At 38.9% G+C, this 72,089-nt stretch overlaps 5 protein-coding genes across 5 annotated transcripts; all 5 read left to right on the top strand.

The window, feature by feature from the left end:
• On the top strand, positions 6,804 to 7,751 carry LOC102180243 (olfactory receptor 8J3-like). Its single transcript, XM_005690251.2, has one exon. It carries the CDS (start codon positions 6,804 to 6,806, stop codon positions 7,749 to 7,751), a length of 948 nt encoding a protein of 315 aa, XP_005690308.2.
• LOC102188962 (olfactory receptor 8U1) lies at positions 20,726 to 33,744 on the top strand. Its single transcript, XM_018058879.1, has 2 exons — positions 20,726 to 21,688; positions 33,697 to 33,744. Exons 1-2 carry the CDS (start codon positions 20,726 to 20,728, stop codon positions 33,742 to 33,744), a joined length of 1,011 nt encoding a protein of 336 aa, XP_017914368.1.
• On the top strand, positions 41,407 to 42,366 carry LOC102180519 (olfactory receptor 8U9). Its single transcript, XM_005690252.2, has one exon. It carries the CDS (start codon positions 41,407 to 41,409, stop codon positions 42,364 to 42,366), a length of 960 nt encoding a protein of 319 aa, XP_005690309.2.
• On the top strand, positions 45,258 to 46,209 carry LOC102189228 (olfactory receptor 5AL1-like). Its single transcript, XM_013969917.1, is given in 2 exon segments — positions 45,258 to 45,338; positions 45,340 to 46,209. Coding segments are annotated over 2 exon segments (951 nt in total).
• Positions 64,363 to 65,339, top strand: LOC102189502 (olfactory receptor 5AL1-like). Its single transcript, XM_005690272.2, has one exon. The coding sequence runs from the start codon at positions 64,398 to 64,400 to the stop codon at positions 65,337 to 65,339; it is 942 nt and encodes a 313-aa protein (XP_005690329.2). The 5' UTR covers positions 64,363 to 64,397.

Here is a 72,089-nt window from a genome sequence, read left to right as displayed (position 1 = left end):
GCATGAAAGTGAAAAGTGAAAGTGAAGCCGCTCAGTCGTGTCTGACTCTTCGTGACCCTATAGACGGCAGCCTACCAGGCTCTGCCGTCCCTTGGATTCCCGAGGCAGGAACACTGGAGTGGGTTGCCGTTGCCTTCTCCATCCCTGCTGCTGCTGCTGCTGCTGCTGCTGCTAAGTCGCTCCAGTTGTGTCCGACTCTGTGCAATCCCATAGACGGCAGCCCACCAAGCTCCGCCGTCCCTGGGATTCTCCAGACAAGAACCCTGGAGTGGGTTGCCATTTCCTTCTCCAATGCATAAAAGTGAAAAGTGAAGGTGAAGTCACTCAGTCCTGTCCGATTCTTCGAGACCCCATGGACTGCAGCCTACCAGGCTCCTCCATCCATGGGATTTTCCAGGCAAGAGTACTGGAGTGGGGTGCCATTGCCTTCTCCGTCCCTACTGGTGCATAATTCTGCTTTGAATCTCTGCAGGATCTTGAGCCAAAGAACTAAACAGACACATCGAAATAATAAAACCTCTGTGTGTTTATTGGCCATCTGGATGTCTTCTTTGGACAAATCTCTGTTTAGGTCTTCTGCTCATTTTCTTGATTAGGTTGTTTGTTTTCCTAACATTGAGCTATATCAGCTGCTTATATATTTTGGAGATTAATACTTTGTCAGTTGTTTCATTTGCAACTATTTTGTCCCATTCTGAGGATTGTCTTTTAATCTTGTTTATTGTTTTCTTTGCTGTGCAAAAACTTTTTTTTTTTAGTTTTTTATTTTTTAAATTTTAAAATCTTTAATTCTTACATGTGTTCCCAAACATGAACCCCCCTCCCACCTCCCTCCCCATAACATTTCTCTGGGTCATCCCCATGCACCAGCCCCAAGCATGCTGTATCCTGCGTCAGACATAGACTGGCGATTCAATTCTTACATGATAGTATACATGTTAGAATGCCATTCTCCCAAATCATCCCACCCTCTTCCTCTCCCTCTGAGTCCAAAAGTCCGTTATACACATCTGTGTCTTTTTTCCTATCTTGCATACAGGGTCGTCATTGCCATCTTCCTAAATTCCATATATATGTGTTAGTATACTGTATTGGTGTTTTTCTTTCTGGCTTACTTCACTCTGTATAATTGGCTCCAGTTTCATCCATCTCATCAGAACTGATTCAAATGAATTCTTTTTAACGGCTGAGTAATACTCCATTGTGTATATGTACCACAGCAAACTTTTAAGTTTAATTAGGTTCCATTTGTCTATTTTTGTTTTTATTTCCATTACTCTAGTAGGTGGGTCAAAGAGGACCTTGCTGTAACTTATGTCAAAGAGCGTTCTGTCAGGATACAGGATGCTTAGGGCTGGTGCACTGGGATGACCCAGAGAGATGATATGGGGAGGGTGGTGGGAGGGGGGTTCAGGATTGGGAACTCATGTAACCCGTGGCAGATTCATGTCAATGTACGGCAAAACCAATACAGTATTGTAAAGCAAAATAAAATATAATTTTTAAAAAAAGGAAAAGAAAAGAATTTTATAGCTTCTGGTCTTACATTTAGTTTTGTTTTGTTTTTTAATTCACTTTGAGTTTATCTTTGTGTATGGTGGTAGGAACTGTTCTAATTTCATTCTTTAACACATAATTGTCCAATTTTCCTAGCACCACATACTGAAGAAACTATCTTTTTTCCATTGTATATCATTGCTTTCTTTGTCAAAAATGAGATGTCCATAGGTGTGAAGGTTTATCTCTGGACTTTCTATCTTATTCCATTGGTCTATATTTCTGTTTTTGTACCAACCCAAAAAATGGGCAGAAGACCTAAGTAGACAATTCTTCAAAGAAGACATACAGAATAAACACATGAAAAAAAAAAATGCTTAGCATTGCTTATTGCTAGAGAAATGTAAATCACCACAATGAGGTATCACCTCACACAGGTCACAAAGGTCATCATCAAAAAAATCTACAAACAATAACGCTGGTGAGAATGTGGGAGAAAAGGGAACCCTATTGCACTGTTGGTGGGAATGTGAATTGATACAGCCACTATGGAGAACAGTATGGAGATTCCTTAAAACACTAGGCATAAAACTACCATGTGACCCAGTGATCCCACTACTGGGCATATACCCTGAGAAAACCATAATTGGAAAAGATACATGTACCCCAATGTTCATAGAGGCGCTATTTACAATAGCTATGACATTGAAGGAACTTAGATGTCCATTGACAGATGAATGGATAAAGAAAATGTCATACAAATATACAATGGAATATTACTCAGCCTCCAAAAAGAATGGATTTAACTCCATTCTAGAGAGGTGGATGAAATTACAACCTGCTATATGGAGTGAAGTAAGTCATAAAGAGAAAAACAAATATTGCATTTTAACATAGACACACAAACACACAGACACACGTGCACATATATATACATAGAGAGAGTGAATCTAGAAAAAATGGTATTGGTGAATCTATTTGCAGAAGAAGAACGGAAGCTCAGATATAGAGGATGTACTTGCGGATACAGTGGAGGAAAAGGAGAACAGGATGAATGGAGAAAGTAACACTGACATGTATACATCGTCCTGTGCAAAGGAGACGGCTGGTGAGGAGTTGCTGCGTAACGCAGGGGTCCAGACTGGCACTCTGTCTTGACCTAGTGGGGTGGAACAGGTGGAGGGGAGGGAAACCGCAGCGGGATGTGATATATGTATAATTATAGCTGATTTGTTTTGCTCTATGGCAGATAATATCAAAACACTGTAGAGCAAATTTCCCTCAATATGAAATAAATTAAGAACACTTCTAGAAGAAAATCTCCAAAAGTAGTTTCATCTAACACACTTATAAAAAGTCCAAAAAAACCAATGAAAAATTGATTAAAATGGACAAAATTAGGACACTTTAAAATGTATATATGTATGAATGACCAGCAAATACGTTGACAAATGTCCAATATCATTAGTCATTAAGTAAATGAAGATTAAACTCACTATGAGATTATTTCATCCCTATTTCCATTTATAAGTTATTTTTAAAAAATCCTATCAAATGATGATGATTTGCTTGCAATTTTATCATAACTTCTGGAACAGTTGTAGTTTTACTATGAGAAAGCGCATCCATTTTTTTCAGTGTTACTGTAATAGCTGTCTTGAAGTAAGTGTCTCCCTGGAACTGTATAGATAAATTATACTGTCTTCTTCCTTTCCTTAAATTGTTCCTTACAATTTTTCACTAGAGAACATGCAGGTTATCCTAGGTAATTTGAAGACATCACAGGCAATTAAAAAAAAAAACCTCTCATGTAATTTGGGGAGAATCATCTGAATAAATTTCATACTACTTCCTCAGGGAACATCACAAGGAGAGAGGGAACATATAAATTGCCCCTATAGAAAGACAAGCCAGAGTAATTTGAAAGCAGAAAATTGAATTCTTCATTAAAGGTGAGTAAATAGGAATTGTAGATATTGATTAACACCACAGTTTTTGGTAATTTCACTTAATTCTTAACTATGGATACTCTTTCAATCACTGACAGCTTATTCTTTACATCGCAAAAATTTCATTATCTCTTGTTTACTGGTTTCCCTGGAAAAGCATGGCATTTTAGGACATTAAATCCTATGAATTGACTAGAGGTCATATATTCATTTGTTTGTGAAAATGAAAAGTGGTAGTTGGATATTGCAAGTACAGAAGTAATTAGGAGTATCTGAAAATCACCAACAAATTAATCTGTTAAAATTAGTAAAGTTAACATTTCCAGATAAAATATAGGATGTTCGGTTGAATTTAAATTTCAGAAAAATAATAACTATGTTTTAATATCTGGCTCATTTGGCAAAGGAAATGGCAACCCACTCCAGAATTCTTGCCTGAAGAACCCCAGGGACGGGGGAGCCTGGTGGGCTGCCGTCTGTGTGGTCACACAGAGTCGGACACGACTGAAGTGACAGCAGCAGCAGCAGCATGTAATATTTGGCTTTTTTCTACAAATATGCCCAACACAGGTCTTCCTTGGTGGATCGGTGGTAAAGAATTCCCCTGCCAATGCAGGAGACTTAGATTCGATCCCTGGTCCGGGAAGATCCCCTGGAGAAGGAAATGGCAACCCACTCCAGTATTCTTTCCTGTAAAATCCCATGTATGGAGGAGCTTTGTGGACTACAATCCATGGGGTTGCCAGGGGCTGAATGTGACTTAGCAACTGAACAACAACAAAAACAAATACCCAGTGCAATCTTAGGAAAATAATATTTTAAGATATGTGTTACTCACGAATCATTTTATGAACGGAATAATTTTACTATAATATTCCTTATATATGTGAATAAACTCCCATGCTTGAGAGACATTTTAGTTGTTTCCCCTACTGATTGCTTATGCTTATGTTTGTTCATTTATTTCTTTCTTTTCAGACAGATATTTATAAACTGAGTGAATAGACTGGCAAATGAATAGAATGATATTTTTTAGAGTTATGGAGAAAGCTATGAACCTCAAATAATTCCTAACTGTTATCACCAAGTCTGAAAAAGTGTCATCCCATTGCATAATTTTGTACTCTGTGACTTAATTTCTAAGTCATGTCTGACTTTTGCAAACCCATGGACTGCAGCCCACCAGGCTCCTCTCCCCATGGGATTCTCCTCTAATGGTTAGCCCTAAATGAACAAATATAAAGTGTTTCATCAGGATATTAGAAAATGACCAGAGGTATCATTTCCCAAATTAGAATGGGTAGGGTTTCACGTTCTCTTAAACATTCTGATAGCAATTCCTTTTGATAAACACCTGGAAGTTGTAAGCTGGACCATATAGAGGGTTGCTAATCAACAAGTATAAAGTTTCAGTTACATGAGAGGAATAAGATCTAGAGATCTGCTACACAGCATTGTGTCTGTAACTAGCAATACTGTTCTGTTCAGCCATATATCTCTTAATGGGGCAGATCTCAAGTTATGTATTCTTACCACATTGTTAAAATAAAAATTTAAAAGAACGGGCAAGGTGCAAGGATCTGGAAATGTAGAAGGATGTAATAACTGATACTGAAAATGAAGACATTTCTAATAAACATAAGGATGATTCTTAGTAGAAATGAAGACTTCAAAGTGGTAAAATTGATTCTAGAAATCTGAATTCCATTGCTTAATCCAATGTGTCTCTCTTTCTATTAAAAAAAAAAAATGATAGCAAGCCATGTTGCCCCTGGTTCTAATCTGCACATGAAGAAGGAGACTGAAATCAGAGTGGGACTCAGTAGAGTAGAGAAAGAGCAGGCACCATCTAGAAAGAAGGACTGGAACTGGCTCAGCAATCTCCAGCACTGTCTCTCCTTCTCAACTCCACTCCTTGAATCAAACTAGATTTCTGGTTTAAGTCAGAATCTCTGTAGTATCTTAAGGAGAAAAGAAAATCTGAGGGGAAAAAATGTTTTTTTTTTTTTCTAGAATGCTTGTCTTCGCTCAACTGGTATCTTTGAATATCAGCAGGGAAACAGAGGGACTAGGGTTGTGTGTGTGTCTGGTGAAACAATATGACTGAAAAAGTGATGCAGACCTGAGTGTGGAATGCATTGAATATGAGACCCAGGCTTTTCTCAATTATTCTAAAAGATATCTCAGATTGCATGTTTGATTAATCAGAAAGTTTTAATGACTCCTATTTGCTTATCAACAAATCTGAGAGAATGGTATCCTGAAGAAGAGAAGGATACAGCAGTCCAGGACAGTGTTATTGACAGCTTGACCTAAGGAAGTAGGAGACGGGGTGCTTAAGACGGCAAAGAAATATGGAAATTGGTGAAAAATACAACACAGAGCTTTAAAAGAAACTTAGAGGGAAAATATAACGTTTGTGATTTAACCGATTGCTTTTCAACATTTACTTTTGCAATTTAAGAAGAGATATAACCAGCCTGTGTGTGCTCGCTCACTCACTCGTGCCCGACTTTTTGTGACTCCATGGACTGTAGCCCGCCAGCTCCTCTGTCCATGGGATTCTCCAGGCAAGAAGACTGGAGTGGGTAGCTATGCCCTCCTCCAGGGGATCTTCCTGACCCGGAGTTGAACCCATATCTCCTGCATTGGCAGACAGACTCTACTACTGCACCCCCTGGGAAGTTATAAACCATCAGCATGCTTGAATTTAGCAGAAGTAAGGGAACTGACGGAGAAGGCAATGGCACCCCACTCCAGTACTCCTGCCTGGGAAATCCCATGGGTGGAGGGGCCTGGTAGGCTGCAGTCCATGGGGTCGCTGAGGGTCGAACATGACTGAGTGACTTCAATTTCACTTTTCACTTTCATACATTGGAGAAGGAAATGGCAACCCACTCCAGTGTCCTTGCCTGGAGAATCCCAGGGACGGGGGAGCCTGGTGGGCTACCGTCTATGGGGTCGCACAGAGTCGGACACGACTGAAGCGACTTAGCAGCTTAGCAGCAAGGGAACTGATGGACTTTGCTGGTGGGTCAAATGGTAAAGAATCTGTCAGCAGTGCAGAAGACTTGAGTTCTATCCGTGGGTTGGGAAGATCCCCTGGAGAAGGCAACAGCTACCCACTCCAGTATTCTGACCTGGCAAATTCCATGGACTGTAAGGTCCATGGGGTCACAAAGAGTCAGACGCGACTGAGTGACTTTCACTTACTCAAGGGAATGGATATATTTCAAAGTATGATTCCAGGAAATCTTACCCCAGAAATTGCCCTTGCCATATAACAACAGTCCTAGAAATTTTTAAAAACTGTAACCACTTCTCCTGTCTTTCCCAGATGACTTTCTACACTCTTAAATGGCTAATGGAAATTTCACTCAGGTCACTGAGTTTATTTTCACAGGAGTCTCAGAACGCCCAGACCTCCAGATCCCACTCTTCTTTGTCTTCCTGGTCATCTATGGACTGACCGTGACAGGGAACCTAAGCATCATCACCCTCACCAGTGTGGACTCTCGGCTTCAGACTCCCATGTATTTCTTCCTCCGGCACTTGGCCATCATCAATCTTGGCAATTCAACTGTCATCGCCCCTAAAATGCTGGTCAGCTTTTTAGTAAAAAAACACACCACCTCCTACTATGAATGTGCCACCCAACTGGGAGCATTCTTGGTTTTCATTGTAGCTGAGGTGCTCATGTTAGCCGTGATGGCCTATGACCGCTATGTGGCCATTTGTAACCCCCTGCTCTATATGGCGGTGGTGTCTCGGTGGGTCTGTCTCCTGCTAGTTTCTCTCACATACCTCTATAGCTTTTCCACAGCTGTTGTGGCCTCATCTTCTGTATTCTCTGTGACTTATTGCTCTTGCAATATCATCAATCATTTTTATTGTGATATCGCCCCTCTGCTAGCCTTGTCTTGCTCTGATACTTCCTTTCCAGAAACATTTGTGTTTATATCTGCAGCTACAAATCTGGTGGTTTCCATAATTATAGTTCTTGTATCTTATTTTAACATAGTTTTGTCCATTCTCAAAATACGTTCATCAGAAGGAAGGAAAAAAGCCTTTTCTACCTGTGCATCACATATGATGGCAGTATCCGTCTTCTATGGTACAATGATATTTATGTATGTGCAGCCTCAAACTAACCATTCTATGGATACTGATAAAGTGGCCTCCGTGTTTTATACTCTGGTGATTCCCATGCTGAACCCCATGATCTACAGCCTGAGGAACAAGGACGTGAAGGCTGCTTTAAAGAGATTTCTGACAAATTCATGCTGTTCTTTTAAGCTGATGTAATTTCAGAAATCTGTAAGTAAATAAAGTTAAAACAAACTGCCATTGTGTCAGAAAAAGCAATGGTTAGATGACGGGTTAATAGGTATGTAGGCTACTCTGGGAATTAAAAGGTGCTAGAATTTGGGATGCACAGATTTCAAAAATAACCTGAAGCTCTTGGATGTATGAATTTAATACAGAAACAAAGCATTATTCACTTATTTTCTCAAGGATTATGCAAACATCTACATTGAAATAAATATTTCCAGGAGTCAAGAGAGATATGAATTTGAAAGTTTTAAATAAGTCAAAACAGAAGAAGGAACATATTAGCTGAGAGAAGTAAGTGGGTTTTTCTCATTCTTTGGCTTTCTTTTACTTTCTGTGCATGTAGCAGATCCCTGCATCTGGAATTGCAGATGGCCTAAGTCCTTTTCATCACCAAGTAGTAAAATTAAACTGACAAATTTATTTAAAACAATCCCTAACTCTTTCTTAGTGTGGTTTGAAGGAAAAGCTACACAGTCCTGATACATTTGTATTTTGAATGATAACCAAAATGCAGTTGAAATTATTTTTATGGCAATGAACACAATTGATACAACTTATTAATGAAGAACACAAGGCATCATCGCTGATGGCTTTCACTCTGAGTACTACTGTATGATAATCCTATAAATGGAGTTTATAAGAATTTTCTCTTCTCCTTACTCTAAGTATCAGTTTTCTGCAGTAAGTTTAATAAATGTACTGTGTTTTGATATAAATAAGCATTCAATGAATCATGTTTTGGGTAAGTCCCCTGCATCATTAAGAAGAAAATTAAGTGTTTTTGTAATTTTTTGGTTTCTGATAGTTTTTGAGTGCATATCAAAATTTATCAGACAACTCACATATATGCAGGTGACCAGACTATATTTCAGATTTATCAAATCAGAATGGAGTTAACCAATATGAGGGTAAATTAATGGAGTATTATTTATATAGTGCATGTAACCAAGCTGGGCATTTCCAGTGAAGAACAGTAAGTCTTGTTTGATACCAATTTACTAACAATGTCTGGATTTCTAGACCTGCCATGTACCTGGTACACAAATAGTATCCCTGAAAAAGGTTAGTTTCATTTGGATCCTCAAATAGAGAATATTAAAACCCTCAGTGTTTCATGATAAAATGTATCAGGTTAATTTTTTAAAATTATGTTGTACAAACTAACAGTGCTATGGGTATAACTTCATTTGGAAGGAAATCTCTGAATATCCTTTTTTAATTTCAGAAATTTCTTCTCAGCATCATTGGGTAAATGTTTCCCAATTGTGTCTCTTTTACACTTCTCTTCTGTGGACCAGAATAAATTTGTTTTGTCACTTATTTCTATTTATCATTTGACTTTAAAAAGATGTCACGTTTAAGATACAGAGAAATTAAAGTGAATTTGCTGTATCTGTACATGTGTAATACCACTATTGATACCCTTATGGCAGAAAGTGAAGAATTAAAGAGCCTCTTGATGAAAGTGAGAGAGGAGAGTGAGAAAGTTGGCTTAAAGCTCAGCATTCAGAAAACTAAGATCATGGCATCTGGTCCCATCACTTCATGGCAAATGGATGGGAAAACAGTGGAAACAGTGGCTGACTTTATTTTGGGGGGCTCCAAAATCACAGCAGATAGTGTTTGCAGCCATGAAATTAAAAGACGCTTATTCCTTTAAAGGAAAGTTATGACCAACCTAGATGGCATATTAAAAAGCAGAGACATTACACTGTCAACAAAGGTCTGTCTAGTCAAGGCTATAGTTTTTCCAGTAGTCATGTGCGGATGTGAGAGTTGGACTATAAAAAAAAGATGAGCACCTAAAAATTGATGCTTTTGAACTGTGGTGTTGGAGACGACTCTTGAGAGTCTCTTGGACTGCAAGGAGATCCAACCAGTCCATTCTAAAGGAAATCAGCCCTGCGTGTTCATTGGAAGGAGTGATGCTAAAGCTGAAACTCCAGTACTTCGGCCACCAGATGTGAAGAGCTAACTCATTTGAAAAGACCCTGATGCTGAGAGGGATTGGGGGCAGGAGGAGAAGGGGACGACAGAGGACGACATAGATGTCATCACCAACTCAATGGACATGAGTTTGGGTAACTCTGGGAGTTGGTGATGACAACTTCTCCTCCTGATGGGGAGGCCTGGTGTGTTGGGGCTCATGGGGTCGCAGGGAGTCAGACACAACTGAGAGACTGAACTGAACTATTAATACTGTCCTTGTAAACAGAAATGTGTGATCTTATTGGAAAATGCTATTTGTTAAAGAAAATGAAAGAGAGTAGCTTCTAACCAGGCACTCAAAATTGATACTTTGGAATTTCCTTGGCAGTTCAGTAGTTGAGATTCCACACTTACAATGCAGGGGGTGCAAGTTCAATCCCTGGTCTGAGAATTAAGATCCCTTATGTCACACAACACAGCAAAAAAAAAAAAAAAAAAAAAAAAAGAACTGACATTGTTTCAGGTCAAACAGTGTGATGTGACCAGTAAAAGTAGCAACACGGATAAATAAGTCAGGTACCAACATGAATACAGTAAGACACTAGATCAAAAGAGAATGAGGAGAACACAGAATGCATGAAGACATAGTGTAATGAGCACTATGTTATACTGATGAAAGTGAAAGAGGAGAGTGAAAGAGTTGGCTTAAACCTCAACATTCAGAAAACAAAGATCATGGCATCTGGTCCCATCACTTCATGGCAAATAGATCGGGAAACGATGGCAGGCTTTATTTTTGGGGGGAGCTCCAAAATCACTGCAGATGATGACTGCAGACATGAAATTAAAAGACAATTACTTCTTGGAAGAAAAGTTATGACCAACCTAGACAGGATATTAAAAAGCAAGAGACATTACTTTGCCAACACAGGTCCGTCTAGTCAAGGCTGTGGTTTCTCCAGTAGTCATGTATGGATATGAGAGTTGGACTATAAAGAAAGCTGAGCACTAAAGAATTGATGCTTTTAAACTGTGGTTTTGGAAAGACTCTTGAGAGTCCCTTGAGCTGCAAAGAGATCCAACCAGTCAATCCTAAAGGAAATCAGACCTGAATATTCATTGGAAGGACTGATGCTGAAGTTGAAACTCCAATACTTTGGCCACCTGATGTAGAGCTGACTCATTTGAAAAGACCCTCATGCTGGGAAATATTGAAGGCAGGAGAAGAAAGGGACAACAGAGGATGAGACGGTTGGATGGTGTCACTGACTAAATGGACATGGGTTTGAGTAAACTCTTATAGTTGCTGATGGACGGGGAGGCCTGGCATGCTGCAGACCATGGGGTTTCAAAGAGTCAGACACGACTGAGCAACTGAACTGAGCTGAACCGATGTTATATGCATTCATAACCTACAGGGGAAACATTCTACAGGTTCAAAGCCTAAACATTCTTAGGAGAAGGGAATGGCAACCCGCTCCAGTATTCTTGTCTGGAGAATCCCATGGACAGAGGAACCCAGTGGGCTACAGCCCATGGAGTTGCGAAGAGTTGGACAAGACTGAGCGACTAACACACACGAACGTTTTTAAGGACCGCATATAATTAGAAAGATGTAAGGCAAGAGGAACATACTACAAGGACATGGAGTATGATGCAAGGAGACTGTGTGGCGGTGACTTGAGCATTTTAACCATTTGTCATTCAGTAGCGCAGTCATGTCTGACTCTTCTGGACCCCATGGACTGCAGCATGCCAAGTTTCCTTGTCCTTCACAGTCTCCTGGATTTCGCTCAAACTCATGTCCAATGAGTCAGTGATGCTTATCCAGGCATCTCAACCTCTGTCGTTCTGTTCTCCTTCTGCTTTCAGTCTTTTTCAGGATCAGAGTCTTTATTATATGAACCCTCGGTCAGTCAGTTCAGTCGCTCAGTCATGTCCGATTCTTTGCAACCCCATGCATCCCAGCACTCCAGGCCTCCCTGTCCAACACCAACTCCTGGAGTTCACTCACACTCATGTCCATTGAGTCAGTGATGCCATCCAGCCATTTCATCCTCTGTCGTCCCCTTCTCCTCCTGCCCCCAATCCCTCCCAGCATCAGAGTATTTTCCAAAGAGTCAACTCTTCACATGAGGTGGCCAAAGTACTGGAGTTTCAGCTTTAGCATCATTCCTTCCAATGATCACCCAGGACTGATCTCCTTTAGAATGGACTGACTGGATCTCCTTGCAGTCCAAGGGACTCTCAAGAGTCTTCTCCAACACCACAGTTCAAAAGCATCAATTCTTCAACACTCAGCTTTTTTCACAGTCCAACTCTCACATCCATACATGACCACTGGAAAAACCATAGCCTTGACTAGATGGAATTTAGTTGGCAAAGTAATGTCTCTGCTTTTCAATATGCTATCTAGGTTGATCATAACTTTTCTTCCAAGGATTAAATGTCTTTTAATTTCATGGCTGCAGTCACCATCTGCAGTAATTTTGGAGCCAAGAAAAATAAAGTCTGACACTGTTTCCACTGTTTCCCCATCTATTTCCCATGAAGTGATGGGACCAGATTGCCATAATCTTAATTTTCTGACTGTTGAGCTTTAAGCCAACTTTTTCATGCTCCTCTTTCACTTTCATCAAGAGGCTTTTTAGTTCCTCTTCACTTTCTTCCATAAGGGTAGTGTCATCTGCATATCTGAGGTTATTGATAATTCTCCCGGCAATCTTGATTCCAGCTTGTGTTTCTTCCAGTCCAGTGTTTCTCATGATGTACTCTGCATGTAAGTTAAATAAGCAGGGTGACAATATACACCCTGATGTACTCCTTTTCCTATTTGGAACCAGTCTGTTGTTCCGTGTCCAGTTCTAACTCTTGCTTCCTGACCAAACAGATATAAGCAAAAAGTTAGAAACTAACATATCCCGACTTAGAAGACTTTCCTACAGCCTAGTAGCTTCTGATATTTATATGACTTATTTGTGATAATAGAGACAAACCACAAAGACCTTTAACATACAACAATGCTAAGGTTACAATCCATGAAAAAGCAAAGTTGAACCAACTCTTAGACAAGGAACAAAAGTCATCACAATCCCTAAAATAAGAATACATAAGAAAAGATAATTTAAAATGTTAGGTCATCTATTATGACCACACTTTGAAATTAAAAGTTCATTTCAGCTTGTGAAATAATTTATGTGGAAATACTTAATTAAATAAATAACAAAAATGGGAAGAATAATTTTTGATTGCTATAAGTTTTTGAAGTATGTTATTTCTGACAGTGTGTTAAGCAGTTTATAGACATTATTTACTATTCAGTAGTTACATTAAATCCATTTGTTTTTTTTTTAACTTAAATCAAATAGCATTTGAATTTGAAACAGATTTTCAGATAAGGTAACTATGACTTTGAGAAGAGAAATTGCCAAAATCTTCTAGCTAATAAATGACAAAGTTGGGATTCAAAATGGAAATTTGACTCCAAAGCTCACACTCCCAAGAACTAGCATCAAATCATGTTTAGTTCATATTTTCACTACAAAAAATGCAACTAAATTTAAATATTTATAGTATATACATAATTGGTCATCTAAATTGTATAATGACTGGATAAATTGGGACTTAGCCAAGAGATGAAAAAATATCCTCTACATTGAATTTGATAATGTTTTAACAGCTTTATAAAGTATACATATGCAACATAAAATGCACCTATTGTGAGGAAATTCACCTATTGTAAGTGAATTAGTATTCTTTTATTTGAGTAAATTTATAGTAATTATGCAACCATATCCAGATTCAGTTCCAAAGTTGCAAGTTTATAAAGTATATATTTATAAATAGAGTTGTACATATGCAATCATGTTCCAGTTGTAAATATTTATGTTGTCACCACATATTTCCAGTTAATTTTCACTTCCATCCATATCTCCAGGCAGCTTATGATCTACATTCTGTCTCATATATTTGCCATTTTAGGAATTTTCATTAAATTAGAGTCTTAAAGTGTGGAAACTTCTATGTCTGACTTCTTACACTAATAAAAGATTTTGTGTTTCATTCATGTTGTAGCATGTGTTAGAAATATTATATTTTATTACTGAATAGCATTTGCTTATATGCATATGCCATTTTTGTTTGTTCATTTATTGATTGGTAGACATTTGGATTATTCTATTATTTGCTTATTAGGAATATTTTTGGTATGTGTATTTGTGTAACAGTCTTACATTCATATTTTTATTTTTCTTAGATTAATATTTTGGAGCAGAATTGCTAGGGTGTTTGGAGAGTCTTATGTTAAATCTTTTATGAAAATACAGATAAAAATTTTCCAAAGTTTTTATTCTAGCAGACATATGAGTGTTTTAGTGTCTTTACACTTGGTATTGACAGTCATTTTGATTAAAGTCATTCTAGTGTATTCGTAGTGAAATGGTGCTGTGGTCTTAATTTGCTTTTCCTTAGTGGCTGATGATTTTGAGTTTGATATTGCTATTAAATAGGCAACTGATCTGCTAGTATATTGGTTTTACCAGCCAGTACTGTGACTTCACATTATCTACAACTTTAGTGTTTCCGAGAAAAGCTACTGAGATCACATTTGCTTTGACATTCATCTCTAGAAATGGATTTTTTCAAGCTCTGCATCATATTAAATTAGCCCATATCTAGCAGCAAAGCTGTAGATCCTGACACCTCCAAAATGACATTTCTAGATAGTTAGCCAATAGATTTTACTTATTCAAACTGCAATTTTATTTATTGCAGCCATATTTATAATTGATAGTGAAAATAACCATTTATCCTTTAATAGGTGAATGCATAAACAAATTGTAATACAACCATGCAATGGAATACTATTCAGAAATAAAGGGGATTGAGATATCAAGGTACAAGCAGAGATGGGACATTTGTTCAAATATAGATTCATTTATAAATATAATTAATGGAATAAAACAGGCATTGTATATTCATAGAATATTTAATATCTCCAATATACTGTTTCTGCCTATATAATTCCTATCCTAATCTTCACCTATAGAATATAATCAAGCTGCTATTTTTTGAATATTTAATGCCTCATTGAAAGGACTGATGCTGAGGCTGAAGCTCCAATACTTTGGCCACCTGATGCCAAGAGCCAACTCATTGGAAAAGTCCTGGATTCTGGGAAAGAATTGAAGGCGGGAGCAGAAGCGGGAACAGAGAATGAGATGGTTGGATGGCATCAACGACTCAGTGGACATACGTTTGAGCAAACACCTGGGGATGGTGAAGGACAGGGAAGCCTGGTGTGCTGCAGTCCATGGGGTAACAAAAAGTTGGATACAACTGAGTGAACAACCCTGTAGATATTTCATGAAATTTTTAGCTGTAGATATGCCGTTCTTCAAAAATGGACTTGGGTTAATATATCTTCAGTCAGCCTTCACCTCCCAACTGAGCACAGACTGTGCTTTTTTTGATGATCTCACTTACATTACGCTCCTAGGTAAAGTCCTTTGGGATAGAGATACTGACAAAAGCATGCAATAATCTGTTACCCAAACTATTAGGAAAAGAAATTTGTGCGGCCTCTGCTCAGGTAGGTTAGAAGAATGCATTTCAAAATGGCGAGCTGTGAGTCACATTTGTGGAATAACATTGCTATAATAGCTCAAGATAATAATTTTTAAAATTAAAGAGTATAATATTAATACAATGCGCTAGAGTAAAACAATTTGAAATACATTTTGTAAGCTAAAGATAGTGCTTTATCTGTATTTATATTAGTTTTGGCAAAAGTATCAAAAACATCTAGTTTTTCAAGTAAACAGTTAAATAATTAGAAGGAAGTGGAGAGATAACCTGGTCTGCTGCTGCTGCTGCTGTTAACTCACTTCAGTCATGTCCGACTCTGTGCGACCCCATAGACAGCAGCCCACCAGGCTCCCCCGTCCCTGGGATTCTCCAGGCGAGAGTACTGGAGTGGGTTGCCATTGCCTTCTCTGATAACCTAGTCTGGTGCCTTTTGAAATATATATTGTTGTTGTTAGTTTTTCACTCACTAAGTGGTGAGTGACTCTTCGTGACCCCATGGACTGCAGCATGCAAGGTCCCCCCTATCCTTCACTATCTCCTGGAGTTTGCTCAAATTCATGTCCACTGAGTTGGTGATGCTATCTAAATATCTCGTCATCTGTCATCCTCTTCTACTCCTGCTTTCAGTCTTTCCCAGCATCAGGGCTTTTCCCAACAAGTCAGCTCTTCGCATCAGGTGGCCAAAATATCAGAGCTTTAGCTTCAGCATCAGTCCTTCCAATGAATATTCAGGGTTGATTTCCTTTAAGATTGACTGGTTCAACATATATATATGAATAAATTGAACTCCAAAATGTTCAAGTGGGTTTCCCAAGCTCATGTAACTAATTAAAGACAGAACCAAGTCTAGAAAGTAAAGTTGAATAAGCATGATGTATGCATATGTCTAGAATTTATAGAAATTATGCATGTACTTAACTAGTTGCTCAGTGCCTAAGCTCCTAAGCTGAGTGCTGAAGGATTGATGCTTTTGATCTGTGGTGTTGGAGAAGACTCTTGTCCCTTGGACTGCACGGAGATCCAACCAGTCCATCCTAAAGGAAATCAGTCCTGAATATTCATTGGAAGGACTGATGTTGAAGCTGAAACTCCAATACTTTGGCCACCTGATGCAAAAAAAACTGACTCATTTAAAAAGACACAATATTGTAAAGTAAAAAAAGAAAAGAATAGAAAAGACCCTGATGCTGGGAAAGATTGAAGGCAGGAGGAGAAGGGGACAACAGAGGATGAGTTGGTTGGATGGCATCACCGACTAGATGGACATGAGTCTGAGTAAACTCTGGGTATTGGTGATGGACAGGGAGGCCTGTCGTGCTGCAGTCCATGGGGTCGCAGAGAGTTGGACACGACTGAGTGACTGAAATGAACTGAACTGAACCGTCTAGTTGCTTTTTTACATATTCTCTGCTTGAAACTTCCCTTGTCTTAAATCTTTCCATGTTAATTTTGACATGCATGTCCAGGGAAATCTTCCCTTAACTGTCCCCTCCTCAAAGTCTTCCAGTTTTCAGGGCTCCTCTCATATGCGTTTCTGATGTACAGCACTGAGCTCTAATAGGTTATTATACAGCACCTCACTATTCCAAATAGTCTTGATTGCTCTCTTCCTGTTTTTACTCCCTGATATCTGAAGTCTGACATTTATTTGATGTCCCCTCAAAACACAGAAAGAGGTTCAATAATGTGGAGTCAGTAAAGATGTTTTAATGCATTCAAATTGCAAATTAATGACTTGTGTTGCTCTTATATATGTGTATACATTTATTATTTTTTAAAATAAAAACTTATTTATTTTAATTGGAGGTTAATTACTTTATAATATTGTATTGGTTTTGCCATACATCATCATGCATCCACCATAGGTGTACACGTGTTCCCCGTCCTGAACCCCCCTCCCTCCTCCCTCCCTGTACCATCCCTCTGGGTCTTCTCAGTGCACCAGCCCCAAGCATCCAGTATCATGCATTGAACTTGGACTGGTGATTCATTTCACATATGATATTATACATGTTTCCACGCCATTCTTCCAAATCATCTCACCCTCGCCCTCTCCCACAGAGTCCAAAAGACTGTTCTGTACATCTGTGTCTCTTTTGCTGTCTCGCATACAGGGTCATCATTAGCATCTTTCTAAATTCCATATACATGCATTAGTATACTGTATTGGTATGTTTCTTTCTGGCTTGCTTCACTCTGTATAATAGGCTCCAGTTTCATCCACCTCATTAGAACTGATTCAAATGTATTCTTTTGTAAAAATAAAAATTACAGTTTAGACTCTATGAAGAGATTGAAAAAAGCAGGCATAGGATTGACCACATTGCAATCTATTTCAAAACTATGCTTTCTACTTTGGGAGGATTATATCAGATAAATATCATCATTATATGCTTAGAGATAGCCACCAAAATGAAGACTATAAATTAAGAATAAGGAGATGAAATGGTTAAATGCAATTAGCATGATATGAATCTTTAATTAACCCAGATAAGATTTAATTTCCCATTACCCTGGTGGCTCAGTGGTAAAAGAATGTGCCTGCCAATGCAGGAGATCTGAGTTTGATTTATCTCTTGGTCAGGAAGCTCCTCTAGAGGAGGAAATGGCAATCCACTCCAGTATCCTTGACTGAGAAATCCATGAACAGAGGAGTCTGGTAGGCTACCGTCCTCGGGGTCGCACAGAGCTGGACACAACTGAGAGACTAACACTTTACCTAACATTTAGAAGAGACTTCACTAAAAAATAATTTTAAAAAATAACAAAAACAAAAGCACTGAGAACAAGGCTGTCAAACATAAAGTATGGAAACTCTATCAAGGACAGAGTCATGGAAACATTTGGTTTTATAAATGTGAGAGAATATATAAATGGAGTATGTCTGAACTGATTTTACAACACAAATATGAACTATGTTAAGCAAACTTGGGAAGCAACTTCAAAGAAGAGGTGATAATTGAATGGTCCTTAAAAGTAAATAGTTTTCCCTTTATGCATTTTTCTTGCAGGGAAGTGTACTAAGAATGGCAGACAGTGGAAGAGAAGCAAAGCAAGTCATGTTTTTATTGACAAAGAGACCAGTGGGCATCCCTTATTGGTTGGGAGAGTTGAATGGAATCAGAATAATAAGACTATTCAGGGACACAATTATGAAGGGTCACATATATTTTAAAATATAATTCATACCTTATTTTTGATATACAGCAAAATGATATCTATGTATAAATGTCAAAGTTTTGTGTTTTAGAAGTGGAGAAAGAGGACTGAGAGGAGGAGACCAGAAAAATAAAGAACATGTGAACAGAGCTTTTTTGTTGTTTTTTCTTTCTGATCTAGTCTGCTGTCTTTTCTTTCAGACTCTAAGTAGTATTTGGAAATTAATAATTCTCAACATATATTCTTGAATGAGGGAATGAGTGAACTGAAATAGGCTCCTAAAGAAGCAGCATTTAGACATGAAAAGCCCTGAAAGTGAAGTTGCTGAGTTGTGTCCAACTCTTTGCAACTCCATGGACTGTAGCCCACCAGGCCTCTCGGTCCACGGGATTTTCCAGGCCAGAATACCGGAGTGGATTGCCGTTCCCTTCTCCAGGAGATCTTCTGACCCAAGGGTTGAACCCAGGTCTCCAAACATTGTAGGCAGATGCTTAACCGTCTGAGCCACCAGGGAAGTCCTTTAGACATAATCAAGACAAATGTTAAGGATAGGAGGTGCACAGTCTTGGCTATAGCTGTCTATCGATAAGTTGTTTATCTGTGTTTGTGAAAATGGTGATGGTGGGGAATGGGCTAGATTATAGTTTTTGATATTGTGCTTGTAATGGCCTCTATATAATGAACTCAAGTTTTAGAGTCTTGGCCTGTATAATTTGGACAAAATAAAATAGAACAGATTACATTACAACACAATAGACCACGCAAGGTAAGTGATGCCAGGTAATCAGAGTAGTATTCTGGATGTATTTATTAGTCTACACCATCACGTAAAAGGTATTTATTTCTGTGATTTGTAGTCAAAAAGTTTGAGTCTGAAAGCTAGTTGTCTAGGGAAGTGGCTTGGTCTGGGCAGTTCTATGAACAAAAACATTGTCTCTTTTTCTTTTTTTTTATTTATTCAAAAATTACATTTGTTTTTTTAAGTGCAAATTATTTTCATCTCTTTTGATCATGTAAATTCCTGCTTTAGAGATAAAAATATGCAATATTATAGCAAAAAAAATCTGGAAATAATTTGCTTCTTTAATGGAACTAATAAGATACAGTGATAGCATAACAAGATGTGGACTGAAGTCAGAAACTCACACATTTGAAAAACAACTAATCATATTCAGACCAGCCTGCAGATTTTGTTTGGGATGCTTGTTTTGATCTCCTTTTCCTCATATGCAGAGTGAGCATAATGATATGATTTTAGGTTTAAAGTTTTGATAAAACAAATGAAGTAAATGAACTCCTCATTGTAGCTTCCACACTTACCTATCTTCAGTATTTGCATTATTAACATAACTAAGAAGATAGTCTATAATTGATAGTGACCTTTTAGTGATAAATTATTAAAGGAAAACAGAAAATGCAGAACTATGTTTCTGCCTGCCTTGGAATAATGTGGAGTTCTGTCCTCACAGGTACAATGTCAGATACATCGAAGACAAGTACCACAGTAGAATATTTCCTTTATGCTATTAATGCTAACAGTTTCTCAATAAAAGAAAAATAGCTATGGACTTCCAGTGGTTTAGACTTTGCCTTTCAGTGCAGGGGTACGGGTCCCCAGATGGCACTAGTGGCAAGGAATCTGCTTGCCAATGCAGGAGACTCAAGAGAAGCGGGTTCTGTCCCTGGGCTGGGAAGATCCCCTGGAGGAGGGAATAGCAACCCCCTCCAGTATTCTCGCTGGGAGAATCGCATGGATAGAGGAGGCTGGCAAGCTGCACACAGTCCACTGATCACAAAGATTCGGACATGACTGAGAGTCTGAGCAATAACTGGATAAAATAAAATAGAACAGATTAATTAAGATATCACTTGACTCAAGGCCAAAAGACAGACAAACAAACAAACACACAAACATAAAGCAGAAGCAATACTGTAATGAATTCACCAAAGACTTTAAAGAACGGCCAAACATTTTAATAAGTCAGATTAAAGTTGCAGATAGCTTAATGTTCAGGAACTTTCAACAGAAACCAGGCTGTTCCACAGCTCCCTTCTTTGTGTAAATAATGAATCCGAGACAGGAGAGCTATGCCTTTCCCACGTTTATCTGTTTCTACTCTCTATCCCATTTCCAGAATCCCTGTATGCTAACTACATGTTAGCATTAAATCTCCTTACAAGATATCAAAGCATAAAAATACCACTTACATGATGGTAACTTGAATTTAACTCTTGTTTTCTACTTCCCCATGCAGACCTCTGGAAGAGATATGTCACAGATCAACTGCACTCAGGTAAAGGAGTTTATTCTTGTGGGCCTCACGGATCAAGAGGAGTTGCAGATGCCCCTCTTTGTGCTGTTCTTATCCATCTACCTCTTCACAGTAGCAGGCAACCTGGGTCTGATCCTAGTCATCAGCACAGACTCAAGACTCCACACGCCAATGTACTTCTTCCTTAGTAACCTGGCCTTTGTTGATTTCTGTTATGCTTCTGTCATTACACCCAAAATGCTTGGAAATTTCTTGTACAAGCAAAATGTTATCTCTTTCAACTCATGTGCTGTCCAGTTAGGCTGTTTCCTCACCTTCATGGTATCTGAGTGCTTGCTACTGGCTTCCATGGCCTATGATCGATACGTGGCCATTTGTAACCCCCTCCTCTATATGGCCTCAATGTCCCGAGGAATCTGTATTCAGCTTGTAGCTGTCCCCTACAGCTACAGCTTTTTGATGGCACTGTTTCACACCATCTTCACTTTTCGTCTCTCCTATTGCCACTCGAATACCATCAACCATTTCTACTGCGATGACATGCCTCTTCTCAGGCTCACTTGCTCAGATACACGTTCCAAACAGCTGTGGATTTTGGCCTGTGCTGGTGTTACTTTCATCTCCTCTGTTCTGATTGTCTTTATCTCCTACATGTTTATTATTTCTACCATCCTGAGAATGAGCTCAGCTGAGGGAAGACGCAAAGCCTTCTCCACATGCAGCTCCCACATGCTGGCAGTCACCATATTCTACGGGACCCTCATCTTTATGTACTTACAGCCAAGTTCTCAGCATTCTCTTGACACAGATAAGATGGCCTCTGTCTTCTATACAGTGATCATTCCCATGTTAAACCCTTTAATCTACAGCCTCAGAAATAAGGATGTTAAAAATGCCCTGAAAAAAATCATCACCGATAAAAACCAGACTTCTGTGTTCACATTTAAAAATGATTCGATGGTGGGATGATTTGGGAGAATGGCACTGAAACATGTATAATATCATATATGAAACAAATTGCCAGTCCAGGTTCGATGCATGATACTGGATGCTTGGGGCTGGTGCACTGGGACAACCCAGAGGGATGGTATGGGGAGGGAGGAGGGGGGGTTTCAGGATGGAGAACACGTGTATACCTGTGGTGGATTCATGTTGATGTATGGCAAAACCAATACAATACTGCAAAGTAAAAAAAAAAAAATTGATTCAAAAAAATCACTGTGGACTTTCATGGTGCATTTTTTTTTTTTAAGTTGACTATGAAAAACTAGTCAAATGACTTGACCTTATTTGGTGTTCAATAAAGATTTCTTCAAACTATAATAAATTCATTCTCTGAATTCTTTGTAATTAAACTTGACTTAGAATCATAATTTATATGTAGAAAGTATCATAGGAACTTACATGCCATCTCTCAAATTTTATATATGCATATATATATTTAGACATAAAAGTATATTTATATATTTATAAAAATTCATTTCATGTGATATTAACATAACTAGGTATAAGCCAAAGGTAGACAAAACTGAGTTCCCTTTAATACCCAGTTTAAAATTATAAGAATGCTTTAATAATGTATCTTAGAGTGCTTTTGTAATATATTCCCAATTAAATGCTAAGAGACAACTGTAAATCAGTGATTTCAATCTGAATTGATTTTTCTCCTAGGGGCTATTTGGCAGTGTCTGGAAATATTATTGATTTTCACCATGACAAGGTGGTGTAAATGAATATCCTTGCTATGTAGACAATCAAGGGTGTGGGTGTGTTTGTTAGTCACCCAGTCGTGTCCGACTCTTTGTGACCCCGTGGGCCACAACCTACCAGGCTTCTCCGTCCATGGGATTCTCCAGGCAAGAGTATTGGAGTGGATTGCCATCTCCCTCTCCAAGGCTGTAGATGCTGCTACATAAACTGCAATGGGCATGAAAAATTCATCACACACAAAACAGTTATACAGTCCTAAACACTAAGTTTCAATGCTGAGAAAGTCTGCCCTCAGAAATTGTTTTCCAAGAACTGTAGAGTTCATCCAGGTCAGACTGGGGAATGGTGTTACTAAAGCTTCCTACGTTCTTGACCACTCGTGTCTGACTCCCTGTGGCCCCATGGACAGCAGCCCATCGTGTTCCTCTGTCCATGGAATTTTCCAGGCAAGAGTACTGGAGTGGGTTGCCATTTCCTCCTCTTGTGTCTTCTGCCTTAGCAGGCAGATTCTCTACCTCTAGCCACTTGAAAAGTCTCTGATAGACTTGCTGATTTTCCTTTTATTTTTTTTCCATCAAGGGCCATTAAATCCCCAGCTGAATTATGCTTTTCTGCTCACATCTGTCACTCCCTATTTCATAAATCTTGAGGTGACTGTGTCACTTGTTCATGAATTTATAATTGCTAAATTTGCTGTGTTTTCCTGTTATTATTAAAAACCCATCTTTGTTTGCTAACTGCTAAGTCACTTCAGTCGTGTCCGACTCTGTGCAACCCCATAGAGGGCAGCCCACCAGACTCCACTGTCCCTGGGATTCTCCAGGCAAGAACATTGGAGTGTGTTGCCATTTCCTTCTCCAATGCATGAAAGTGAAAAGTAAAAGTGAAGTCGCTCAGCTGTGTCCGACCCTCAGGGACCCCATGGACTGCAGCCTACCAGGCTCCTCCGTCCATGGGATTTTCCAGGCAAGAGCACTGGAGTGGGGTGCCATCTTTGTTTACTGTAGTCCTATTTTTCTATGACTTTAATATACAATTTCAACTCTCTTATAGTTACTATTTGCATGGAATCATTTTCTATCATTTTACCTTAAAAAATATATTTATAATTTTATTTTTGGCTACACTGGGTCTTCATTGCTGTGAGCTGATTTTCTCTAGCTTTGGTGAGTGGTACTACTCTCTAGCTACAGTATCCAGGCTTCTCACTATGGTGAGTTCTCTTGGTACAGAGTTCTGGCTCTTGAGCGCGGTCTCAGTGCTGCAGTGCACAGACATAGTTGCCTTGAGGCATATGGAATCTTCCCGGACCAGCGATTGAACCCATGTCCTCTGCATTGGCAGCGGCAAAAACGGAGTAAAAATTTTGTCTCTTTTACATCACTGACTCGATGAACGTGAATCTGAGTGAACTCCGGGAGTTGGTGATGAACAGGGAGGCCTGGCGTGCTGCGATTCACGGGGTCGCAAAGAGTCGGACAGGACTGAGCGACTGAACTGAACTGAACTGAACTAGACAGCCAGTAGTTGGATTTTGCCTTTTTTTTTTTTTTTAAATTTTAAAATCTTTAATTCTTACATGCGTTCCCAAACATGAACCCCCCTCCCACCTCCCTCCCCACAACATCTCTCTGGGTCATCCCCATGCACCAGCCCCAAGCAAGCTTCACCCTACGTCAGACATGGACTGGCGATTCAATTCTTACATGACAGTATACATGTTATAATTCCCATTCTCCCAAATCATCCCACCCTCTCCCTCTCCCTCTGAGTCCAAAAGTCTGGTATACACATCTGTGTCTTTTTTCCTGTCTTGCATACAGGGTTGTCATTGCCATCTTCCTAAATTCCATATATATGTGTTAGTATACTGTATTGGTGTTTTTCTTTCTGGCTTACTTCACTCTGTATAATTGGCTCCAGTTTCACCCATCTCATCAGAACTGATTCAAATGAATTCTTTTTAATGGCTGAGTAATACTCCATTGTGTATATGTACCACAGCTTTCTTATCCATTCATCTGCTGATGGACATCTAGGTTGTTTCCATGTCCTGGCTATTGTAAACAGTGCTGCGATGAACATTGGGGTACATGTGTCTCTTTCAATTCTGGTTTCCTCGGTGTGTATGCCCAGAAGTGGGATTGCTGGGTCATAAGGTAGTTCTATTTGCAATTTTTTTAAGGAATCTCCACACTGTTCTCCATAGTGGCTGTACTAGTTTGCATTCCCACCAACAGTGTAGGAGGGTTCCCTTTTCTCCACACCCTCTCCAGCATTTATTGCTTGCAGATTTTTGGATCGCAGCCATTCTGACTGGTGTGAAGTGGTACCTCATTGTGGTTTTGATTTGCATTTCTCTAATAATGAGTGATGTTGAGCATCTTTTCATGTGTTTGTTAGCCATCCGTATGTCTTCTTTGGAGAAATGTCTACTTAGTTCTTTGGCCCATTTTTTGGATTTTGCCTTTTTTAAGTAACTAAATATATATGCCTTTTGATTGGTGTAGTTAGTACCTTTCTACTTAATGACATCTGCAGGGCTTGTTAGAAAACGTATTGCTGGATCAAACTTCCAGAGTTTAAGAGTCAGTAGCTCTGATACAGAGCAAGAAAAAAAAAAAAAGGAATTTTCAACAGCTACTTATAGTTTCCAAGTGTTGAATGAGGTTACTGAGAGGATGTGACGTTTGGCTGACTCTTGAGCGGGACCTGGACAATCAGCAGGTCCTCACTACTTATCCCTGCCTCCATGCCTTTGGAGTGCACTTTTCTGCCTGTTGCTTCCTCGGCAGGAGCCTTTGTCAAGGTTGTAGCCTGGACAGCCTAAGGTGTTGAAACCATCTGGATGGTAGGCCTGCTGCTGCTGCTGCTGAGTTGCTTCAGCCTTGTCCGATGCTGAGCGACCCCATAGATGGCAGCCCACCAGGCTCCCCCATCCCTGGGATTCTCCAGGCAAGAACACTGGAGTGGGTTGCCATTTCCTTCTCCAATGCAGGAAAGTGAAAAGTGAAAGTGAAGTCGCTCAGTTGTTGTCCAACTCTTAGTGATCCCATGGACTGCAGCCCACCAGGCTCCTCTGTCCGTGGGATTTTGCAGGCAAGAGCACTGAAGTGGGTGCCATTGTCTTCTCCATGGTAGGCGTGAGTGAACCCATAAGTCTACTACCTGAACTTTTAGGAGTCCAGGGGGGCTTTGCAGAGATTTACTCATCTTATAGCCACCCAAGCCAAGACTCCATAGGTATATTCCCTTGCTATTTAAAGTTGCCACTGACCAATATGGGATGATCTGCTTCTTTCTTTTGTTTCCCCACCCTTCGTGTATGCTTGTCTAGTTTCAGATCTCACCTGGGAAACTCTCATGTTTGCAAACCAATACTAAGTTGTCTTGATGTTGCTTGTCCAGGGCTCCGCTTTGATAGCCATTGCCTCAAATGATCTCTTTACCGTATCTATATTCAGCTTCTGGTGGCTCTTCTTGCTTAACAGTAAGTGCCTACATTTCTTTATTGGAGAACTGCATCAGGTTTCCTGAAGCTGTTATGCTTGTGGGCCAGGTAGGACAGAAGCAACTGGAAATTTACATCCCACAGGGACTACCCCTTAGCAATGATTTATATGAGCACAGGAGTATACAGGTGGCCCTTGGACACTGCAAGTTTGAATTGCACAGGTCTACCTATGCATGAATAATTGTCTATTAGTAAATATTATAGTACTACAAGGTCTCTGATTGTTTGAATCCAATGATGGGGGGAGGAATCATTGATACAGTAGGCCAATGATAAGTTATACACAGATTAATCCATACATTTATGGGTTATGGGTTGTTCAGTGTCAGCTGTTTATATTCAAGCTCCTTTGCCCACTCAGATCAACTTGAGCTACCTCTCTCCAGGACTCTTCCATGGAATCTAACCAAAATTCCTATCATGGGGACTTTGATACTATATCCTTGCTTGGCTTACTTTTTTACTAGGTGCCACTTCCCATTCAATCCAATAGCTATTCGTGGGAAAAATTCTTAACAAATCACATTTACACCAATCATTGATTCAGTGTCTCATTTTGGGGGAACCCAAATTAAGATGGTATTATAATTTTTTGCAATATATTATTTGTGCAATTTTCCAGAAAGAAAAGTCCTCTTGATAGTCATATATCAGTTCAATTCAGTCACTCAGTCATGTCCGACTCTTTGTGACCCCATGAATTGCAGCACGCCAGGCCTCCCTGTCCATCACCAACTCCTGGAGTTCACTCAGACTCACGTCCATTGAGTCAGTGATGCCATCCAGCCATCTCATCCTCTGTCATCCCCTTCTCCTCCTGCCCCAAATCCCTCCCAGCATCAGAGTCTTTTCCAATGAGTCAACTCTTCGCATGAGCTGGCCAAAGTACTGGAGTTTCAGCTTTAGCATCATTCCTTCCAAAGAAATCCCAGGGTTGATATCCTCCAGAATGGACTGGTTGGATCTCCTTGCAGTCCAAAGGACTCTCAAGAGTCTTCTCCAACACCACAGTTCAAAAGCATCAATTCTTCGGCACTCAGCCTTCTTCACAGTCCAACTGTCACATCCATACATGACTACAGAGAAAACCATAGCCTTGACTAGATGTACCTTAGTCGGCAAAGTAACGTCTCTGCTTTTGAATATGCTATCTAGGTTGGTCATAACTTTTCTTGCAAGGAGTAAGCGTCTTTTAATTTCATGGCTGCAGTCACCATCTGCAGTGATTTTGGGGCCCCCCAAAAATGAAGTCTGACACTGTTTCCACTGTTTCCCCATCTATTTCCCGTGAAGTGATGGGACCAGATGCCATATGGAAACATTAAAATTGTTTAACATTCATCAACTTTTCTCAGCCTACTTAAGAGGAGGTGCTTCTAGCACCTCTTCTTATCACAAAAAGGGCTCAGAAGTTAGAAAACAAAACTTTGAAAAAGTAAAAGTCTGAAGAATTATTTAGGCTATGTTGTCAAATCTAGTTTGCTCTTAGCCATGAAATTCTGGGTCTTTTTTCTTCTGGGGCCTTCCCTGGTAGCTCAGATGGTAAAGAATTTGTCTGGAATACAGGAGACACAGGTTAAATCCCTGGGTCAGGAAGATGCTCTGGAGAAGGGAATGGCAACCCACTTTAATATTCTTGTCTGGAGAATCCCATGGATAGAGGAGCTTGGTAGGCTATAGTCACTGGGGTCTCAAAGAGTCAGACATGACTGACTGCCTTCATTTTCTTTCTTTTCTTCTGGAAAAAGAAAGCTAACTGAATGGATGTGGATATCAGGAGCATGAGTTTGACTCCTGATAGAACCACTAACTTTATTTCCTGTTTAAGATGTGAGCTTTCTCATTGGTAGATGATTGGGTTGTGTTAGATACATGATTTTATTTTTTGTAGAATTATTTTGGTTAGAGTTTTTTTTAATGTTATTAATAATAATATCAATGTGTGCATGGGTGCTAAGTCATGTCTGGCCCTTTGCGACCCTGTGGACTGCAAGCCACCAGGTTCCTCTGTCCTTGGGACTCTCAAGCCAAGAAGACTGGAGTGGGTTGTCATGCCCTCCTCCGGGGATCCTCCCCACACAGGGATCAGACCTGCATCCCTACATCTCCTGCAGTGGCAGGTGGGTTCTTTACCACCAGCACCACCTGGGAAGCTCCAATAAACGATAATAACTAGAATTAGTCTGGTGGAGTGGGGTGGTAGAACCAAAGCTCTGACCAGTTGTCCCTCTTAACACATTTTCCAGCTATCTTCCTTCTGGCCACTTAGAAACAACTTGAGTCAGTGCCACAAGACCAAGTTGCTTTCATAGCACTCTCTGAAAGCTGTGAGACTAAAAATCGTCTATGGTCCCATGCTCCTTGGTAGTTCTTTGAGTTCCAATCTTTTCATAAGCATCATAGGAATTCTATTTTGACAAGGGAAATCTCTCACAAGTGCTATTTCTGAGCTGTTGTAAATTTCCCCCAGTGGTGGCTCAGACGGTAAAGCATCTGTCTACAATGCAGGAGACCCGAGTTCGACCCCTGGGTTGGGAAGATCCCCTGGAGAAGGAAATGGAAATCCACTCCAGGACTGTTGCCTGGAAAATCCCATGGACAGAGGAGCCTGGTAGTCTACAGTCCATGGGGTCGCAAAGAGCTGGACATGACTGAGTAACTTCACTTCACTTCACAATATTAATGCCCAGCTGTTCTTCCAATTATAAATTTTTTTCAGTGTAGTCTCATTCATGAGGGTGTAAATTCTACCAGGACTTCTACCAGTCTGAAAATGGCAAAACCTGGATTTGAAAAAGAAGCTTTAAATTTTTTTCTCTTATTTGTTGGTTTTTGGCCACATGGCTTGTGAGATTTTAGTTCCCTGAACAAAGACTGAACTCAGGTGCTCAGCAGTGAGAAGCCAGAGCCCTAACCACTGGATGACCAGGGAATATCTAAGAAAGCTTATCTCTTGAAAATTTTGAGCTCTAGGTAACTAGCATTGCTTGGAAAACAGTTGTGATTTTCAAACTGTTATGTATAACTTTTCTTTAGTAATGCTATTAAGGAAAACATGAAATTGCTGTGTGGGTCTGATTTAAAATGTGTTATTGAAATGAGGTTACTTTTATTGATGTGTTTGGGGATTCAAGGTTTCAATGATCATCATTTGTCATAATTTTTGTCATAATCTGTTCCACAAGTTTCTAAATAACTGTAGTAATACATTTGCTTTATTTACAGAGGTTCAGTCCCCAAGTGCTCACAGATCCGTCTCTTGTGACAACTCAGAAAGGAATGCGAGATAAATGAGTCCCAGTGGTACTTTCTCATGGAGATGGCATGAAATTTTCTTCAGGTTCTCCCAGGCTTTCAAATGAAGATCTTGGGAGAGGGAAAAAAAACAAAACAAAACTCACAAATCTCCCAAACTCTCTCTCTACAAGGGAAAATCCCATTGTTGAGGACTATTTTCCAGGGAACAGCTACCAGGAGCACGGTCTAAATTGCATGTTTATTTGTAAGGCTCCTGCCTCAACAGCATGCTTATCTCATTTGCAAGCTTATTTGTCAAGTTTTTCTTCAGCAGTGAAAAACCTGGCCCCACTACTAACAAGCCATTTAATTACTTGTTCAACACCAATATACATGTACAGCCTTTCAGAACTGACTTGGACCACTGTGAGAAACAGATTTATAAACCAGAATACAAAGTTTATATTCAGTTCCTTTTGTCTCTAATTTTACAATGACTAATCACAGAATCATTTTCCAAAGTTACTCATGACAATAAATCTCCCATCTTCAGTGTGATTATGTCATACATTCATAATACATTTAAATACATTTGCATCCAATTTTTTCCTGGCATTGTCTGACAATCTCACTAACTTTTCTATTCATGTGTGTATATATATATACACAAAATTTAGTCGTTGCAATATGCAGTTCTATGAATTTATGGTAATTGCAGAGAGTTAAACAATAACCCCCTTGGTAACATGCAGAACTGTTCCTTCACCTTAAAAATTTCCTTAATGTATCTCCTAGTCAAATACTCTCCCTTCCCCAAAACTTTGATCAACTCAACTGAACTCTTTCTCCTAAAGTTTAAGAAATGGAAAGATAAACCTTTCCCTGGGAAGAGCCCTTGATGACATATGTATATATATATATATAACCAGTGCAGAAATAGCTTTTTAAAAACTCAATCCTAACAAGTTGTGGTTAATAACTCCTCTTTATGGTCACTTGAATTCAACTAATGTATTTCATGCAGGGATTTATACAAAAGATTTCTACTTAGTTAATTTTCCAACATCCCTATACCAAGTAGAAGTCAAGCCATTTTACAGTTAAATATAAATGAGATCAGAACATTTTTCCAACTGCATTAACCATGTTTGTCATTTAAAATAAAATATGTAATTTACTAAGCATAATTCATGTTAATTCATATAATCCTGATCGATGCTGACAAATCATGATCATGTCAAGCTGTGAAATGCAAGGATTTGCTACTTTTCCTGTTCACTGAACCACGTATGTTAATGCATTATGTACAAACAGTGTTAGATACTAACACTACCGCTCCCCTGCAGCCATTATATTAAAGCCCCTAGTTATTTCATAGAAAACTACATGGTAAAATTTATATTCAAAATCACTGTACAAAGCAGACAAATCCCTCACTGTATCCTCACAAACCATATGCAGGATAGTCTGGTTATCCATCATTAATCCAGAATCCACAGGGATGCAAACTCCGCCCTGCTTTGGGCCTCACAGTTTACATCAAAAGTTTTACTGATCCTCTCATTTATGTCATTTAGGTTCACTATGTGTAACCGAAGTTGTGTTTTTCACCTCCTATCCAAAACCTCTGCAAGATATAATTAAAGTGTCTGGTGAATTCTCAGTTAATTGCTGGATGCCCTAGATTATGGAGAAGGCCAGAAAGAAAAACAGCAATCCTTGGAAGAAAAGTTATGAGCAACCTAGATAGTATATTCAAAAGCAGAGACATTACTTTGCCGACTAAGGTCTGTCTAGTCAAGGCTATGGTTTTTCCTGTAGTCATGTATGGATGTGAGAATTGGACTGTGAAGAAGGCTGAGTGCTGAAGAATTGATGCTTTTGAACTGTGGTGTTGGAGAAGCCTCTTGAGAGTCCCTTGGAGTGCAAGGAGATCCAACCAGTCCATTCTGAAGGAGATCAACCCTGGGATTTCTTTGGAAGGAATGATGCTAAAGCTGAAACCAGTACTTTGGCCACCTCATGCGAAGAGTTAACTCATTGGAAAAGACTGATGCTGGGTGGGATTGAGGGCAGAAGAAGAAGCGGACGACCAAGGATGAGATGGCTGGATGGCATCACTGACTCGATGAATGCGAGTCTGAGTGAACTCCGGGAGTTGGTGATGGACAGGGAGGATGGCGTGCTGTGATTCATGGGGTCGCAAAGAGTTGGACACAACTGATCAACTGAACTGAACTGATGTTATGAAATCAAGAGACATAGAAGTCGTGGTACCTAATCTTTCCATCCACCTTGTTGGACATGAAAGTGAAAGCTAAGTAGCTCAGTCGTGTCCGACTCTTTGCGACCCCGTGGACTGTAGCCCACCAGGCTCCTCCATCCATGGGGTTCTCCAGGCAAGAATACCAGAGTGGGTTGCCATTTCCTTCTCCAGAGTATCTTCCCGACCCAGGAATTGAACCTACGTCTCCTGCATTGCAGGCAGACCCTTTAACCTCTGAGCCACCAGGGAAACCCCCAAGAAAGGATGGACAAGAAAGGATCATACAAATCGGTAAATTAAGGAACAATATCAGATAGAATATAAACCTGTGCCAAATGTCTAGGGATAAAGAGTTTCTTCTCTTGTCACCAGAACAGAGAAAAGGCAGAGAACCCTAAGCCTCAGAGTAACCAGGGGAGGCTTCTTAAATGAGAAAAGAATGAACCTGTGGAGAAGAGAAGGAAGGTCTAATAGAGCCTTGATTTTTGTAAGCTCCCAGTTTCACCAATTCCATGATTATATTTCATTTCTTTCATAAGCTACAGCCAAACACAAGGATTTTTTGCCTCTGCAGTGACAAGCGGAGAACCATGGGGCCGTGTTGAGAAGCAGATAAAAGCAGGCTCGCTTCTAACTCAGTGGCTCTTGTGTCTTCCCCTGGGTGCAGGGCTCAGATGGATGACAGAAAAGCACAGGCCATGGAACTTCCAGGCTGCTCTCAGATAGAATCAGGATTCTACTGCATTTAAAGATGAGGAGATTTAGTGTGAGGCACAGAGGGGTGATTGGAGAGTCTGGCTGGACTAAAGGTGAAAGCTTGTGTAAAAAAGCTACAGAGAACCTGGTTTGCCAGAAGGGTGGTAGTTTAATACTAAACAGCATTGAAGTCAGGCACAATGCAAAAATTCAGGGGTAATTGTTAGGACTTCCCAGGTGGCTCAGTGACAAAGAGTCTGCCCTCAATGCAGGAAACGCAGGTTCAATCCCCGGGTTGGGAAGATCCCCTGGAGAAAGAAATGGCAACCCACTCCAGTATTCTTGCCTGGGAAATCCCATGGACAGAGGAGTTGCAAAAGAGTCAGTTACAACTAAGCAACTCAAAAACAACAAAATTATTTTTATTGGGCAGACTAGTGACATGCACAAAGGTGTCTTGTAGAAATACTTGAATGGAAGTGGCACACTGAAAGAATTGGAGGGAAGAGAAAACTACAGTCGGGCAGATGAGTTAGGAGGCAGATGGTATGAGAGGACAGAAACAACAGAGACAGAAAAGAACAGGCAAATCAGCAAGATTTGCAGGTAATAGGCTTGGTGGTGAATGGACCAAGACCGAAGGAGATGATGAAAATGGAGGATGAGGAGGAGAGAGGGTGATGGTTTGAGGAGGACCCCTCAGCTTTGCAATACTGAAAAATGGTTTTCCTCCTTCACAAGTGCTGGGTGATGTTTCATGGGCAACATACTCCATGATCTCATAAAAAAATTTTTTTTTAATTTAAAAAATTGTGGTGAAATGCTCATAACATACAACGTACCATCTTAACTATCTCTTGAGTGTACAGTTCAGTAGTGTTGAGTACATTCACATTGGTGTGCAAGTAATCTCCAGAATTCCCATCTTGCAAATCTGAAACCCATTAAACAACTCCCCGTCTCTCTCACCAGCTCCTGTCAACCACTCTTCTACTTTCCATCTCTCTGAGCTTAATTATTCTCATACACTATCTGTTTTTGTGATTGGCTTATTTCACTTAGCTTATTTCACTTAGCGTAATGTCCCCAAGGTTCATTCATGTAGTAGATGTCAGAATTCCCTTCCTTTCTAAGGCTGGATATAACATTCTATTGTATGTTTTCTTTATCCATTCATCTGTCTACTAATGGACAGTAGGGGTAACCTTCTACCCTTGAACTATGGTAAATAACGCTGCTACTAACAAAGTGTGCTCTATTCTTTTGAATATACCAAAGAGTGTAATTATTGCATCATCTGGTAATTCTATATTCAACTTTTGATGCATTTCCATACTATTTTCCATAGCAGTTGCACCATTTACACTTCCTCCAACAGTGTAAAGGATTCCAATTTCTCCATATCCTTGCCAACATTTATTTCTTTAATTCTTTGTTTTTATTTATTTTTAATAGTAGCTGTCTTAATTGATAGGAATTGGCTCATGGTTGGATATTAAGAATGTGTTATTTCTTTCACTAGCTATAATTTTCTCTGCCATTTAGGAAAGCATTTTGGACTACACGGGCTTACGAGTGACCCTGAAAGGGTGAGAGTGTTGGAAAAAGAAAGTGAAAATGTCAGTCGCTCAGTCACGTCTGACTCATTGTGATCCCATGGAGAGTGTTGAGTAGGCTCTAATTTGTAGAGGAACTCATTCCCACACTTTGGTATATCCACTTACAAGCATCAACTTATCTGTGACACTCTTAACTTATTGCAACATAGCAGTCAGTTTGAATTGAATTTTCAGTTCATAATGGTTTCATCTTACACACCCACTGCAAACAACACACTCTCCCCTGAATTGGCATTGCAAAAAGGAAAGCAAAAAGCAAAAAGACAACAGAAAGCTCATCACAGAACAACATTTTATATTGTCCCAAGTGGTTCAACCAGTGACACTTATTGGAAACAATGTCCCTCTTCATCTGCAGAAACTCTGCAGCCCGAGGTTTGGAAACCAGGCCAGAGCATCTATCATTCCTCTCTCATGCAGGTATTTAGTGATTATATCTTGAGAGTGATTCCTGCTTGTCCCAGTTAGTCACACAGTAGCATCCAGAGAAGAAAAGTTATAGCCATGACAAATTTTATTTTTTTCTGAGGTTTCATTTATATAAATGTTTGTTTATTTTAAAGAAAATGTGTATGTGTTTTCCAGCAGGGAAATGATGTCTGTAGACCACTTAAATAGTATTCCAAGCACTCAGTGGATCTTCAGGCCCCCCAAGGGCCATGGAAAGCTGAGGATGCCAAATGCTGGCCTCCTTGACTATGATGGGAATGATCTCTGTTCATCTCTAAGGCAAACCATTCAATATCACAGTAATCCAAGTCTACGCCCCAACCAGTAACGCTGAAGAAGCTGAAGTTGAACAGTTCTATGAAGACCTACAAGACCTTTTAGAACTAACACCTGGAAAAGATGTCCTTTTCATTATAGGGGACTGGAATGCAAAAGTAGGAAGTCAAGAAACACCTGGAGTAGCAGGGGAATTTGGCCTTGGAATGTGGAACGAAGCAGGGCAAAGACTAATAGAGTTTTGCCAAGAAAATGCACTGGTCATAGCAAGCACCCTCTTCCAACAACACAAGAGAAGACTCTACACATGGACATCACCACGTGGTCAACACCAAAATCAGATTGATTATATTCTTGGCAGCCAAAGATGGAGAAGCTCTATACAGTCAACAAAAACAAGACCAGGAGCTGACTGTGGCTCAGATCATGAACTCCTTATTGCCAAATTCAGACTTAAATTGAAGAAAGTAGGGAAAACTGCTAGACCACTCAGGTATGACCTAAATTAAATCCCTTATGACTATACAGTGGAAATGAAATAGATTTAAGGGCCTAGATATGATAGATACAGTGCCTGATGAACTTGGAATGAGGTTCGTGACATTGTACAGGAGACAGGGATCAAGACCATCCCCTTGGAAAAGAAATGCAAAAAAGCAAAATGGCTGTCTAGGAAGGCCTTAGAAATAGCTGTGAAAAGAGGAGAAGTAAAAAGAAAAGGAGAAAAGGAAAGATATAAGCATCTGAATGCAGAGTTTCAAAGAATAGCAAGAAGAGATAAGAAAGCCTTCTTCAGCGATCAGTGCAAAGAAATAGAGTAAAAGAACAGAATGGGAAAGAATAGAGATCTCTTCAAGAAAATTAGAGATATCAAGGGAACATTTCATGCAAAGATGGGCTCGATAAAGGACAGAAATGGTATGGACCTAACAGAAGCAGAATATATTAAGAAGAGGTGGCAAGAATACACGGAAGAACTGAACAAAAATGATCTTCACGACCCAGATAATCATGATGGTGTGATCACTCATCTAGAGCCAGACATCTTGGAATGTGAAGTCAAGTGGGCCTTAGAAAGCATCACTATGAACAAAGCTAGTGGAGGTGATGGAATTCCAGTTGAGCTATTTCAAATCCCGAAAGATGATGCTGTGAAAGTGCTGCATTCGATATGTCATCAAATTTGGAAAACTCAGCAGGGGCCACAGGACTGGAAAACGTCAGTTTTCATTCCAATCCCAAAGAAAGGCAATGCCAAAGAATGCTCAAACTATCACACAATTTCACTCATCTCACATGCTAGTAAAGTAATGCTCAAAATTCTCCAAGCCAGGCTTCAGCAATACATGAACCGTGAACTTCCTGATGTTCAAGCTGGTTTTAGAAAAAGCAGAGGAACCAGAGATCAAATTGCCAACATCCGCTGGATCATGGAAAAAGCAAGAGAGTTCCAGAAAAACATCTATTTCTGCTTGATTGACTATGTGGAAGCCTTTGACTGTGTGGACCACAATAGACTGTGGAAAATTCTGAAAGAGATGGGAATACCAGACCACCTAACCTGCCTCTTGAGAAATCTGTATGCAGGTCAGGAAGCAACAATTAGAACTGGACATGGAACAACAGACTGGTTCCAAATAGGAAAAGGAGTACGTCAAGGCTGTATATTGTCACTCTGCTTATTTAACTTCTATGCAGAGTCCATCATGAGAAATGCTGGGCTGGAAGAAACACAAGCTGGAATCAAGAGTACTGGGAGAAATATCAGTCACCTCAGATATGCAGATGACACCACCCTTATGGCAGAAAGTGAAGAGGAACTAAAAAGCCTCTTGGTGAAAGTGAAAGAGGAGAGCGAAAAAGTTGGCTTAAAGCTCAGCATTCAGAAAACGAAGATCAATGCATCCGGTCCCATCACTTCATGGCAAATAGGTGGGGAAACAGAGGAAACAGTGTCAGACTTTATCTTCTGGGGCTCCAAAATCACTGCAGATGGTGACTGCAGCCATGAAATTAAAAGACGCTTACTCCTTGGAAGAAAAGTTATGACCAACCTAGGTAGCATATTTAAAAGCAGAGACATTACTTTGCTGACTAAGGTCCGTCTAGTCAAGGTTATGGTTTTTCCTGTGGTCGTGTATGGATGTGATAGTTGGACTGCAAAGAAGGCTGAGCGCTGAAGAATTGGTGCTTTTGAACTGTGATGTTGGAGAATACTCTTGAGAGTCCCTTGGACTGCAAGATCCAACCAGTCCATTCTGAAGGAGATGAGCCCTGGGATTTCTTTGGAAGGAATGATGCTAAAGCTGAAACTCCAGTACTTTGACCACCTCATGTGAAGAGTTGACTCATTGGAAAAGACTCTGATGCTGGGAGGGATTTGGGGCAGGAGGAGAAGGAGACGACAGAGGATGAGATGGCTGGATGGCATCATGGACTTGATGCACGTGAATCTGAGTGAACTCCGGTAGTTGGTGATGGACAGGGAGGCCTGGCGTGTTGTGACTCATCGAGTCCCAGAGAGTCGGACACAACTGAGCAACAGAACTGAACTGAATGCATATATATGGAATTTAGAAAAATGGTAACAAGAACCCTGTATGCAAGACAGCAAAAGAGACAAAGATGTATAGAAAAGTCTTTTGGAATCTGTGGAGAGGGCAAGGGTGGGATGATTTGGGAGAATGGCATTGAAACATTTATATTATCATATGTGAAACAAACTGCCAGTCCAAGTTTGATGCATGATACAGGATGCTTGGGGCTGGTGCACTGAGATGACCCAGAGGGACGGTACGGGGCGGGAGGAGGGAGGGGGGTTCAGGATGGGGAACACATGTACACCTGAGGCGGATTCATGTCTATGTATGGCAAAATCTATGCAGTATTATAAAGTAATAGCCTCCAATTAAAATAAATAAATTTATACTAAAAAAATTATGGAGAAGCCAACAGAAATTGCTCTAAATTGGAAAAATAAACATAATTCCACAGTTCCTTTCTCCCTCATCACCCCCTCCCACAAACCCAACAAAAACTGTTTCAATGCAGAGAATTATTGTTTCCATAAACATGCTGTCTTTGTCCATTCAAGCTATCAAAACAAAATACTATAAAAATAAGTGGTTTCTAACAATAGAAAGTTATTTTCTCATAATTTGGGGGGCTGGTAAGTTCAAGTCAAGGTCCTGATCAGTTTGGTTCTTTGTATGAACCTTCTTGCTGCATTGTATGTGGCTGCTATCTAACTGTGCTCGCCTCACATGGCCTCTTCTGGGTGTGTGTGTGTGTGTGTGTATCAGAGAGTGTGATGTTTGTGTGTGTTTATGTGTAAAGAGAGAGGAAACAAACTAGTGTCTCTCCTTATAAGGCACTGATTTATCATGAGGATCCCATTCTCATTATCGCTTCTAACCCTAACTACCTAAGGACCATCTGCAAATATCATCATATTGGGTTTGGGCCCTTGATCTATGAGTTTGTGGAGGATACAATTCAGTTTACAGCAGACATATTGTTTCCAAGTAAATTTTGAAACCATCTTCTATCTGTACACCCTTGTTGTAGACACAGAAGAGCTAAGAAAGCTCTCTGGGAGAGTGTTCTTTAGACTAGGTCACCAAGGAAATCATGTAATGATGGAGAGAGACAACCTAAAGAGAAAATGAGCACTTCATGAACATTTCAAAGAATAGGACAATGATTTTCAGAAATAGATTCTTGGAGGAGTTGTATATTTATTTCTTTGAAAGATATGTAGTTAGAAAATTCACAAGGTAATTTTTATCTTTCTTCCAAGGATAGATTTAAATTCTTCTATTGAACAACAACAACCACATAACAATTAAAGCAACAAATAAATAAGAGTAATTTAAAAACTAGAAAATCTTAGGGAATGACATCAAATGCAAAACTGTACACCTGAAGTTCTTCAAAACAGAATAATAATGCTAATTGATCTCCAGCCTTCCTTGGGATCCCTTTGGGGTGTGGGCTCTAAGCTTGCTGATTATTTTACTTGCCTCCTACTCTAAGTAAGAAAGAACCCTTGGGATATGTCAGTGACAAAACCTTGCAGTTTCCTGCTGCCCAGACCTATTTGGAGAAGAAATAGGAACACAGTCTGGCCAGGTATACTTTAGAAGAGTATATTTAAAAATTGGGATACAAATGACAGTTTTAAAATGAATTAAAATAGAATAAATTTTAGAATAAAATATTTTGGATGACATTTTGGAAACAAGGGAAAGAATATCTCCTCTAATCTTATTTCAGTTATGCATGTGGTATTATATAAAATGCATATTTAGTAGTTTGGGATTAAAAAAATATTTGAAATCTAAAATATTTTGAGATTCAAATAGTCAAAAAAAATTGAATAGAGATAGAATCTATTAAAACATTTAGACAAGTTAGGCACTTAACTGATTAGATTGTAAACTATGTCAAGACTCCTTTCCATTTTAGCAAATCTAGTCATTTTACCCAAAATGAGAGATAAGCACATTAAATTAAATCATCATTGTGACCCTTAACATATTTGATACAAATAAAAGTATGAATTATGAACAGGGGCATAAATTGAAATAGCATGACAAAATTAATATTTAATTCATTATCACCAAGCATGTAGAAGGGGCTATATTAAGAAATGAATAAAGAATTCATGACTTCCACCCATGGAGTAGACAATCTATCAAAAGAAGAAATATAGAAGCAGATGGAAATCATAAATTATATGTAAATAAATTATGTAATAATGTTTCCACAACATAAAAATGAAAACTGGTAAGTAACAGAGGAACTAGAATTTAAAGAATTCTCTTCTCAGGAAAGGTTGAGTTTTGATAGGCTTTGAAGAATAAATAGGATTTTTTTCTTCCAACTCGTTAATTACCATTCACCTGGTAGAGATAAGTATGGGAAAAGACACACAGGAAGTAGGGAAAAATGGAAAGGCATACTGTGATTGAGGATAGCAGAATAACTCTGTGTGTTGATTGCAGCATAAGACGGGTGAGTATATAAAATCTGAATATAAAGTATCATGAGTTAGATCATAAAAGACCATATATAATATACTTTCAAATATATTGTCAAATACATGCATGTGCTACCTTTAAGATAAGATAAAATGGCATGCTGAAGCATGTGTAGTTGCTAAACAATGAACTCTTAGCTGCTGTCTTGGAACTAGTAAACCAAACTTCCAATAAAGTACTTGCTTGATTATTTTAAAGTGAAATTCATTTATTCGTGGGACCACTAACTAGGACCACTAACTAACACTCTGATGACTTGCTTCATGTACTGATCAATACCATCAAAAATTATCTTCTTCCCGTAGAAAGTTGTAGAAACATCCGCACACGTACACTTAAAAATTATTTTTGATTTTGATAAAATAGGCACCATGTTAAATTAGGAAATTAAGGAACAAACTGAATTTTTGACATACTAAAATTAATGTATTTTGAGGGTGACAGGGCATTCAAATAAAGATCTCCCAATTTCATTCAGGGTTCTTTCTGCTGTGCCTTGCTTGGCATAAGTCTCAAAGGAATGGCATTTTTCAACATTTATCTGTTAAAAAATCAGTTGTTCATTACTGAGGCTGTATTGTATTTTTTCTCATAGATAGAATAGAATAAGTGAAATAAAATACAAATTTTACATTGACTTCTTAATTTTTATTGGAGCACATTTTTATTGATTTACGATCTTGTAATTTCTGCTGAACAGCAAAGTGACTCAGTTATACATATACATCTATCCAATCTTGCAGGTACTTTTCCATTTCGGAGTATTGGGTGGATTTTATATACTCACATCGCTTATGCTGCAATCAACACAGTTGGGTACCCTGCATTATAAGGCAGATGCTTGTCAGTTCTCTAATAGACAGTGGGCTCCTGCATCAGAAGAACACTAGTTTGAAAGCCCTGTGCTACAGACAGGCTGTCTGAGCTTGCTTCAGTTGCTTTACCTCTCAATGTTTCTTCCCTGTCTATAAGATGGGAATATCAGAACCAGAGTAGGACTTCCCTCGTGGTCCAGTGGTTAAGACTCCACCTGCCAATGCAGGGGACATGAGTTTGATACCTGGTCCAGGAAGATCCCACAATGCCACGGGGCAGCTGAGCCCATGTGACCCAACTACTGAGCCAGTGTTCTGCAACAAGGAAAGCCAGCAAAATGAGAGGCCTGGGCACCACACAGAGGGGTAGCCCTGGTCACTGCAAGCTGAGAAAGCCCGAGTGCACTGAGGAAGACCAGGGCAGTCAAATAAAAAAATGTTATATTATATTTTTAAAAATAACAACCCATGAGGTAGCCATAGTCCTTCATAAAGTTGCCCATTTTCAGCATTTGCATTATTAACACATTCATGAAGACTACGTAGCAATCAATGGTGGCCTCCCTCAATAAGTGCTGAGTATAGAATAGATGGCTAGAGCATGTTGTTCATGGCTCTGTCAGCACTGTGACAATGTGGGGTTTGCATCACATATGCAAGTCTGTCAGAGTGATGTCACTGCAGGGGGTTCATTTTCCTTTATAGTATTAATGTTAGGATATTTTTGATAAAAGCAATAGCTTTAATGTTTTGAAAAAAATAATGTTAAATTTTAAACAATGTAAGAGCTTTGAGCAAAGAGTCAGTGTGGACTGAATCCTATCTACAGCTGTTAATTTTATAAAATGCACTTGATTTGGGGGAGATAAATATGTCTCTCCTATAAAACATCTCCGTTTACTCTTTGTCCCATCACCAGACTCAAGGATGCTAGCACATTTACTGTTAGCATTTTCATGTGGATTATACCAGTTGCTTTAAAGGATATTAAGACTTGAATTTAATTATGTTGGATTTCATTATCCTCTCTTCATCCAGACATAGTGAAGACACATGATCCAGATAAATTGCACTGAGGTGACGGAATTTGTTCTCGCGGGCCTCACAGATCGTCAGGAGTTGAAGATGCCCCTCTTTGTGCTGTTCTTATTCATCTACCTCTTCACAGTAGCAGGCAACCTGGGTCTGATCCTAGTCATCAGAACAGATTCAAGACTCCACACACCAATGTACTTCTTTCTTAGTAACTTGGCTTTTGTTGATTTCTGTTATTCTTCTGTCATTACACCCAAAATGCTGGGGAATTTCTGGTACAAACAAAATGTTATCCCTTTCAATGGATGTGCTGCCCAGCTGGGCTGTTTCCTGGCCTTCATGACTGCCGAGTGTTTGCTACTGGCTTCCATGGCCTATGACCGGTATGTGGCCGTCTGTAACCCTCTCCTCTATATGGTTGTAATGTCCCCAGGCATCTGCATTCAGTTTGTGGCTGTCCCCTATGGCTACAGCTTCCTGGTCGCCCTATTTCATACCATCCTCACCTTTCACCTCTCCTACTGCCATTCCAATATCATCAATCATTTCTATTGCGACAACATGCCTCTTCTCAGGCTCACTAGGTCAGACACTCACTCCAAGCAGCTATGGATTTTTGCCTGCGCTGGTCTCATGTTCATCTCTTCCCTTCTTGTTGTCTTTGTCTCCTACGTGCACATTGCTTCCGCCATCCTGAAGATGCGCTCCACTGCAGGCAGACGCAAGGCTTTTTCTACCTGTGGCTCCCACATGCTGGCAGTCACCATATTCTATGGAACCCTCATCTTTATGTACTTACAGCCAAGTTCTAATCATTCCCTTGACACAGATAAGATGGTCTCTGTCTTCTATACAGTGATCATTCCCATGTTGAACCCTTTACTCTACAGCCTGAGGAATAAGGAAGTGAAAGCTGCCCTGAAAAAAGTCATCATGAATAGAAACCAGGCTTTTATGTTCATGAAATTAAGAAAGTGACTTGAATGAATAAAAACGGAATTTTCTTCACATTCTGATTTTTTTTTCTCTTAAGCTACCAAAATGCCTATTCTTAATACTGGATTTCTACATGTATGTTCATTGTGCAATAAAATTTTCTAAAGATTTTCACTTAGAATGAGATTTCAGATATAAAAGTGCCCATTAGAATTTTTTGCCAATTCTCTCATTTTCAAAGGAAATTATATTTTTAAAAATAAATTCTTTGCTCCATAAGAATTTATACCAATGTTTTTTTATTTCTCAAATGAATAATTGCATAACAAATCACTATCTGGATATATAACTAGTTATAGGACAAAGGTTTCACCTTTTCACCACTTTAAAATCCCTGGTTCAGGATTCTCCAGTTCCATTAATCATATCCCATATGAAAAACAAAGATGCACATTGTACTTCTTTCCCTGATTTGCTAGTTTCTTCGAAAAATAAAATTTATGAAACTATTCCATAAATCAAGTATACCCAATAAAAATAATTTTAAATTATGAATGAACTCATAAAACTACTCCATATTTATACATTTAACAAATTGTCTTTATTTATTTTTCAAATTGTCTTTGTTCAGCAGAATAATACATCCAAAGTTTACCTTAGTCACTGCTTTAACATGGCCTGGCACCTGGTTTGATCTCTGAAGACTAATTTTTAAGTGAACTTCTTTTTTAAAAGCCTATGAGATCTTGTTATATTTTTTCAAGGTATCTAAAAAATGTGTAACTCAAGAAGGGACTCCCAGGGGTATCACATATTCTAAATTAATATGCACAAAATAATTGAAACGTCATAGATCATTTTTCAGTAGCAAGGATCCCATGCAATTACACTGGGCAGATCTCAGGTAAGTTGGTCATCACTGGATAAGGTATAGTTTATAATGTGATGAGCATACTAGCCAATGCAGCCTAGCTTGGAAAGGAACACATGCCTTGTAGTCAAAGGATGGACTTGAACTGTGTGTGGGCTTCCTGTAGCTTATTTGTCAATTAAATAAAGAGAGCATTACAAAATTTGGAGTCTTCTAAAATATTGAATACACAAAAGAGTAATAATAAATCATAAGCATTTGCACATCATCTCTCTTGCTAAAGAACCTTAATTCTAGTCCCAACTATACTATACGTGAGAGGCCAATTTATAAATGAGGATCAACGTAGACAACGGATAACTGTGATATAGATAGATAGATAGATAGAGATATACAGGTATGCATATACAATTTCAGATAAGTGTAATGATAACTGAACAGTTTGCAATTACACAGAAAATGGTTTTGAGTTTGTAATTTGCATGTCATTTTAATATATATTAATGAATGTATATATATGTGTGTGTGTGTGTGTGTGTGTGTGTGTGTGTTCAGTTGCTCAGTTATGTCTGACTTTTTGCACCCCAATGGACAGTAGCCCACCAGGCGGCTCTGTCCATGGCATTGTCTCGGCACGAGTACAGGAGTGTGCTGTCATTTCCTACCCCAGCGGGTCTTCCTGACCAAATGATCGAAACTGTATCTCCTGAGCTGGCAGGCGGATTCTTCACCACTAGCACCACCTGTGAAGACCATACGTGTGAGAGTGTGTGTGTGTGTGTGCCATTTGAATGTTTAATGAAACATAACCAGAGAAAGGAAATATAGTACACATTTCGGTGAATCATAGAGATACAGGGTTGACTTAATCTACAGTTCTCAAAAGTTTCTTTTTTTGTCTTTGCTTTAAACACATTTATCCACTATTTGAACATTTCAGTGGTTCCTGCAGCAAATTTTGAGTCTCTATTCTATATACTCAAAGTCTGTCATTAATGTCTTTGAATTCACACTGTCCTGTCTTGGCAAGATGGAGCTTTTACCAGGACATAGCTCTTCAATTAAAGACCATAGATTCCTTGGTGTCTGAAAGCCCAAATCTGAATGCTAGGTCTGACCTTTGAGTCAAAACATCTCAGACACTTATGTACGCCTCCATCTCTTCAACACTGTGAAGGTGAAATGGATATCAAAGACTAAACCTATTGTCATGAGACCAAGACTACAGATGAATTCCTTTTCTAAATGTCATTCTACCAAAAATAATGTGAAACTATGAATTTATTTGACTTAAACATAAATAGCATGAATATATAAGATGAATATAGCAATTTAATATTGCTAAGCTCAATATTAAATTAGGCTTTATGTTTAAATGTTTTGTTTATCATATAAAGTGGAATTCTGAAAACTATGTTTTCACTTTTCTTTGAAGTTTCACATTTTTGTGAAAATTATGCTATAATTTTCGTTACATAGCATTCTTCTATCTACTGTAATAGAAGACATTGTCACAATCATAAAAAAATCCAATATTATCTTTTCACTAAACAAATTAGTTTAGATACACTTTAATACTATATACGTAACTATATTTCACCTTTTCCTTCATTACATTGGCTAGCACATTAAGCATAATATTTAGTAAGAGTCCTGATTGTCTTAATTCTAGTTGAAATGCCTTGTGTTTCATCTTAACATATTACTCTTAATATATTCATGGTCATCTCTTTAACTCTTGAAATATTTATCCTGCTATACTACCTATGATGCTGGAATTTTGTGTACATGATATCCTATATTTTAATTCAAAATATTCTGTCTTCCTTAACAAATATCCTGACTACTGAGTGTGTTGGAATTCTTGCCTGCAGCAAATCCCTTCAAATCCAAAGCAGGCAGCACTGAAATCTGAGAACGGCCCGTTGATCACTGAGGATTTATCTTTCCAATATGGTCACCATAAAATAAGCATGAGTGAGGTCCTTAATCCACAATGAGAAAGATTATCTGCAAGGGATGTTCTGCAGCTAACAGTATGATATGCTTCTATATGCAATTCATGGCCAAACACAATAATTCACAAGTAACTGAATTCATCCTCTTGGGACTCACAGACAGTCCTGAGCTTCAAGCCCTTCTTTTTTGGGATCTTTTTAGTGATCTACTTAATTAGTGCCATGGGTAATCTTGGATTAATCATGCTAATTCGTGTCAGTCCTCAGCTTCATACAGCTATGTATTATTTCCTTAGCCACTTATCTTTTGTTGATTTTTGCTATACCTCCTCGGTCACTCCTAACACTCTGGTGAACTTCCTCCAAGAAACTAAAAGGATATCCTTACCTGCTTGTGCCATTCAGTTGTTTTGCTTTATCATGTTTGTGGTTTGTGAATTTTATATTCTCTCAGTCATGGCTTATGACAGGTATGTGGCCATTTGTAATCCTTTACTCTATACCATTGTTGTGAACAAAAGGGTCTGTATTCAGATGGTGCTTAGCACATATCTATATAGCTTTTCCGTGGGACTCCTACAAGCAATTCTTACATTCCACTTACCTTTCTGTCATTCAAATGTAATAAATCACTTCTACTGTGATGATGTCCCCTTGGTTGCCCTGGCCTGTCATGAAACCCATCACAAATATATCAAAAAGTTGCTATTGTTCACACTTGCTGGGTTCAATATCTTTTTCTCTCTTTTTATTGTCCTTGTCTCCTATGTATTCATTCTATTTGCCATTCTAAGGATTAAATCAGCTGAAGGCAGAAAAAAGGCATTTTCTACTTGCGCTTCCCACTTGACTTCCATCATTATATTTTATGGTCCGATCATCTTCATGTATATGCAACCAGAAACAAGCCATTCCTTGGATACTGATAAAATTTCTTCCGTATTCTATATAGTGGTAATTCCCATGCTAAATCCTCTCATATACAGCCTGAGGAACAAGGAAGTAAAAAATGCTTTGAAGAGAACTATGGGAAAAGTGTATTCTACTATAATATAAGTGATCCATGCTTTAACTGAAAGCCTTCACATTTAGGATATCCCCCCAAAAAGCAAATAAACAAAAAACAAATAGTTTTTCTGCATGATCATGCCTTTAGTAACATGCTTTCTAACACTGCAATATTTAAAAAGTGAAAGTGATAGTGTTGTCCAACTATTTGCTACCCCATGGACTGTAACCTGCCAGGCTCCTCTGCCCAAGGAATCCTCCAGGCAAGAAGACTGGAGTGAGTTCCATTCCCTTCTCCTGTGGATCTTCCTGACATGGGGATGGAGCCAATCTCCTGCATTGCCAGCAGATTCTTTACCATCTGAGCCACCAAGTGAAAGTTAATATTAATACAGAAGATACATTTAGTTTCTAATTTTATTTTTATTATTTTGTAAATTATAACTTCTGATAATGCTGAATATGCATTGGAAAGACTGATGCTGAAGCTCCAATATTTTTGGCCAACTGATGTGAAGGGCTGATTCACTGGAAAAGACCCTGATGCTTGTAAAGATTGAAGGTAGTAAGATAAGAGAACAACAGAGGGTGAGATGGTTGGATAGCATCCTCAACTCAACGGACATGAGTCTGAGCAAACTTCAGGAGATGATGAGGACAGGGAAGCCTGGAGTGCTATGGTCTATGGGGTTGCAAAGGGTTGGACATGGTTAGTGATTGAACTACAACACCAATATTGAAAGATATGAGGCTGAAATAAGTTCAGGTGCAAATAGTGGGTTAAATTTTCTTTTGTAGATCACTCTTTTTTTCATAGTGGAATTTTGACTTGAATTCTTCAATTCATAAATTATACATGATAAAAAATCATATCATCTTTAGATTACTAAAGAAGCTTTCAATTATTAGTATGGTATAAAATACACTCATACACACACACATACACACACACACACATGCATGAGTAAGAAGAATCTGAAAAGAACTGTTGATTCTAAAACTCTAACATGGACACAGATACCAACACGGACAGAAAATCTGACTTAAAAAGACTGAAACAGTAACTTGAATTTTAACAAGGAAAGCATGTCCTTCTGCAAAGAGTAAGGTCTATAGATCCAATAATATAGTTAATTTGCTGATTTTTACTGAAATTATTTGGTCTTTGAAGAACGCCTTGCTTCGAGTAATATACACCTATGACCATATGAAAATAATTACACTGAATATATAAACAGCCTTGGAGAATATAATTATTTTAATAAGACTAATGAGCAGAATATATATTTCCATTTATTTTTTCTTTAATTTTATTCATAAATGTCATTGATTTCTGAGAAAATTCTTTGGCTAGATTTATTCCCAGATATCTTATTCTTTTTATTTGATTGTTAATGAGATTGTTTTCTTAATTCTTCTGATGATTCATTATCACTATATAGAAGTATAACAGATTTTGATTTATTAAATTTGTGTCCAACAACTTTATTCATGGTGAGTTCTCTCAGTATTTTGGTGACCTCTTGGAATGTTTTGTACAGAATATCATATCATCTGCCACTGTTCCTTTTAAAAAGAAGATATTTTACTGAGGGTTTTTGCATCTATGTCCATCATGGATATTAACCTGTAATTATTTCTTTTATTTTATTTTTATTTTTTAAATTTTAAAATCTTTAATTCTTACATGCGTTCCCAAACATGAACCCCCCTCCCACCTCCCTCCCCACAACATCTCTCTGGGTCATCCCCATGCACCAGCCCCAAGCATGCTGCACCCTACGTCAGACATGGACTGGCGATTCAACTCCTACATGACAGTATACATGTTAGAATTCCCATTCTCCCAAATCACCCCACCCTCTCCCCCACCCTCTGAGTCCAAAAGTCCATTATACACATCTGTGTCTTTTTTCCTGTCTTGCATACAGGGTCGTCATTGCCATCTTTCTAAATTCCATATATATGTGTTAGTATACTGTATTGGTGTTTTTCTTTCTGGCTTACTTCACTCTGTATAATTGGCTCCAGTTTCATCCATCTCATCAGAACTGATTCAAATGAATTCTTTTTAACGGCTGAGTAATACTCCATTGTGTATATGTACCACTGCTTTCTTATCCATTCATCTGCTGATGGACATCTAGGTTGTTTCCATGTCCTGGCTATTATAAACAGTGCTGCGATGAACATTGGGGTACATGTGCCTCTTTCAATTCTGGTTTCCTCAGTGTGTATGCCCAGAAGTGGGATTGCTGGGTCATAAGGTAGTTCTATTTGCAATTTTTTAAGGAATCTCCACACTGTTCTCCATAGTGGCAGTACTAGTTTGCATTCCCACCAACAGTGTAGGAGGGTTCCCTTTTCTCCACACCCTCTCCAGCATTTATTGCTTGCAGAGTTTTGGATCGCAGCCATTCTGAGTGGTGTGAAGTGGTACCTTATTGTGGTTTTGATTTGCATTTCTCTAATAATGAGTGATGTTGAGCATCTTTTCATGTGTTTGTTAGCCATCTGTATGTCTTCTTTGGAGAAATGTCTATTTAGTTCTTTGGCCCGTTTTTTGATTGGGTCATTTATTTTTCTGGAATTGAGCTGCATAAGTTGCTTGTATATTTTTGAGATTAGTTGTTTGTCAGTTGCTTCATTTGCTATTATTTTCTCCCATTTAGAAGGCTGTCTTTTCACCTTGCTTATATTTTCCTTTGTTGTGCAGAAGCTTTTAATTTTAATTAGATCCCATTTGTTTATTTTTGCTTTTATTTCCAGAATTCTGGGAGGTGGATCCTAGAGGATCCTGCTGTGATTTATGTCGGAGAGTGTTTTGCCTATGTTCTCCTCTAGGAGTTTTATAGTTTCTGATCTTACATTTAGATCTTTAATCCATTTTGAGTTTATTTTTGTGTACGGTGTTAGAAAGTGATCTAGTTTCATTCTTTTACAAGTGGTTGACCAGTTTTCCCAGCACCACTTCTTAAAGAGATTGTCTTTACTCCATTGAATATTCTTGCCTCCTTTGTCAAAGATAAGGTGTCCATATGTGTGTGGATTTATCTCTGGGCTTTCTATTTTGTTCCATTGATCTATATGTCTGTCTTTGTGCCAGGACCATACTGTCTTGATGACTGTGGCTTTGTAGTAGAGCCTGAAGTCAGGCAAGTTGATTCCTCCAGTTCCATTCTTCTTTCTCAAGATTGCTTTGGCTATTCGAGGTTTTTTGTATTTCCATACAAATCTTGAAATTATTTGTTCTAGTTCTGTGAAAAATGTTGCTGGTAGCTTGATAAGGATTGCATTGAATTTGTAAATTGCTTTGGGTAGTATACTCATTTTCACTATATTGATTCTTCCGATCCATGAACATGGTCTATTTCTCCATCTATTAGTGTCCTCTTTGATTTCTTTCATCAGTGTTTTATATTTTTCTATATATAGGTCTTTAGTTTCTTTAGGTAGATATATTCCTAAGTATTTTATTCTTTTCGTTGCAATGGTGAATGGAATTGTTTCCTTAATTTCTTTTTCTACTTTCTCATTATTTGTGTATAGGAATGCAAGGGATTTCTGTGTGTTGATTTTATATCCTCCAACTTTACTATATTCATTAATGAGTTCTAGTAATTTTCTGGTGGAGTCTTTAGGGTTTTCCAGGTAGAGGATCATGTCATCTGCAAACAGTGAGAGTTTTACTTCTTCTTTTCCAATTTGGATTCCTTTTATTTCTTTTTCTGCTCTGATTGCTGTGGCCAAAACTTCCAGAACTATGTTGAATAGTAGCAGTGAAAGTGGACACCCTTGTCTTGTTCCTGACTTTAGGGGAAATGCTTTCAATTTTTCACCATTGAGGATAATGTTTGCTGTGGGTTTGTCATATATAGCTTTTATTATGTTGAGGCATGTTCCTTCTATTCCTGCTTTCTGGAGAGTTTTTATCATAAATGGATGTTGAATTTTGTCAAAGGCCTTCTCTGCATCTATTGAGATAATCATATGGTTTTATTTTTCAATTTGTTAATGTGGTGAATTACATTGATTGATTTGCGAATATTGAAGAATCCTTGCATCCCTGGGATAAAGCCCACTTGGTCATGGTGTATGATCTTTTTAATGTGTTGTTGGATTCTGATTGCTAGAATTTTGTTGAGGATTTTTGCATCTATGTTCGTCAGTGATATTGGCTTGTAGTTTTCCTTTTTTGTGACATCTTTGTCAGGTTTTGGTATTAGGGTGATGGTGGCCTCATAGAATGAGTTTGGAAGTTTACCTTCCTCTGCAATTTTCTGGAAGAGTTTGAGGAGGATAGGTGTTAGCTCTTCTCGAAATTTTTGGTAGAATTCAGCTGTGAAGCTGTTTGGTAATGTCTTTATCTGGTTTTGGTATCAAGGCAATACCTGCCTTGTAAAATGAGGTTGCAGGGAAATGCAAATTAAAACCACAGTGAGATATTACCTCACATCTGTCAGAATGACTATTACCAAAAATGTAACAAATAACAAATGCTGTCAATAAAATAGAGAAGACGCCCTTGCACACTGTTGATACAGTAACTACTGAAAAGAACAGGAGATTCCTCAAAAAATTAATAGTAGATATCACGTGATCAGAACTCCATTTCTGGGTATCTTTCTAAAGGAGACAAGACAGTAATTTGAAAAGATATATACACCTTTATGTTCACTGCAGAATTATTTACAATAACTGATTTATGAAAGTACCATAAATATCCATCAAAGAAAATGAAATTTTACTCAGCCATAAAAAAAAAAAAGAATGAAATCCTGTCATTTGCGATAATGTGGGTTAACCTAGGGGGTATTATGCTAAGTGAAATGTCAGATAGAAAAAGACAAATACCATACAATTCAACCACCATGTGAAGTCTAAAAAAAAACACATAATAAAACAGAGAATAAGTAGTTTCTTGAAGAAAGTGGAGTGGGGAGATGTGTGAACTAGGTGAGAGACCTTAAGAAGTACAAACTTCCAGTTACAAAATAAATGAGTCACTGTCTGAAATGCAGCCAGCATGGGCAATATAATCAACTACATTGCAATACATGTGTACGGTAACAGACAGTAACTAGACAAATCATGGAACAGACAGTAACTAGATAAATATTTTGTAACGTGTAAGAGTATTCAGTCACTATGTTGGGCAGATGGAACCAACATAGTGCTGTAAGTCAGTTATTTTGTTATCGTTGTTCAGTCGCCCAGTTGTGTCCGACTCTTTGCAGTCCTCTTGATTACAACACCCCAGGCTTCCCTGTCCCTCACCGTCTCCTGGAGTTGGCCCAAGTTCAAGTCCATTGCATCAGTGATGCCATCCAGCCATCTCATCTTCTGATGCCCTCTTCTCCTTCTTCCCTGATCTTTACTCAAATCAGTGACTTTTCCGATGAGTCAACTATATGCATCAGTTCAGTTCACTTCAGTCGCTCAGTCATGTCCGACTCTTTGTGATCCCATGGACTGCAGCACGCCAGGCTTCCCTGTCCATCACCAACTCCCAGAGCTTGCTCAAACTCATGTCCATCAAGTCGATGATGTCACACAACCATCTCATCCTCTGTTTTCCGCTTCTCCTCCTGCCTTCAATCTTTCCCAGCATCAGGGTCTTTTCAAATGAGTCAGTTCTTTGCATCAGGTGGCCAAATTATTGGAGCTTTAGCTTCAGTATCAGTCCCTCCAATGAGTAACCAGGACTGATTTTCTTTAGGATGGATTGGTTTGATCTCCTTGCAGTCCAATGGACTCTCAAGAGTCTTCTCCAACACCACAGTTTCAAAGCATCAGTCTTTCAGCTCTCAGCTTTTTTATGGTCCAACTCTCACATCAGATGACCAAAACACTGGAGCTTCAGCTTCAGCATCACTCCTTTCAATGAGTATTCTATAATTCAACTAAAAAAAAAAAAAAAAAAAAAGAAAAAGTAGGCACTGGGGTAAAAGCAAATGAAGGTTATCTCTGAGAATGCAGATTATAGGTGATGGTTAATTTTTACTTTATGTTTTTCTGTGTTTCAATTTGTGGGCAATGAAAAGTATTGTTTATATAATTAGAGAGAAGACAATAAATGTTATAAAAAATAGTATATAAAAATAAAGAGGCATCATGTCTTTGACAATCAAAGAGTTAAAAGAAAAACAATTGTGTTAAAATGGTTAATATTTAAGGAATATGGGTGAAGGTTGTACCTGAATTCTTTGTAATATATTAGCACCTTTTCTTGAAACTGAATTTATGTCAAAATAAAAAGTTAAATAAGTCATCTAGCATTTGCTATTTAATTTTAATTTAATGCTTTAATTGAATAATATTTTTAACATATTTCTTATTTTGATGTTCTGGTTCATAACCCTTTGTAACTTTAAAAGGCTATAACTTCTTGCCAGTAATACTTAAAAGTAATATATCTTTCCTTAAGAAAATAAATAAAACAATTCATGCATCTTCTCTGTTGTGTTAAAAGTTTATTTTAACACAATTGCCTTTTGTTTTATAAGGGCTTATTACTAAGACTGTAGTTTTCATTTGTCACAATCTGTCACAAAGCAATATACCGTACTTTTTTAGAAAACTTTAAATTGCAATTTTGTATAATATTTTTTTATTATTTTATTTTATTTTTTTAAAATTAATTTATTTATTTTTTAAATTTTAAAATCTTTAATTCTTACATGCGTTCCCAAACATGAACCCCTCTCCCACCTCCCTCCCCATAACATCTCTCTGGGTCATCCCCATGCACCAGCCCCAAGCATGCTGTATCCTGCATCAGACATAGACTGGCGATTCAATTCTTACATGATAATATACATGTTAGAATGTCATTCTCCCAAATCATCCCACCCTCTCCCTCCCTCTGAGTCCAAAAGTCCATTATACACATCTGTGTCTCTTTCCCTGTCTTGCATACAGGGTCATCATTGCCATCTTCATAAATTTCATATATATGTGTTAGTATACTGTATTGGTGTTTTTCTTTCTGGCTTACTTCACTGTGTATAATCGGCTCCAGTTTCATCCATCTCATCAGAACTGATTCAAATGAATTCTTTTTTATGGCTGAGTAATACTCCATTGTGTATATGTACCACAGCTTTCTTATCCATTCATCTGCTGATGGACATCTAGGTTGTTTCCATGTCCTAGCTATTATAAACAGTGCTGCGATGAACATTGGGGTACATGTGTCTCTTTCAATTCTGGTTTCCTCGGTGTGTATGCCCAGAAGTGGGATTGCTGGTTCATAAGGTAGTTCTATTTGCAATTTGTTAAGGAATCTCCACACTGTTCTCCATAGTGGCTGTACTAGTTTGCATTCCCACCAACAGTGTAGGAGGGTTCCCTTTTCTCCACACCCTCTCCAGCATTTATTGCTTGCAGATTTTTGGATCGCAGCCATTCTGACTGGTGTGAAGTGGTACCTCATTGTGGTTTTGATTTGCATTTCTCTAATAATGAGTGATGTTGAGCATCTTTTCATGTGTTTGTTACCCATCCGTATGTCTTCTTTGGAGAATTGTCTATTTAGTTCTTTGGCCCATTTTTTGATTGGGTCGTTTATTTTTCTGGAATTGAGCTGCATAAGTTGCTTGTATATTTTTGAGATTAGTTGTTTGTCAGTTGCTTCATTTGCTATTATTTTCTCCCATTCAGAAGGCTGTCTTTTCACCTTGCTTATATTTTCCTTTGTTGTGCAGAAGCTTTTAATTTTAATTAGATCCCATTTGTTTATTTTTGCTTTTATTTCCAGAATTCTGGGAGGTGGATCATAGAGGATCGTGCTGTGATTTATGTCTGAGAGTGTTTTGCCTATGTTCTCCCCTAGGAGTTTTATAGTTTCTGATCTTACATTTAGATCTTTAATCCATTTTGAGTTTATTTTTGTGTGGGGTGTTAGAAAGTGATCTAGTTTCATTCTTTTACAAGTGGTTGACCAGTTTTCCCAGCACCACTTCTTAAAGAGATTGTCTTTACTCCATTGAATATTCTTGCCTCCTTTGTCAAAGATAAGGTGTCCATATGTGTGTGGATTTATCTCTGGGCTTTCTATTTTGTTCCATTGATCTATATGTCTGTCTTTGTGCCAGGACCATACTGTCTTGATGACTGTGGCTTTGTAGTAGAGCCTGAAGTCAGGCAAGTTGATTCCTCCAGTTCCATTCTTCTTTCTCAAGATTGCTTTGGCTATTCGAGGTTTTTTGTATTTCCATACAAATCTTGAAATTATTTGTTCTAGTTCTGTGAAAAATGTTGCTGGTAGCTTGATAAGGATTGCATTGAATTTGTAAATTGCTTTGGGTAGTATACTCATTTTCACTATATTGATTCTTCCGATCCATGAACATGGCATATTTCTCCATCTATTGGTGTCCTCTTTGATTTCTTTCATCAGTGTTTTATAGTTTTCTATATATAGGTCTTTAGTTTCTTTAGGTAGATATATTCCTAAGTATTTTATTCTTTTCGTTGCAATGGTGAATGGAATTGTTTCCTTAATTTCTTTTTCTACTTTCTCATTATTCGTGTATAGGAATGCAAGGGATTTCTGTGTGTTGATTTTATATCCTGCAACTTTACTATATTCATTGATTAGCTCTAGTAATTTTCCGGTGGAGTCTTTAGGGTTTTCCATGTAGAGGATCATGTCATCTGCAAACAGTGAGAGTTTTACTTCTTCTTTTCCAATTTAGATTCCTTTTATTTCTTTTTCTGCTCTGATTGCTGTGGCCAAAACTTCCAGAACTATGTTGAATAGTAGCGGTGAAAGTGGACACCCTTGTCTTGAATGGCTGTATATTTGTTATTAACTTTATGATCAGCCTTAAAATTATAGCCAAAGTAATGAATATATCAAGTTCTCTTCTCAAGTATTCAACTCTTTTAAGTTAGGAGGATAAATACAGCTGTTTTAGACTCAGTTTCATTACTTCATGTTGGGAGGTCAAGTGCTTTGCAAGCATTACAGAGGAGAACCAACCTCTGTATCCACTGTTTCATTTTTATTGTACCTCCTGGCCCAAGCAGAGAAGGCTTAAACCATAGCCACCACCTGTCAGATTCCGGGTCACTTCCACAGATTCCACTGTGTCTGCATCACTATGTACTATGTGCTGTATACTCCTAAGATGAGTCTTCTCAAGTATATTTCAAGATATTATAGACTCATGGTGATAATCTATAAAAGGTAATTCAAAGCTGAAATAAAATTTAAAAATGGTTTATGATACAGTCTCTTGCTTGAAGGCACAAATCCTATTAGCATAAAAAGAACTGACATGTTTACATTCTTTATTTATTAAGGTAACATTGGTTTACAATATTATATAAGTTTCAAGTGTACACCATTATATTTCAACATCTGCATACACACAGCACAAGAAAAGGGAGGTTACATGTATATGCCTGCATGTGTTTTCAGTTGTTTTAGTTCTGTCCCTTTCTGACCCCATGGACTGTAGCTCACCAGGCTCCTCTGTCCTTGGGATTCTCCAGGCAAGAATACTGGAGTGGGTTGCCATTTCCTCCTTGAGGGGAACTTCCCCACGCAGGGATCAAACCCATGACTCTTGCATCTTCTGCTTGCAGGTATATTCTTTACCACTGGAATAGGCACCACTCTCCAGTATTCTTACCTGGAAATCTCCATGGACAGAGGAGCCTGGTGGATTACATTCCATGGGGTTGCAAAGAACCAGATACAACAGAGCAAGTGTATACAAAATCACAAGATTCCAAAACACAGGGTGAGGTCAACCTTCATATAAACCTCAAACATGCTCTTCAGGATCCAACCCAAGCCCCCGAAAATTTCCCCCAATGTGTAGTATATTTGAGAAAGGCAGATGCCTTTTCACCTGAAAATTTTTCAGTGACCTTCCCTGTTGTCTCGTGGCATTAATCCAGTACATCAGGATATATTAGATTGCAGGGACTTCACCTTAGCCCACTTGGAGAAAGTCTAAGACAAATTTATCAGCAACCACTACTTGCTTCCACTGTGTGTGGCCACAAACCTCTCTGTATGCAACTTTCTATGTGGCAGGCTAAATAGCAAGGCCATTGGCAACAGCCCAGGAACCAAAAATACAATAGTTAATACATAGTAAGTTTTTTCAAGAAATTCAGAATGTTTCATTTAAAACAAGCTCCTGACCTTTGCTCCATCAGAGCTCTGGTCCCCGTGTCTTTCTCTCTCTCTCCCTCTCTTTTTCAGGCTGATCCCCTGGAGCGCAGAGGCTCTCTGAGCTCACTTTCCTGCCTGGGCTTCTAAGACCCTCTTGAGAAGGTGCTCTGCGCCTTCACCCCATCTAGAGGGCGCCTGAGGCCTTCGTGAACAGAGCAAGCTCTGTGCAGGGGCTTTATTGGCTTTCTGTGTAAACCAAGGAATATCAGCCTCTTTCTCTTCTTTACTTTCGTATCGTCGACTCCAGACCACCAGGTTCCATTCCATTAAAGGACCTCAACAAGTGGCGCCCAGAACAGGGACTTGGTACACGTAGGCAGATTCACAGACGGAGTGACCCGAGAGCCTATTGAGGCTGATTCGACCCCCCGGCATTCAAAATGGAGATGAAACAAGAACCCCAGGAAGAAGAAATTCCAATATGGGCTGCTGCTGCTGCTAAGTCGCTTCGGTCGTGTCCCTGTCCCTGGGATTCTCCAGGCAAGAACACTGGAGTGGATTGCCATTTCCTTCTCCAATGCATGAAAGTGAAAAGTCAAAGTGAAGTCGCTCAGTCATGTCCAACTCTTCAGCCTACCAGGCTCCTCCATCCATGGGATTTTCCAGGCAAGAGTACTGGAGCCAATATGGGCTGTGTCTGCTCTAAAGAACTCCAGAAAGCACCGCCCTTAGCGGCATCACCCCGATGATCTCCTCACTTGGAGACAAATAAAACCCTACTAATCAAGCTGAAAATTTGGTGTCTTAACAGGGATTGCCTCCGAGTCCTGAATACATTCTCCTGGCAATGCTCAGTCTTTTGGCCTGTACCTCCCCCCCTCCCTCCTCCCCACCCCACCCCAGCGTCGGACTAATACCCAACCCCCCTCTATTACAGGTGATCGAATGGAAGGAGAGAGGACCAATCATTTCAACTAATGACTCTATACATGTGCTTTCTCCCTAGAACATGAAAGGGCCCTCACACCTTGGGCAGGAAAGAAAACTAATTAACATTTTTTTAGGCTTGAAGTCCTTCCCTTGTGCATGGGCCCAGCAAAATTGTGCAAAAACGTCAGTTGACAAACTTGGGCTTTCGTCCTGCCTCCAAAAGAAGACTTTCAGACATTGCTTGGATTATTTACTGCCCTTTCTTTGTCTGTAAACCATGTTTATACTACTGAGACTTTAGGAAAAGAGTTAGGGAAAGAACAAAGAACATTATGCAAAGGGTTTACAGAAAAGCTTTACTTATACTCGCATTTCTTAGGGAAATGTCAAACCAAGTCAAGAAAATCAATGTTTGTGTCTAATCATACAATTGTTGACTGGGGACCCAATGGTATGTGGTTATCTGACTGCTCAGAGGATATTAACAACACTGTGTGTGATATGGCAGGTCACTGACACTACGAGGGAACATTACTATGACAAAGGACTTCTTGAGTGGCTTGACCGTGGATTAGCCCCACCTCGTCCTAGGATCATCCTCGATAAACAGAGTGGGCCTGAACAATGGGCTATTTGGAAACTTGCTGCGAGCACCACAGCACAGAAGAACTTGGAACTTGGACCGGACATTTCATAGGGACCAGTCGTGGCAGTAACTATTTCTTTCGCTATAATCAGTCATATTTTATACAGGCCTGTGTCCCACTTCCGTTTGTTATAGCCATAGAAAATTTACAATTTAATAAGACTTTTACGTTCTGTAACTTGTATTAATTGCAAACTATATACTTGTATTAATTCCTCTGTTTCTTTAAGCTACTCAATTTTGTGTTATTCCTGTTCAATTCAATCATAGTGCCTACAACTGGGAACAAATCAAATTTCATTTACAAAATATACATGATAATACCTCTCTGAATGTACAATTACTGTAAAAGAAAAATCTTTAAAACTTTTTCTAAAAATCTGCCCTCTTCCCCTAATTTGGAAACTTTAGCTGAACAAATTACCTGGGCTAGACCCACGAAGACGGTTTCAAAGTATTACCCACAGTATTGGGTCTGGAACTATAACTTTGGTGATTGTCTTGATAATTATATTTGTTGTTTACCATCACCTTTCTATAAGGTTGGTTAATACTAACCAAACTCATTTGGTCAAGACCTTTTTTTACAAATATAATAAAATAGGGGGAACTCTCTAGGAAGCATTTACCAGGAGGCTTCCTGTGTGCTCTTTTGGATCTGTCAGGAATTAATTGTTTGCTAAGCTGGTACTGTGTCCAACTCTGTGCGACCCCATAGAGGGCAGCCCACCATTCTCCCCAGGAATTCTTGCTCCTTATTAATTCCTGAATAGTCAGGAATTAAGAGGAGAGGCAAGCCTCTCCCAGGGGCTGAAGAATCCAGGCATTTCCTTCATTAGTTTTTCTATACAGTGATAAGTACCCTCTTCCTTCTTGTGAACTATATGGTAAAAGTGATTGTTTAGAACTCTCTCTCTCTCTTTAATATGGATTGCCTATGTTTTGTAAGTCTGGAATTTTAATCTTTATCTTTGTTGAGAATAACTACCTTATAAGACAGTATATATACCCACACCATGTTGATTAAAACACCTTTGCTCCATCAAAAAGAAAATAAATAAATCAATAAAACAAGCTTCTGACTAAGGCTCCCTGGATACCAGCATCTCCTTGAGGATGGGTGGGCCCTCTCTAACTCTGCAGACAGGGCAGCTTCAGGAGGCTGGTCATGCTCAGGGCTGGTTGTTGGTTGTGGGCTCCGAGTATTGCCGTTCCTCAATCTGGGTGTCATTCCTTCCTCCCATGGCAGACCACTAGTGGACCAGCGTGTGCTGGGCATGGCCTGGGAGATTCCAGCTGACAAGCTGACAGACTCTGTGCTGGGACATGGTCAGATATTGTCCAGGCTCACTTCGCAGACTCCTGGTACAGGCTTCTGAGGGACTCTTGTCAGGATGCTGAGTCCACTGGCTGTGCCTGCTCACCAGAAAGGCCTGGAGCAGCCTAAGGGCACGTCCTCTTGGGTGCCTTTGTCCAAACCTCAGTCAACTCCCTTTGTTTTATTACACAAATAATCTCACCCTATATCACAGAGTCTTCCTTATTTGGGACAGAAAAGGATGTATTCAAATGCATGATTATAAAATTCATCTCTGATATCACAGGACGAGGAGCCTGATGAAAAAAAGAGGTGTGGAGAGCAGTGTCTAAGTCTGTCTTTTGCTGTTTGACCAGTTACAGCTCTCCAGCTTCACCGCTTTGTGTCCTTGTAGTCCATAACTGGAGTAAGGAACCCACTGCTCCTTCCTTTGCAGAAGATTCAAACCCTGCAAGTCTTTTCTTGCACATGGGAATCCTCACTCAGTCCAACTCACTCATCACAATAAAAAACTTCAAGCCCCGTAACCATTACTGGCTCCTCCTAGCCATATTTTCAGGTCAGATTGGGACTTCACCCTCCTTTCCCTAGAAAGCCCCATCATGTGAACAAAACTCTTAATGTCTTTTCTTCTTAGACATGTGGTATCATCCGGCTCTACATCTAAAGCAAGTCGTGAACGGAGTGGTCCATATAGTTCTGTGAAATGTCAATTGACCTATGATTGGTGTGTTTTGTCTTCTAAATACTGAAGAAAAATAAATGAATATTATTTTAATCTCTGCAGCTGAACGGAAATGTCAATCATAATGTTGATTTGAACATTAATCTCAGAAGTTACTTATTGGGAAAGTCGTTTTTATCCAATGGTTTCCAAAAACGAAATACAAGGCCCATAGATGTAACACTTAATTTAAATAAATTTATAATTTTAATATACAGCCATTGTGACAGACTTCAGAACAAGTAATCACAGCAGACATAGCAGCTAATCGAGCTGTTATCCCAAAAGAGATCATTAAAATTTTCCTTTACTCTGGATTCTTTAACTAAACATAGCTGAAAAAGTGACCTACCGTTTCAAGGAAACAGTTTTTCCCCCAGTTACTAGACATTAAATAATTATGTTCTTGTATGTATAATTATATTGTCTTTCAATGTTTGTTAAAAGAACACAGTACAGAAAGAAATCTCCCTGAGGGACTACATACAAAAAATACAAAGTTGTCTCCTAAATACCCAGGTAATTTAAAATGTTGCTGGCCTCACAAAGATTCCTTTCAGGTACACTGAACTATTTACAGGTTTGTTGTTGAACTGAATGATGACATGTTGAATATTGAAAGGCATCAGGTAGTAGAAAAATGTGCTCAATCCTTTTTTTCGGGGAAACAATTTGGACATACAAAAATATACCTTTTATCCATTTAGTCATTTAAAGATAATTATTGGCCATCTTCTGTATACTAGGTACAGTTGGAGGTAATGATTAAATTGAATATAAGATAGAAATATAATTGCTTGCCAAAAGGAGTTGAAGCTTAGGATGTCTTATAGATATATCAATGGCTGTCTTCAATATAGTGTAGTTTAAGCATTATGAAGGAATTAGTGGCTGCAAAAATGTGTATAAGAGGGGGACTTAAACTGCTTTGAAATCCTCTAAGAGGAAATGATTCAATAGAATAGAGAAAACTAAGCAGAAGGATAATCAGGCAGATAAAAAGAATGATGGCAGAGGAAAAGCGTTCTAGGAAGAGAATAGAGCATGTGTAAGATTTTGTCTCCTACTTAAATATATAGAGCAATTTGGAATACCTGTGACATAGAAACTAGATAAAAAATGTTTCAGGAGGCACCTGATCTGAGATGCAGAAATGAAGTTTTCAAGGGCTATGTTAGAAAGAGCTTGAAATTTATCCAAATGGCAATGGGAAGATACTGAAGGATTTCATCAGGACAAAATGAGAATAAAGTTTCTGTAAAATTTCATATAAGCTGATAATTGAGGAACAGAGAACAATGACTGACTGGGGACAAGACTAAAAGTTAGGTTTCATTTGCAAAAAAAATAAAATAAACAAAGCATCATTGTGCTTGGACCAATAAAGCAATAAATATGAGCAGATTTGAAAATTGTGTAAGGGATAAATTGTTAGTGTTGTCATTGTTTAGTCACTCAGTCATGTTCGACTCGTTGGAATAGCCCCCCTGGAGCCCACCAGGCTCCTCTGTCCATGGGATTTCTCAGGCAAGAATACTAGAGTGGGTTGCTATTTCCTGCTCCAGGGGATCTTCCCAACACAGGCATTAAACCTGCATCTACTGGGGCTCCTGCTTTGACAGGAAGATTCTTTATCAGCAGTGAGGGGGCAAACTGAACATTGCATGAGGATCAGGAAAGCATAGTAAAAGAAGCTGCCCTCTGATTTGGAGAGCAAATGGATAATGGCACTGTTCACTGTGGCTCTTTGTGACCCCATGGACTAGAGCCTGCCAGGCTCTTCTCTCCATGGAATTCTCCAGGCAAGGATACTGTAGTGGGTTGCCATTTCCTCCTCCAGGGGATCTTCCTTACCCAGGGATCGAACCCACTTCTCCTATGTCTCCTGCATTGGCAGGCAGATTCTTTACCACTAATGTCATCTGGGAAGCCTGTTCATTGCGCTAGGAAATATATATTCCAAGTCTTGTGTTTTGGGTCCCATGTGCAGAAATATCAAATTCTTTTCTGTGTGTAATACTTTTGATGAAAGTATTTTTACTTTTGATAAATGGTAATTTCTGAGAGATATTTAGATGTATAAAACTGTAGCAGAAAAAAAGATAGTTGGAAAATTAATTTATTAATATATTTGCTCATAATCTGCATATAGATGCCTATTCAGCACATAGGTTTGGATAACTGATCAAGAAGGTGCCAAGATGAGAGGAAGGAGCTTTGGAGAGAACATGAAGAACATGCCAGCTAAAGCATAGTGATAGGAACAGAGTCCAAGGTTGAGAATCAAAATGAACAAATGAAGACTGCTTTGCTTTAGAACCCAAACTTGTATTCAATAGAGTTCAGGGCTACAGTGCTGCCAAAAAATGCAGGTTTTATTGGATTTGAAAATAGGGAAGTTGATAATAAACATGCTCAGGGAATTTTTTTGTTTTAACTGGAAAGAGAGGTGGATTACACCTTCTTAAGTGATAAATGGAGCTTCCAGGGTGGCAGCAGCGGTAAACAGTCTGCCTGTCAGTGCAGGAGACATAAGAGATGCAGGTTGCGTATCTGAGTTGTGAAGATCCCTTGGAGTATGAGATGGTAACCCACTCCAATATCTTTGCCTGGAAAATTCCATGGACAGAGGAGCCTGTGGGCTACAATTCATTGGATCACAAAGAGCCACTCTAACGGCAGAAAGTGCTTCTTGATGAGGGTGAAAGAGGAGAGTAAAGAAGTTGGCTTAAAACTCAACATTCAAAAAACTAAGAATCATGGCATCCAGTCCCAACTCTTCATGGCAAATAGAAGAGGAAAAAGTGGAAACGGACACATTTTACTTTATTGGGCCCCAAAATCACTGCGGATGGTGACTGCAGCCTTGAAATTAAAAGATGCTTGCTTCTTGGAAAAAAAGCTATGACAGATCTAGGCAGCATATTAAAAAGCCAAGACATCACTTTGTTGACAAAGGTCTGTATATTCAAAGCTATCATTTTTTCCAATAGTCATGTATAAATGTGAGAGTTGGACCATAAAGAAGGCTGAGTGCCGAAGAATTTATGCTTCAAAGTGTTGTGCTGAAGAAGACTCCTGAGAGTCCCTTAAACTGCAAGATCAAACCAGTCAATCCTAAAGGAAATCAACCCTGAATATTCACTGGAAGGACTGATGCTGAAGTTGAAGCTGCAATACTCCGGCCACCTGATGTGAAGAGCAGCCTCATTGATAAAGTAACCTTGGTGCTGGGAAAGATTGAGAACAAGAGGAGAAGAAGTTGAGATGGGATGAGATGTTTGGATGGCATCAATGACTCAAAGGACATGAATTTGAGCAAACTCTGGGAGATAGTGAAGGACAGGGATGCCTGGCATGTTGCAGTCCATGGGGTCACAAAAATTCAGACACAACTTAGCGACTGAAAATAGTTATAAATATATTTGAGAAACTGGGGACAGATACCTGTTCCAATAAGTTTGGTTGAAAATTGGTGATGGGAACAGAAAGAGAAAGGAATAACCAAGATAAGTTTTCAAGGGGATGTCAATCCAAATTTAACATGGAAGGAGTTCTCATGTTTATTTTGTCATGTTTTAAGGAGTATGTGAAGTAGCCTGAGACAATACAGTGATAAAGGAAAATCATATTAACTTATCCTCTGCCCTGTTAAGAAAGGATGGGAACAAGTTCAGTTGTACCAGTTTTTGAGCACTGAGAAACCACCTTGGGTCTGTATCAATCTTCCGTGAAATGAGGTTCTTCTAAATGCTGTCCAAATGCTATTCACTTGGGACAATTTGATACTTCAAGATAGAGCTTAAAAACATATCTTAATTATTTGAAAACATTTTACAATCTGGAAAATTGTTCACTGGTGTGTATTTTCCGAAAAGATAGCCAGAGAATTTCACAATGCAGTTTTCCTCAATATCAGTATTATGTATGTATTGAAAAAATAGAATATGAAGATAAACAAAATGAAGAAAATTTTAATATTATACCAAACTGTTAGCAAAGATACATGCTGTTAGTATTTTGATTTTTGACTTATGCTTTCCATGCTTGATTTTGCTAATTTTTAATATTCTAATGAAATGATAAAATGAGTTCTGTGAAAGAAATTTACAACTTAAGAAATTATGCTTATGTATTTGCTATCAAAGCAACTTTATATCCTGAATGGTTTTTTTTTTTTTTCCTTTAAAGGAAAGTACAACACAGGCTTTGCTATTGTATTGATTATAAAATTTTAGTTGAAATTCTCCCTTTCTTCTTTTACAGCTTCTTAGTGGAATTTCCGCCTAGACCAATATTTTTTACAGTAAATTCACAAGTAAATTTATACATAATTCAGAGTCCTTATCAAGATTCTACTTTAACTGAATTTAGCATAACATCCTGGAGAGCCAGGGATACCTTCTCACACTTAATCATTCCTTACAGAGTCAAGATTATTCAGAGTGTGTGCTCTGGTGGGATTTACTGGAGAATCGTTTATTTCATGGCAGAAAGCAATCATTCAGCAGTTACTGAGTTCATCCTCTTGGGCCTCACAGATAACCCAGAGCTTCAGCTCATTTTCTTTTGTGTTTTATTGTTGATCTACTTGATTACTGCCTTGGGTAATCTTGGTTTGATTGTGCTAATACAAGTGAGTCCTCAACTTCACACACCCATGTATTTTTTCCTCTGTCATCTGGCTTTTGTGGATTTTTACGGTTCCTCCACCATCACACCAAACACCCTTGTAAACACTTTTCGTGAAATTAAAAGCATGTCACTTTATTCATGTGCCGCTCAAGTGTGTGGCTTTATTACATTTTCAGTTTGGGAATTATTGATGCTGTCTGTCATGGCTTATGATCGGTACGTGGCCATAGGCCACCCTTTACTCTATGTAGTTCTTATGCCTAGGAAACTCTGCATCCAAATGGTCACTAGCTCTTATATTTATGGATTCCTGGTAGGATACATACAAGCAGTGGCTACATTCCACATGGTTTTCTGTGGCCCTAATGTGATCAACCAGTTCTACTGTGATGATGTTCCCTTGATTGCTCTGGCCTGCTCTGATACACGAGTCAAAGAGCTAATGTTATTAGCGATTGCAGGATTCAATGTCTTCTGTTCTCTTCTCATTGTTCTCATATCCTATGCGTTCATCATCTTTGCCATCATAAGGATCCGTTCTGCTACAGGGAGACAGAAAGCCTTTTCTACCTGCGCCTCTCACCTGTTTTCTATTACTATGTATTATGGGACCCTGAGTTTTATGTACCTGCAGCCCAAGTCAAGCCACTCACTAGATAAAGACAAATTTGCCTCAGTTTTTTATACTGTGGTGATTCCTATGCTAAACCCACTGATCTACAGCTTGAGGAATTGGGAGGTAAAAAATGCTTTGAGAAAAATTATTGAAAAGATGTATTTGAATAAAAAATAAGAATTGTGTTGTTACTAAAGATATGCTGCGCATAGATTTCAGTTCAGTTCAGTCGCTCAGTCATGTCAACTCTGTGCGACCCCATGAACCGCAGCACGCCAGGCCTCCCTGTCTATCACCAACTCCCGGAGTCCACACAAACTCATGCCCATTGAGTCAGTGATGCCATCCAACCACCTCATCCTCTGTCTCCCTTCTCCTCCTGCCCCCAATTCCTCCCATCATCAGGGTCTTTTCAAACGAGTCGGCTCTTTGCATCAGGTGACCAGAGTATTGGAGTTTCAGCTTTAGCATCAGTCCCTCCAATAAACACCCGGGACTGATCTCCTTCAGAATGGACTGGTTGGATCTCCTTGCAGTTCATGGGACTCTCAAGATTCTTCTCCAAAACCACAGTTCAAAAGCATTAATTCTTTAGTGCTCAGCTTTCTTCACAGTCCAACTCTCACATCCATACATGACCACTGGAAAAACCATAGCCTTGACTAAATTGACCTTAGTCAGCAAAGTAATGTCTCTGCTTTTAAATATGTTGTCTAGGTTGGTCATAACTTTTCTTCCAAGGAGTAAGCATCTTTTAATTTCATGGCTGCAGTCACCATCTTCAGTGATTTTGGAGCCCCCAAAAATAAAGTCTGACACTGTTTCCATTGTTTCCCCATCTGTTTGCCATGAAGTGATGGGACCGGATGCCATGATCTTTGTTTTCTGAACGTTGAGCTTTAAGTCAACTTTTTTTCACTCTCCTCTTTCACTTTCATCAAGAGACTCTTTAGTTCTTCACTTTCTACCATAAGGGTACAGATTTAGGACTTTTTAAATCAATGCTTGTACAATGATTCCATATCAGTAGGCAGAGGAGACTTTGTCCTTTGTGACTCAGTTTGCTGATGTCTTATTTCCTCCTTGAAAACAGATATTTTCCTATTTGACTTACATGCAATAAATATCTCAGAAATATTTTAATGGTCAAATTCTAAAAATGAGATAGAAACTATCCATTCTCTATGAACATAAAATGCTTTGTCAATAGAGATGAAAAATAAAGCACCTTAAAACCATAATTTTGTCTCATTTCTCTCTAATATTGAAGATTTTAGGCTATCTTGAGAGACACGAGCTATGCAAATAGTATAAACACCATGTAAAATTTTTTCCTCCACGTTGAACAGAAGTTAAATATAATATGTTGCTTGGTTAAAGTGTTTTGGTTTTAAAATGTCTGTAAAATGAACTTATTATTATCTTTACAGTGTTACATTTATATGGTTGGGCATGTTTTGAAAGGCTTTATTTTTTAGAGAAGTTTTATATTTACAACAAAATTGAGAGGGAGATGCAGAGTTTTGATCTTATATCCCTTACTGTCAAAGATGCATAACCTCCCAGTTATCAACACCACTCACCAAAATGGTGCACTTGTTACAACAGATGAATCTTCATTGATGTATCTTAATCACACAATGTCCATAATTTACATTAGGCATCACTCTAGGTATTATGCATTCTAAGATTCTGGTCAAATGTATAATGATTTAATCCCTCATTGCACTACTGAACAGAGTGTTTTCACTGCCCTAAGTTTGAACTGGACATGGAACAACAGACTGGTTCCAAATAGGAAAAGGAGTACGTCAAGGCTGTATATTGTCACCCTGCTTATTTAACCTATATGCAGAGTGCATCATGAGAAATGCTGGGCTGGAAGAAACACAAGCTGGAATCAAGATTGCTGGGAAAAATATCAATAACCTCAGATATGCAGATGATACCACCCTTATGGCAGAAAGTGAAGAGGAACTAAAAGCCTCTTGATGAAAGTGAAAGAGGAGAGTGAAAAAGTTGGCTTAAAGCTCAACATTCAGAAAATGAAGATCATGGCTTTTGGTCCCATCACTTCATGGGAAATAGATGGGGAAACAGTGGAAACAGAGTCAGGCTTTATTTTTGGGGACTCCAAAATCGCTACAGATGGTGACTGCAGCCATGAAATTAACAGATGCTTACTCCTTGGAAGAAAAGTTATGACCAACCTAGATAGCATATTCAAAAGCAGAGACATTACTTTGCCGACTAAGGTCCGTCTAGTCAAGGCTATGGTTTTTCCAGTGGTCATGTATGGATGTGAGAGTTGGACTGTGAAGAAGGCTGAATGCCGAAGAATTGATCCTTTTGAACCGTGGTGTTGGAGAAGACTCTTGAGAGTCCTTTGGACTGCAAGGAGATCCAACCAGTCCATTCTGAAGGAGATGAGCCCTGGGATTTCTTTGGAGGGAATGATGCTGAAGCTGAAATTCCAGTACTCTGGCCACCTCATGCGAAGAGTTGACTCATTGGAAATGACTCTGATGATGGGAGGAATTGGGGGCAGGAGGAGAAGGGGACGTCTGTGGATGAGATGACTGGATGGCATCACAGACTCGATGGACGTCAGTCTGAGTGAACTTTGGGAGTTGGTGATAGACAGGGAAGCTTGGCGTGCTGTGATTCATGGGGTGGCAAAAAGTCGAACACGACTGAGTGACTGAACTGAACTGAAGGATTCTCTCTGCTCTGTCTATTCATCTGGTCCCTACTGCCCTCATCCATGGCAAACATGGATTTTCTGATCATCTCTGATGTTTTGCCTTTTCCAAAATGTCATAGAGTTGTAACTATATAGTATGTAGCTTTCTCTGGTTTTCTTTTTCCACTTAGTAACATGCATTTAAGTTTCCTTTGTGTCTTTTAAGAGCTAATAACTCATTTCTTTTTAGCTTTGAATAAGATTCCTTTGTGTGGATGTACCACAATTTATTTATCCATTCACCTACTGAAGGACATCTTGGTTGCTTCAAAATTTTAACAATTATGAATAAATAATCCATAAATATCTTTATGCATATTTTTATGTAGATGCATGTTTTCAAATCCTTTGGATAAATTGTTGATTTGTATGGTAAACAATGTGTTTATTTTTGTATGAAACAGTCAAACTCTCCTGGTTGAACATTTTAACATGATCATTTAAGAACTGTGCCTTTTATGTTCAGCCTGCACTTTAGCTCCACTGATTACTTCTGGGTGCAGTGACGTAAATTTTATTCTGCATGATTACTGAGAATTCAATTGCCCCATCTTTGTTAATTTATATGAATAGTTTGTGAAGTCTCCCACTAGTAGTGGCATTATCACTGGGCACAGAAGTTCTAAAGATGCCATATGAATTCCTGTGTTTCATATATATTTTTCCTGGCTCCATTGTGCATGGCTACCCCTAATTTCTTAAGGAAATCTGAGTTGATCACCTTAACTGGCTCACTAAGTCCTTCCTTGTCTGCCATCCTGTTGGTGTGAAGTAGTCAAAGATTCCAGTCTCTTAAAACACAAATTGAGCTGCTAGTGCAAATATTTGCCCTCTGGGATTCTCATCCTACAATCCAGTGAGCCTAATATGATAGGAATGAATAGGAGACATAAAATCAGAAAATTGGCCACAGGATGTAATGACGAGAAGCATCCATTCTATTAGCATGTCTCTGTTCTCAGACCCGTGATCGCATGCTGTGAGGGACACTATAACTTACGTTCTCATCGGTTCATTACCTACGGTGTATCATGCAGGACGGTGCACCAATGCGGCCAAATCATTTTCTGAGCTGGTGAATTGGCTGTGTGGTCAGGTTGCGTTCATAAGTCCAATCAAGCCAACTGAGTCTCGACAAGAGATAATCGGTTAAGACCGTTCATTATATGCCATGGCCACGTCAAACTTTCACTGCTGTGTGTTTCTTCTGAGGGAATATTGTATGGCTTATTATTTAAAGAACAAAACACCCTTTAAACTATTGCCAGATGACACATCTTAGGATAATGGGTCTTGGGAAGAAAAATTCCTTTTCAACATATTGATTTCAGTGAGGACGGACTGCTGTCTTGTCCAACATTCAAGGAGTCTGATATAACTGTTGTATCATGTGTTTCTGATTTTTATCTCAAAAGAGGGGTGCCACACTCAGGCCTTGGCATAGGTCTCTGCTTCTAACAGATTGGGCACTCAGCATTGGCAGCAGTAGGAAGGAGCTGTGTTTTCGGGAACATACGTGGTCTTCATTCCTGACACTGGCTATGCTGTCCATGGTGTCCCTGGGGCTGTGAGGGGAAGGGAAGGTGGTGCGTATGCCTGCGATGGGTTTTCCAATCCTTCTCATCAGCGCAGACCTCTTCTGCAGTAGTTACTCCTTGCTGTTTAGTCTCTAAGCCATGTTCTCTTCTTTGTGGCCCCACAGACTGTAGCCCACCAGGCTCCTCTGTCCATGGGATTTCCCAGGCAAGAATACTGCAGTGGGTTGCTATTTACTTCTCCAAGGGGTCTTCCTGATCCAAGGATCAAACTCTTGTCTCCTGCTTAGCAAGCAGACTCTTTACCACTGAGCCACCTGGGAAACCCAGTGACTCCTTGGTAGTTAAAAAAATAATAATAATAATTAAATCAGCATGCTTTGTGCCTTTCACAAGTTCATCTAAAGTCCTCTTCTTCAAATGCCATGTTCTCGGACACTTGATATCCTCAGTCCCAGAAACAAGTGTCCGGGGCTACTTATCACCATCTATGGGTCAGAGAGTGGCCATGACCTTCAGGCCACACTCTCCCCATTTGGAACAGAAGACCATGTTCTACCCACTGAGGTGAACTGCTCTCACTGCTATCATTCAGGACCACCTCTGTTTCCTACATGGTGTAAAAGCCCATATTTGCACTTGGCTCAAATCTTATTGCTGTGTGTGCTCAGTCATGTCAGACTCTGTGACTCCTTGGACTGTAGCCTGCCAGGCTCTTCTGTTAGTGGAATTTTCCAGTGGGTTGTCATTTTCTACTCCAAGAAATCTTCCTGATCTAGGAACTGAGCCCCCATCTCTTGCATCTCCTGCACTGGCAGGCAGATTCGCTACCACTGTTGCCACTCCAGTCTTATTTGGAACGTTTTCCTTGGACCCTCTTAAGGTCCAAATATTATTTGGGACCTCTTAATTTGAAACTCCTAGCTTATTAAACTGTAGCATGAACAGTGTGGGGGTCTGTGTGGCAGAGACAGGCAATATAAACAATGTGTTACTAAAATCTCAACCTAATTTAACTGGGTTGTAAGCAAATGACTTCCAATTGATGGATTTCTACTGGGCTGGACCGAAATTTGAGTTGGTGGATCCTGTAATACCCAGCACAGAATAAGCAGCAGATGCTGAATGTTTACTTGCTGTCTCATCATCTGGACTTAGTTTCTGCTGGGGTGCGCTAGAACACAGAAAACCATTTTATTTCTTCATTAGTAGGTCTGGCTTTTCTCCAGGGCCTGTGCAGTAATGCTGATTTCAGTTTTCCAGAGACTCAAACATCAGTCTTTTCCAACCCAGATATTTCCAACATCTTTGGATTATTTGCAGAAGCTACTCTTTCTGAGATTAAATCAAATCTGGTAGTCTTTCGAAATATCCAACATGTAGCTGAGAGCTATCGTCCCTGTGACCTGCCTTATTCAATAGAATGCTTAAAAGTGTACAACTTCCAAGGCTAGAACTTTTTTCCAGGGAAATTTTAAATGTTTGAACTCAACCACCATATCTTCATTGGAAGCCCAAGCCAGACACTCATCACATGGACCACATCCAGCTGTCAGCCTCATCAAATATATCAGCCGTATGACTGAGGTCTTCACGGACCATACAGCCAGCCTACTGCCCAGCTGACACCACAGTGTGGAGAGAGATTGTACATAGCCCACAGGATTATGAGAGATAATAAATCGTTGTTGCTTCAGGTCTCTAAAACTTGGGGGTTTTCTTTAAAAAGCTATTAGATAGTTGAAGCAATAGTGATCATAGAATGAATTGCAAAAAACTTTGAAGTGAAATGAACTCTAATAAGAAATCCTGAAGATAGATTTTATGATTTTGACAGAAGGAAAATGTTTAAAATACCTTCCTAAAATAATTGAGGAATGTATTTTAGACACTCATAGCCTTGTTCATGCTGATAGATCTCTTTTTTCCTCCTTTCCTTTTATTTATTTATTTTAATTTAAATTTATTTATTTTAATTGGAGGCTAATTACTTTACAATATTGTATTGGTTTTGCCATACATGATAGATCTCTTTTAAACTTTCTTGAATTTCTACCAAGCCTCTAAGAAAAACCACGGAGTTAAATCATTATAGATTGGTTAGAAATAAAATGTAAACAAATATGATGACTTCTGTAGAATTTATGTTTAAGGTCCTTTGTCATTTACACTTTTATTCTACTAGAGAAAATGGTGTTATAAAAATCATAACAGTCTTCCTAGGATAAAATGTCCACATTTAATGATAACTGTTCTTTCTTTCTTTGTAATAAGCATTGCCTATGAATTTTCTATCTGTATGTCTTTCTATTTATCACTCTATACATGTGTGGAATGAGGAGAATTTGTTACAGAGTTTGAAGAAAAGAAGTGTTCATTTATCTCTGATTTGCATGCCTTTAAGTGCTTTCTATAAGACTTCAAGAAAAACTAAAGTTAATTTTAAATTATTTTCTTCTTTGAACAGAATGTTCAAAGAACAATTTTCTGAGACTGAACTAAATGTACCTCCAAGCTTTTAAACTCATGGCTTAATTATTATTCCTTACAACCCAACAGATAATTGAGTGGGTTGCGGATGTAAGGCTGGATCTTTGGTGCACTATAAACTATTACTCGTTAGCCTTGCAAAGTCCAACAGCAAAGTTA

This window comes from Capra hircus, chromosome 15 (assembly GCF_001704415.2).
Source record: "Capra hircus breed San Clemente chromosome 15, ASM170441v1, whole genome shotgun sequence".
NCBI lineage: Eukaryota > Metazoa > Chordata > Mammalia > Artiodactyla > Bovidae > Capra > Capra hircus.
Note: the sequence above shows the minus strand (reverse complement) of the source record. Positions and strands in the feature narration are given on the sequence as shown.

Coding starts and splice junctions, on each gene's coding strand:
- LOC102180243 (XM_005690251.2), top strand. CDS start 6,804: ATGGCTAATGGAAATTTCACTCAGGTCACTGAGTTTATTTTCACAGGA.
- LOC102189502 (XM_005690272.2), top strand. CDS start 64,398: ATGGCAGAAAGCAATCATTCAGCAGTTACTGAGTTCATCCTCTTGGGC.
- LOC102180519 (XM_005690252.2), top strand. CDS start 41,407: ATGATCCAGATAAATTGCACTGAGGTGACGGAATTTGTTCTCGCGGGC.
- LOC102188962 (XM_018058879.1), top strand. CDS start 20,726: ATGTCACAGATCAACTGCACTCAGGTAAAGGAGTTTATTCTTGTGGGC. Junction 21,689..33,696: donor CATTTAAAAATGATTCGATG/GTGGGATGATTT, acceptor TCTGCCATTTAG/GAAAGCATTTTGGACTACAC.